Here is a 72089-nt window from a genome sequence, read left to right on the forward strand (position 1 = left end):
TGAATGGATAAGATGATGTGGGGTATATGCAATGCAATATTACTCAGCCAGGAGAAAAAAGGAAGTCTTGCCATTTGCAACATGGATGAACCTTGAGGGCATTAGGCGAAGTAAGATAAGTCAGACAGAGAAAGACAGGTACTGACTCGAAACATAAAGTGACACTCATAGAAACCGGCAGTGAAACGGAAGTTGCCAGTGGCTAGGGAGTGGGGGGAAATAGGAAGAGGTTGTTAACAGGGTACAAATTTGTACTTGTTAGATGAATAAGGTCTTAGGATCTAATGTATAACATGGTGACTATAATTATAACACTATATTGTGTGATTGAAATTTGTTAATGAAGTTGAACTTAAATGTTCAAACCAAAAAAGGGTGAGATAATAGATGTGTTAATTGATGACCTGGGGACATCTTTTCACAATGTATACATGTATCAAGTCATCACCATGTACCCTTGAAATATCTTACAATTTTGTCAATTATATTTCAATAAAACAGAAGAAAAAGCAGGCTCTTCTCCCTTCTATTCTTTTTTTTTTTTTTACAATGTAAAATTTTTATATTTAGGATTAGCCAGCTGGACTCAGTTTAGATGATCCCAATATTGTTGGCAACATCTGAAGCATCCTAGTCGGGAGCCAGTTGAACATATACCTTCTCTCCATCAGGCCTGATCAGGGTGTTGACCTTGGCCACGTCAATGTTGTAGAGCTTTTTCACAGCCTGTTTGATCTGGTGCATGTTGGCCTTGACATCCACAATGAACACAAGTGTACTGTTGTTTTCTGTCTTTTTCATGGCTGCCTTGGGAGTCAGGGGAAACTTAATGATGGTAGAGGGTGAAGCTCGTTTCTCCTGGGGGCACTCCTACAAGGATATTTAGGTTGCTTCTGGGGTGCAGTGTGTTGGGTCCGGGGAAATTGGGTGACATGCAGATCCTCCTCTTCTTCTTTTTGTGGTTGCAGATGTCTTTCAGCAACATTTTCTTTGCCTTCAAAGCCTTTGTTTTGGCTTCCACTTGAGCCTCAGGAGTAGTAGGGGCCTCTTCCTTCACTTTGGGCCCCGTCTTTGTGAAAAGCTCTCACCTCTACTCTTGACTATACTCTGAGAAAAAGAGCCAATGGGAGATAGATAGATAGATAGATAGATAGATAGATAGACAGACAGATAGATGATAGAAAGATAGACAGACAGACAGATGACAGATAGATGTACTAAGAATTCTACAATGCAGGCCAGCAGGCTGGAGACCCAGGGAAGAGTCGATGCTGCAGTTTGAGTCTGAAGACAGTGTGAGGTGGAAGTTCTTTTTCCTTTGGGGGATCTCAGTCTTTTTACTTTAAAGCCCTCAACTGACTGGTGAGGTCCACCCACATTATGGAAGATAATCTACTTAAAGTTTAGTGAGTACATTGTCACTCACATATTTAAGGTATCTTCACAGTAACATCTAGACTGGTGTTTGACCAAAAACTGGGTACCATGGCCTAGCCAAGTTAACACGTAAAATTAGCCACCACATTATTATTCTCAAGAAGGTCATCCTTTATAATCTCATAGGTAGCAACTGGGAGCCCTAGGCCTACGTTCCCAGAGAAAGGAAATGCCAGTCTTCAGGGGGCTCACCTAGATTCTGGGGTGACTTGGCTCATGTTTGCGAATTAAGAGAGGAGCGGTCCATCATGATATGAGAAGTGTTTTCCTCATTGAAAAGGGCCTCGTCCCACAAGGAGGGACACAGGCAATCACACAGGGAAGACGGGAAGCTTCTTCCCACTGTCTTTTAGAGCAAACTGTGGCATGCAAGTCAATGCAGCCACTGTCCATTTCTATGTGGCCCGTGAGCTAAGGTTGGGATTCACACTTTCAAATAGCTGAAAAAAGCACAAAAAAAAGACTGTTTCTTGATGGAGAGAAAATTATATAAAGTTTAAATGTCAGTGTCCTTCTTAAGATTTTATTACAACACAGCTGGGCCGCTCACGATGTGTTCCCGCTCCTGCTTTCCTGCTACAAGGTGGAGTTGAGTGGTTGTGACAAGGACAGTGTGACCGAAAAAGCCTACACCATTTGCTATGGTACATATTCCTTTACAATAAAAAAGTTACTGGCCCCTGTGTCATTGCATTGCAATAGTACTGAAGTTTGGAATACTAATTTTTTCAATTAAGTTTGCAGGTATTTTTTATACAGATGTTTATTTATTCTATATTTAGTACCCCAGAAAGAATATCAAAAAGCTCCATAATAGATAGCATTATAAATGGAATTGTTAAATTGTCTTTCCATTCCCATCCTCGAGTCCTTCTTTCTAGGCTTAATCATTTTGACCATATTTTAAAATTTTATTTATTTTTTGGTGGTTATGGCCCTAATTCAATATTTTGCATTCTTCTATTTCCTGCTTGATCAACATTAAACATCAACTATATGCTATAAAGATGGGGGATTGAGTTCATCTAGCTACCTCAGCTTCTTTCCTCCTTACAATTTTTACAGAATATTTTACAAACTTAAGCATATTTATTGGTTGTATTTATAGCGCTATGTAATGTATCCTTAACCTGACCCAGGAAATTTAGGGCTATGTCTTGCCATCTTACTGTGTAACAGGATATGTTCTCCGGTGTCTTCCTCCACCTGGACTTCTGCTTTTTGTATTCCAGCTTCTGCTCACGTTACTTTAATATTTTGAAGATTAACAACATTTACACAGTGTTTTATAAAATTAATCAGACATTCCTTATCTCCAGGTTGAATTAACTCCATCTTATTCAGTGTTTGAAGATGTGTATCTTTTTCAACTATTACCTTGATTATTTCCCCCTATTTTTGTCTTTTTTTCTCTATAATTCCTATTAGATGAATCTTGGATGATACTCTAAATCCTAAACTCCCCCCCACTTTTTTTCTTTTGTTCTGGGGGCATTTCCCTTACTCTGATTTTACAAACATTTTTGACTTTTTAAAAAAACTTTTGCTATTAGAGTTTTAAATTTCATAAACTTTTTCTTCTTATTATTATTTTTTGCTCCTTTCCCACAGAAGCCTATTATAATCTTCTTATCACTTTGCAGGAATATCTGCTCTTTTTCTTCTTCAATCTCTTTTTGGGTACCAATTACATTACTTTAACCTTCTCTCCTTTCTTTTCAGCTTCATTTCTACAGTGTGAGTTGTTCTATACACTTCTCTTGGTCTTTTCTTTTGTGTAACTCCTATCTCCCAAATGTCTGCTGACCTTTGGTTGTCCCTTCAAATCTATAAGGCCAAGTTCAAGGCCTTCGAATACTCTGAGACTCATTCTCATCTGTCTGGTGAGGACTAATGGTTGTTTAAATGGACTGGTGTCCAGATTCATACAGATTGTTTTCCTCTTCTCATTCTTCCCAGAATGAGAGGCTGGCCAATGCATCTGTGCATGCTTGCTGGACCTGTGTCCTGCCAAGTTTGCCTGAATGATGCAGACAGGCTATACCTCTCAAGATCAAGAATGTAGCCTTACCTCATTCAGTGCTGATTCCCACTCTGGAAGTGCTAAACTCCCAGACAAAAAGCTTGGTTTAGTTGGCAGACAAAACCGCCACCACATGAATGGAGCTGGGGCAGGCAGGCACATTACTTTGTATAACCAACCACTGATCTCTTCTGCAGATTTTCTTCACTCGATCCCCTCTCCACATTCTAGTTCAGTGTACCTGCTCACAAAGGGGGGCTCTTTTGTGAAAATAGCTCCTTTCTGCACTGCAGCTTTCTCCAGCATTTTCTGAGCTATAGCTCTCTCTGTTCTGATTTATTCACTGGCATAACAGTAATAGAAATTATTAATTGAGTGCTGACAATGCTGCAAGCGTTATTGAAAGCATTTTCGCTGGATCATTTTTTTCCTCCTCGTAATAACCCTAGGAAATGGGCCTTACTTTTTTATTCCCATTGTTACAGGCTCAGAAACTGGTATAAAAAGGTTGGGGAAAGGCACACAGCTTGTGATGGCAGACCCAGATTCCAATTTTTGGAAATCTAAGTATAACTTTCCAAAGACAGGGCATTTGTCCACTTCTCAAAAATATGAAATATTAAACAAGGTCTACGTCTACTGGTGGGAGATTTTTAAATACAGCAAGTCATTTAAACATCCACGACTCCTCGCTGGGCAGGTGAGAATGATTCTCAGAACATTTAAAGCCCCTTCCCACAGTCTCAGAATCAGTCAACTGGGACTGAAGCTCAGACCTTTCTAGCTTAAAGGCACCTGCTCTGTTAGATATGACAGCCCAATACTCTAACTTCATATGTAGAAAAGACTCTTCGTTTGCTTTCAAAATTAATACTTTGAATATTTACATTAAAAATTCTGATATAATATGAAAGTACAAACACTTGTACAGCATTTGGAACATGGGGTTATGGAGCTCTGGGCAAGCCATTTTTGGCCTTTCCGAGTTTCAGTTTATTATAAAAAATAAAAACAAAGCTTACTTCCCAATTTTGTGAGGATTAAATGAGATAAAGTGTGTTCATTTCATTATGTTTACTCTCCTACAAGAGTTGGATGAATGGGAGAGTCTGGTGCCATAAAAACTGCTCAGAAGTACCCCCCACCCCCCACATATGACAAATGAGACTTCCTTTTGGGTTGAGCACCAGATGTCCTTTAGGATACAAACACCCATCGACTGGAGGGTTGGAGACAGTTTTTCATAATCCCATGGACTAATGATTGTTGTTCCATGAACGTGTAACCAACATAGGATCTCTAGATGGAATTTTTATAGTGAACAGGGAGAAGAGGGTAATTGGGAAGCTGGGGTCCTGGTGAGGGGAAAGCTGATTTTCTAGGATCTGGCATCTGGTGTTTTGTGATGAGAGAGAGACTGTACGGGGAAAGTTGGGCAGGGCCAGGGAAGAGCTCCGCCCACATTGCATTTGTCTGGGACTCTGCGGAGACCCGCAGCACTCAGCGGTGCGCGCGGTTGCTGTTGGCTCCCCTCTGCAGCTGGTACCCAATCAGAAGGGTAGGACTTCGTGGGAGAGGGCTGCTGTCTTCCAACCATGTCCTGGCTGTGACCGGTTCAGGGCTGCTGTCCACATTCCCCACCTCGCCACGACCTTTCCTTCCCTTGTTACGCTGAATGAAGGAGAAGGGAGGAACCATGAGGGACAGAGGGGAGACGTTCACACCAGCACTTGTTCCTGGAGGAAAGGAGAAGCGATCTCCTACTGCCCCAGGTAGGCTTCCCTCAGCGGCTTCCCCCATGCCCTTCCTCCCAGATGGCAACCTTCCGCACCCAATCTCTTTCCCTAAGTATGCGTGAGACCACGTGCATTTCTCTTCTCCTACAAAGAAAGTCTAAACAATGCACATCCACTTTGCAGTCTGATGTATACAAATAGCAGATAATTCACTAAGCGTCTCCTGACGAGTTCTTGGCCCAGTAGTCTTTGTATGTGGGTAGTCTTCATTTTACGGTTGGACTGTCTTCTAGGAATTTGATTCTAAATTGCTTTTCTAAAACTGACGAGAGTTTCTGCTTTATTACAGCTTAATTGCGGAAAGCTGAAGGTCTTCCCCCCCACCACACACATAGGTTAGGATGAACGGGGTTACTTGATTCTTTTCCCTGGTATGCAAACTATATGCCAATAAAATTGCTACTTCTATGTGGAAGCATTGGTTTTTCTATGAAAGTAAGCACAGGCAGGAAATCTGACGTCAAATTCTTGTGACATTTTATCTTTGGTATCTGAGAAACTCCTTCTTGTTTTCAAGAGTGTGAACTTGGGCGTAAGCAGAAGGTAGCTGCTGTTTATCTCTGTCCACACGTGTTCCTCTCTCACAAGGCTTCTGTGACATCACAGCCATGGGAATAGCAAGACCTAGGTGCCTGTTGGCAGTGGGAAGGGCAGGGGCACCCGATGGGAGGTGGCACCCCGACCCCCATTTCTCACGCACTGCTTTGTTGTGGTTGTTTGGGCTGAAATGTCCTTAGGAAAGAAGCCAGATTCAACGTGATTAGAGCATTTGCTGTGTCCTGATCCTAGAACTGTAACGGCTTCACCTGGGTGAAGGGAAGGAAGCGCTCTTCATCCCGGAATGAAGTGTGCGGTTCTGGACAGATCAGAGCCAGAATCCAAACCCAATGACCTTTCCCGAACGCCGTGCTGCCACTGACCTTCCACACAGGACTCTGCTCTGTGGTGTTGGTGGAGCTTCAGGTCCAGTAGCCTGTCAGTCATAACAATGGCCAGGTTGTAGATGCTGAAACTCCATTTCAAGTTCAACTTGGCAAGTCTTGGAGACCTAAACTGAGATAGTGCTATTAACCAAGGCTCAGACTCTCCATCCATCACATGTGAAGCTCTTTCATTAGGGCTACTACCAAACTTTCTGTATTCAGGAAACCTAATCAGCAATAAAGAACTTGACTGATCAGTGGAATATGAATTTTACTGCTGCATGGAGACATGGTTTTATTGTGCTGTCAGGGAAAATGAGATCTAATTGGGGAACGAGTGACTTATAATTCTCGCTGCATCACTCCCTCCGCCCATTAAGGCGCCAAGCCAAAGAGTGCTTCTCCTTTCACTGAATCTGATTTTTAAATTGTTCCTGTATTTCTTGTTTCCCTTAGATCCTATACTCCACATAACCCTAGTGCATCTAGCATAAGTTTGGCTCCCTAACAGTACCTGAGGACTTCCTTTTTTTTTTTTTTTTGGCTGATGATTGTGAAAAGAGAAAAAAGATGGGCTAGAGGGAGACATTTAGAAAGTGTGTTTTAAATTGCCAATTCAAATAAATTCAAATAGCTAGGTTGGGTCCACCCATGTAGAAGAAACAGACATGAATCAATAATTCAATGTTAAAAATGTAATCCTCCTGCAATTATGTGACTATTTTCTACACAGTCAGTGTGGTGTGGTGATAATAACTAAACTGCTTTTGTCCCGAGAGCAGGGAAGGTGCTGATTCAGGCTCCACTTGAGTACATGGGCATCTGCCGGAGCTGTGAGTGGGGAAAGTAACGGGAAAGCAGGTCCCTTTCCAGCGTTCATTCCTCTGTCCTCTTCACTCAGTGGGTCCCCTGCCACAGTGAATGTGCTCCTGAGAAGGGCAGGACCAGCAGCAGAGTGTCCCTTTCCTCTGGCAGGCTAGATCCTCAGATGGCTTCCTTTGTCACTCATCCAAGCCCAGTCTCTCTCACATCAGTGGAGCTGTTGTTTCCCGCTGTGTTGACATATGCTATGCTATGTTGCGTGTTACAGTTTATTTTACATCAAGATATTTCTAAACAGTTACACCCTGTTCTGTTGGAAAAAAGTATAATGGCTGCATCGTATTGATGAAAATCACTGCTGGGAGAGATAAAACCGTTTCCAATTCTGAAAGATAAATTTGACCATGTAATTAATCTTGGTGGATGCGAACATCCTTGGCTAGGAAAATAGTGTTTTCTTGTGATCTGCAGCCGTCGAGCAGGTTTTTAAATCAAGTGGGAACAAAAGAGAGAGGAAACCCCCAAGTGCACCAGACAAGAAGCAGATTTGCTTTTCACAATCCAACTGCAAGGAGAACCTGGGAGAACAGACTCATCCCCGGAGAGTTTGCAGTTACTCGAGGCCAAGTTGAGAACAAGGGCTTCTCAGTGGGAAATGCGCTTAAACATCTTCTAATGTAATAAACAGGCAGGGACATTTTAGCTTTTTACCACAGAACAGTAAATAAACATAACTGTACCCAACTCTGTAACCTGAGCTCATTCCCCCAATCTGACGGAGTCCCATTGGAAGTGGCAAAGGAACCCCTCCCTGCAAAATGTGGGTAATGAGAGGCAAGTACGATTGAAATAGCAGGTCAGGGAAAACACACCCACCACTGAAACAGTGAATAGAAAACCCCCCTTATCTCCCTCACAAAGTTCCAATTACATACAAAAGGTGGAACTGAGTTGGGGTAAGGCAAACGCTTTGTAAGACTTTTGATATCATGTGATTTTCCTCCTTGTATAAAAGTAGTAATAGAAACAATAAAATACATTTTCCCTTCTTCTGTAAAACCGCACCAGATTTTAAAAAAATAAAATAAAAGCTGTGTTATCCATTTAAACTGCAAAATAAAGCAACCAGGATTGAGAAATACCATTTTAGGGGGTAGAATTTTTAAACTAGTCAGTCATCAATAGTATAAAAGTAAACTGAAAAATAAGGCAATTAGTGTTATAAAGTCCTTTCGGAGGTTGAAAGAACTTGCTCCAGTTCCATTTCTACTAAACAAGTTATTATGTGATCTTTGTATGTCACTTAATCTTTTGAAGTCCACGTTCCCTTATCTACAAGATGAGGTCATTGGAACCAACGGTTTCCAGCTCTAGTATTTCTCTGATTTTTAAAATGTTACATCAAACAAATATTGTCTCAAGTTTAGGGAATCTTGCCTAAAACCTTTTTAGGAGGTTGGTTTAAGCTGACTCAGAAATCTGCCTTAATGTTACACATCATTTCTCAAGCGTAAACTAAACACTCATGAAAAGTCAGAAATTGCTAGAATTTATTCAACAAATTAAATTCTATTTGAAATAATCATAAATGGTGAAAAATCTTCCTTCAAACATACTAAAGAAGATTTTTTTAAAAATCAAAAACCACGCAGACAATGCTGTTATTTCTGCAGTGTCTCCGTCTTGCGACAGAGCTGGGGTGAAAAGGAATTTTGATTTCTGTTGTGAGAAATGTTTCTTCACAGATACCTGAATTTAAAGCAAATATTACAAAAAGAGATGGAGGTGATAAAAAGCAATCGTGAGATTTTTAAAAGTACAGCAGAAGTGTTTCAATTAAATTTTCTGACACCACATGACAGTATTTCATGTCACCTCTCTCTCTTTAATATTTGCTTTATTAATACATACTAGAGACACTGTTATTAAACAACTTTCCACATGAGGGTTTTTATTTTCCCTCTTATAAACTGTACTAGAAATACATGAGTGTGTTTTGCTAGACTTCTGTTTCTTCCTTAAACTAAGTGATAAAATTTACATTTACCATATTTTGCCATGTATGATGCTCACTTTTCTGCCCAAGTTTTTGAGGGAAAAATAAGGATGCGCATTATACGTGGGCATAATGATTACATACCATGGGTATGATAATGTGTATAATAATCCTGTGTATAGTGCGCACAAAAACGTGGGCGCGCGTTATACACAGCAAAATACGTAGGTGATTCCTTACACATTTTTATTAAGCATATGAAAAACCTCCTGGTACAGTTTTCCCCTACTTCTGATTTATTCCCCCAGCACCCCCCAGGAGAAGGAAATCTATAGCCATAGCCATGAAGGACTTTCTCAACTCTGGGTGGAGTAGTTTATTTAATCAGCGAGTTCAGAGCGATCTGGACTTTTCATTTTCTCTTGAAAGGGAGCTTGGATACAGAAGACATACATTTATCTCTTCCTTCAAGCTTTGGGTGCTAAGGAGGTGCCTGAGCCTGGATAAATAAGTCAGTTTAAAACTGGGGCTCAATTTTAAGAGGCACACCTTTCCTCTTGATTTATCCTTCAGCCTAAACTTTGTCCATAAAAAGACAATAATTTGACCCCCCCATATAACTTACTCCTTTGTCTTATTTTTTAGTTGGTTAAGAAGATAATACGTTTGTAAAGAAACTGGACTGACTTGTAAATTCCTTAAAGTGTATAATCCTTCATGAAAAGTAGGAAAATAAGAGAGATGAAAAGGTCTTATTACAAATTCAATTTTTATGGCCGTGCTGTGAACACAGAATAATCCTCTAGGATATAAATTATTAAAGTATATGGTTTTAATGATTAAGGAAGGACATTTGGTCTCTCCTGATTGGCCTAGGATAATGCAATTTAAAACATATGAGCTACGGAATCATCCAGACCTAAGTTTAAATCCTGACTCTGTTACTTACCAATTGCATGGTGGTGTTGATTTCTCTTAATCTGAACTTCAGTTTCTTTCAACAGCAAAATGGGAAGAATAATAACCAAACCTTTATTAAAATGATGCCTATGAAGAGCTCAAAAATATTAGTCCAACCCAAACTTCTCCTCCAACATACACTCCTTTTCATCAAATAAATGATATAAAATTTACTTATGAATGTATGTTTATAATTTGGGCAATAATTTCTAATGAAGGCACTCTTGGAAATCATTTGTAATAGGGAAAATATAAAAACAGAAAGACATTTACATGTAGGGTATATTTATAGAAAAGAGTTTTTTAAAGTTAATTGAAGTTACAGGTTTTTTTTGAAAAATTGCAAACAATAAAAACAAATTCATCTTCAAACTTAATGCTTGCAGGAAAAGGTCTGTTGGAATAATGCTTTCAAGTGCACAGATGTTTAATGTTCAGAAATGCCTTACAATTATAGTGTCCTTTCTCCAACCAATTTTGTTCATTAGAACATCTTGAGTGATTTGGGACTTCTAAGATGATCTGCTTATTTGAAAAAAAAATCTCTAGTTTCCTAACCCTTAGAAAATATAGTTATTGTGGAAAAACTGATCCCTTCTATTTGCGTAAATTCAGAGCCACTCAACTTTGCTGTGCATCAGGAACACGTATGAGTGTTTCATTAAAACAGACACCACCAGAGATGCTGATTCAGACATTCTCAGATGAGCCCTGGGGATGGGTAGTTACAAAAAGACCCTTACAGACAATTCCGAGACGTAAAAAAGGTTGAGAACCCCTGGTGGAAGGTTTTCTGTTCCTATTGCCTAGGTTCTAGTGAGTTCTAGGGAATCCAACAATGATCATGAAGAGACACCCTGAATTCTTGGAGGAACCCAGAACTAACCTTATTTGACTAATTTTTATAAGGTATCCTCCAAAGCTCATTACTATCTCTGCAGATTAGAGGGTTTACGGGGCTAGATTTTCTCCCTCTAGTCTCCAGGAGGCTAATCCCAAACTGTCTCTTTTTTATTGATATGCAAAGAGTAATATAATTGTAGTTTGACCTGATTCATTGTGTTTGATTTTACCAGTCACTGTTACTATTAAAATTTCTTTTCTGAAACTTGTAAGCAGAATGTTAAATGGGAACTCAAAAATTTCATTAATATTGCTTGTTAATCATCAGTAATACTCTGTTCTTTCAAATACAGGCGTAATCTAGTTTCTCTATTCCCACCTGGTCTACTTCTCATCTGGATAAAATTTGGTTGGGGTGGTGGGCTCGCCCCACATCTTTCTCTGGACTCCATTCCTCTCCCACAGGACTTAGACGGACAAAGAATTCGCTGTAGTGAGAAAACAAGTCAAGCAACAGCCCATCTGGCGAGCTCAGCTGAGGGACTGGATGCTGCCTGGCAGTTTGGTGTGAGGGGGAAGGACGGGGGTCCACTTTTTAGGGTAGGATGTGGTTGCCCCATAATGCTGGATGCAGGCTGAAAGACACCCTTCTAGGCGGTGGTTTCTTCAGGGAGGTGTGGTTAACGGAGCAAGATTGTTCTCTGTTGTGGTTTTGGAAGAACAACTGGGCAAGGTCAGCGTGCTTAAAGAGTGCGTTTGTTTGGTCTAAATACCAGTGTCTGTCCGTAACTGCACCCACAGTGTAGATCACTAATTCAGCTAATTTCTGACTTAAACTCATGCTTTGACTCTTAAAGAAAACTGTGCCCAAGGAAAAGAAAGTCACCAGAGCATCCACCATCTCCAAAAACCTTTGCGCAACAGAGGGCTTCTTATTTAGCACATGACTTTAGAGAAGCCACAAAGCTTGAAAACACTATTTTTTTCCATTAAAGTGCCAGAAAATTCAAACCAAGAGTTTTAAACAGTGGTTTTTATATATACTATTAAAAACTCTATAATAAGCAACTTTTGGCATCAGGACGAAAACTAATTATAGAACTTCTTTGCCATAGCTGTTTCTATTTACATCTTCAAAACCACAGAAGCAAATAATGTAGACTTTCCTAACACATCAGCATCTTCTTGTCCTTCTCTTAAATTTCCGACTTCTTTGAAGCTGCTCTTAAATCTTTCCCTTGAAAAGACATTGTGGTTGAATATTTCTAGTTCAAGGACAATTTCAGTCTTTAGTCCAAGTGAAGTAGTCTTTTCTTCAAATCGCAAGACACTTATACTCAAACTAGGCAAAGATCAAAGTTGTTGTATGCAGGGCACATGTTACCCAATCTGTTACGTGTGTGTTTCATCTTTTTGTGATTGTTTGCTTCCTCACTAGCAGCAAAACGCAGCAGGAACAGAATCAAGAGCACGAAATTTCTGCTACGTTGTGATCTTTTCTAGTACCAAAATGTGAGTGCAACCTGTAGGTTGATAGTTAAGAAAAAGACAATTTTGAAAATGAAAGTAATTGTCCAGAGCAAAAATTGCAAGATACTGCAAAGTGTCGATGAATTGGATGTTTGGGTTTCAGGCTTAGTCAGAGGCTTTATAGCCAATTTACACTGTAGCAATTAACTCAGTTGGCCTGGAGAGTCGACTGATTATGAAAGTCATTCTGTCTAGCCTGGCCTCACAGACACACCCAACTGACCCCACATTAATCAGTACCCACCTACACCACAGTTCCCAGTCTTGGCTGCACATTAGAATCACCCAGGGAGTTTTCCACAATCCCTCTGTCAGGTAATTAAATCAGGCCGATTAAATTACCATCTCTGGGGGTGTGGCCCAGTCATCACTGGCTTTTAAAATTCCCCAGGTGATGACAACGGGCAAAGTTGCGAAACCACAGTTGCCCATCCACAGCACATCCACGAGATTCCTGTTACTGTAGCCTTTCTACTCTTCTTTTACCACAGATGGGGAAATAGGCAGCCTGGGACTCCCTGGAAATGTTTCATTATTAAAAATACCCCCGAATTAGCTGAATTAGACAGCAGACTAATAGAAAATGAGCAAAGGAAAAAAAGTATGTCTATCAAAGATTCGTGACCTTATAAATTCCACAAGCAACTGAAGTGCATTTTTCTGAAAGGAAAATGTTTATGTACCTATTATATTATGGCAATAATTATAAAGAATTTAATTCCCAATGCCTTTGGGATTGTGGGAAGAAAAGATATTCTTATATATATCTGGGGAGTGAAAATTAGCATACTTTGGGATAACGAAAACTGCTAGTACTAAAGAAAATAGGCAATGTTTAATGAGTGTGAGCAGTGAGCCAGGAATTGTTCCAAGTCTTCTCTTTGAGGTTTATGACACTCAAGTGAGATAAATATTATGATTTTCAGCGAGGCACCGAGGCATCGAGGTGCAGATTGAGACTCACAGCTAATAACGTAATGGAACAGAGATGCATACCCCAGCAGTCTCGAAAGGTACAAAAATTTGATACACCATGTTTTTAAATAGGACCCAATGTATCAAAATTTCTCTTTCTCAAACTTGTCTTAAAAACTTGCTATAACTATAACTATATATAATATATATGGGCATATGTATATTATATATATTACATATATATCATAAAATATTGAAAAAAAGAGAAACAAGATGAAAGACCACTAATAAGGGACTGGTTAAGTTCACCATATTATAGCTATAAAATGGGACAATTCGAAACCATGGTATAAAGTGATTCTTCCCAATCCTTTTTACATCATGGCCCAGGAAGGAAATGACAGGGTTTTTTATCACATACTGTGGGAAACAATCAAGTTGGTTTGAGGTGACTCTTCTACACAGTGGTGGCGCATGCGCACCTAGCCGCTGAAGGAGGTGAAAAGATCAATATCGTGGCATGCCTAGAGCTCACCACCATAGACCAGTTAGAAAGTTCTTGTGTATTGAAATGTAATTTGCCATAGAAAAATGTTTGCTAGGTTTTTCTAAGAAAACCAAGTTATAGAGAATTATAATAACTCTATCAGTACATATTGGCACAGACAACCACGCAGACATGCCAGTTGTTAAACTATTAAGGACCTCTGCATCGGTTGGTGAATTGCCACTGCATCAAGAATGCCACCACTACCACCTACACAGGGCTTCCTCCAAATGTGGCAACCCTGGGCCTTCCAAAGGGCAACTACAAAATAAAGAATGTGCAAACATCTGTTCCGTTTTCTGCTCAGTAGACACCCCCAAATGTTCCCATGTTTCCATACGGATATTTATGTTATTATCTGTCAGGAGCTCTTCCTTTTCCTAGAAAACTTTTCCATGTATCCACCTGGCTATCTTGGGAGAATCCATATTCTTACAGGATCCCTTCACCCCATCCCATATGATCCAAACTGGCCAATTATAATTATTTTTCCTTCTTGTCACAATTCTTTAGCTTATGAATGGACATGTGACCCAATTGTAGCCAATTAGAATCCTTCTTGTCTTTTGTTTTATTTTGAGTGTGTGCATGCCTGCGTGTGTGTGCTTTTGACTGGAAGTAAAAGATTCAATCCCCCTGTGTTGGGGAAGCTAGAACATGTACAGCCCGAGAGCTGTTTGTTAGTGGCTGTAAGGCCTTGTGTCTGCCGTTAGGGAAAAATGGATTATTGTAAAGAAACTGAAGCAGAGGCAAGAGTTGGGGAGATGCTTCTGTTGTTCTTGGGCCTGATCTTATCCCTCTTCTTCTTCTAATTTTTAATAAACATATTCTTTGGATTTTTGGAGCCAATGAGGTATTTCAATTTGTGTTTCCGGCATTTGGTACCTTAGGGTTCTTAGTTCTTCCCCATCTTTCTTCATTTCCTTCCTGTGCTAGGATAAAGCCCTACAGGAATTAGACTCAGCAAAGTAAGTTGTCTGAGAAATGAAGAGCAGAGAAAAATTGAGGATGGGAGCTGCCAGGAAGGGTAGCCCAGGGCAGTGCTAGGGTCTCTGAGGGAAAGGGCAACAAGAAGAGGGGCCCTGAAAACCGAGTCAAAGACGGAGAATCAGAATCCTGCCTCAGGCATTGCTGCTGTGCTGCGGGAAGGAGAGTCAGCAGTATTTTTATTTGCCTGTGATTTAAAAGATCTGGGAAATCTAGAAACATGCTTTGTGTGAACCTAGAGTTAAGGGCTGATAATGATACTAAGGAGTCCCTTTGTACTCATATTGCAGTTGTGGCAAGGGAATTGGAAAGCACAGAGGAGGAGATGGTGATATTTCGTTACACCAGTCAGAGGAGCTCATTACAGGCTGGGGCCCATTCTGAACGTGAACTTCATGGTTCAGGCCTCAGTGGCCTTCTCTGACATAGATCTTGGTGCCCCTGGTTCACAGCAGCACCAGCCCCCTCAGGGATTGGCAGAGTCCTCTGATTTGAATATGGAGAGAAGTCTCTCTAGCGATGTACTTGTATGAAACTTCAGTCCACAAGCCCAGCAGTAGAAAATATACCATAGTCCTTTATTGTTTTCAAATCAAAACATTTTGTTTTTGAAACTCCATCTGAGTTATTACTGGGGACTCTCTGTTTCTCTGAGTTGTGCAAAAATATGAGAATTTCTTGTAGTATCCAGAAAATGAGGAAAGGACTCTCATCTTTCGGTTGTCATGGTGATGTCCACTAGCCTCGTAGTCCCTAACAGTGGGGCCTTGCATTCAGCTGTTTTAGGAACTTTGAGGGAGGGTGCTGAGGAGTTCATCTTCTGTCAGAGTGCCCACAGCCATTCCTTTTCCAGCATTTCTACCTCTCGGGGGCCACCTCCTCAGGTGAGGCAGAGGTCACATTTGTTTGGGGGATCCATCAATTTCTATGTCTTTTTTTATAAGAGAAATTTCTCTCTTGTTAGCTGCTCAGACTGCACCCTGCCAGTTTACCCTGGCAGAGCACTGTACTGGAGCTCAGGCTTCTGGGACCCTAAATCCAGGAAAGGAGTGTCTTTAACCCTGTTCTGCTTTCCATGTGGAATCTAATCCTTCCCGATGAAAAGAGAGAACAGTGAGGCCCCGCTCCTCCTCAGGGGGAAAGAAACCCACAAAGAGAGGCCAAGTAGATTTCCAACTCCCTAACTATCCTTTCAGGTACCTCAGTGGCGAGCTGCTTTTGAGAGACACTGGAGCGGATACCGTAGTGCTTCAGTATTGTTGTGGCATCTCTAGGCCACAGCGCCCAGCAGCTTCTCCCTGCTCTGGGAGCTTGTCAGACTTTGCCTGAAGCCGAATCTCTGGTTAATTGGGTGTGGCACAGACATGGCTCTTTCTCTTTGCAAATGCATGTTACTGTGCAAATTCAATCCTAATAGCACCTATGTAATAATATAGACATTAAAATAGTTAGCCAATGAGGTAGTATGGCATTGGTAATTTTTTTAAATCTCCAAAATAATGTGTTTATTCAATCCTATGCTTTGGATGCCTGCCTTCTAGTGAACCTGTATCTTCATAATGTTTCAACTTCTCCCGTTCCTTTCGGACAGGCACAGTTCTGCACAAGGTCATATGTTATTTAGATGACTAGAGGGGGCATGGGGGCCAGATGTCGTCCAGAAGTTTAACACCCGCAGGAGGGCAACGTCTGGAAGAGTAAAACAGAGGCAACAGAAATGCTCTGAGTATCCAGTGTGCACACCTGAATAGACCATGACTGTGTGCGTGTGAATAGCCACATACGTACATGCCTTTACGTGTGGTGTTATGTGCGTAACACTATATATGGGCCATAGTTCCATCACTGTACTCATTTGGACCTCCTCTAGCATCGTAAGCATGCATGCTTTATCAATATGTACCTTTGAATGAGTGTAGCGCAGGAATGGCGTCCAAGGGGACAGTATCTGAACAAGGGAAGTGTTATCACAACACCCCTGTGATTTGGAAGTTGTTTGTCAGACAACCGAACTATGTGGAACACAGCTAAGAGCTGAGAAGAAACCAGAACAGATGTCCCAGGACTCTTCCATACCAGGAAATGTATTTATAAAAGCATCATTTTAGTCTGTTTACTTCTGTTACTTAGAGTTCAAGTCAGCCAGGTTTCCTTGATGAAAAGCCTTGAATTTTGGTGCCAGAAGGATTTGGGCTTGAATTCAAGTAAATTAACCCTTCTGAGGCTCATTTTCTTAATCTGTAAAGTGAAGTAATGACATTTAACTATAAAAATAGATTATGAGAATTAAAAGAAGCTAATGTAGGAAAAGAATCTAATAGGGCTTGATTCATAGAAAAGGAACTCGATCCATGTTCCTTAATAGAGATTTCTTTTTCTCCTTCTTTTCCCCAGCCCATGTTAATTAGAAGCAGAAGAGGAAAAGCTTTTAAAGATGGACAAACCAACAGTAGAAAGTAATCACAGATCCAGCCTTTCCATCAAATAGGAAAAATAACCATGATTTTTACTTCCTTCCTAGGCCATCACTGGGTCACAATAACCAAAACATAAACATTAAAATTATACTCAATATATTTCCTAGAAGTTGGTGAGACATGCTAGACACTATAGAACTACTTCTTCCCAAATAAATAGGGTAAAACATGTTGGAGGAAACAAGTAAAACTTCGCTCAATATAGAAGAAAACGCACATGTTCACATTAACCCCCTACTACAGAGCAGGGGTGAGCAAACTCAGTAAAGGGTCAGGTAGTCAGGACATATTTTGGGCTTTGTGAGTCACATAAGGTTTGGTCCCATCTTCTTTTGTGTGTGTCTGTTTGTTTTGCCACACTTAAAAAATACAAGAAAAATTCTTAGCTCCCATGCTGTACAAAAGCTAGCCACAGACTGGATGTGACCCACAGGCCACAGTGTGCTGCCTCTGAGCAATGACAGGCTGCATTACATAAATTGTCGGGTAAGCTGCGTATATCTGCATTTAAGTCATCCTGCTAGAAACCTTCACTCTCATTTTACATAAATTCCTTCATTGGGGTTTGCCCATGCAAATTTGCCTCTACTTATAAACTGGAAATTTAACCAGCAAAAATGATAAAAGTTGAAACTATGATTCATATACACACCTGAGAGGGGAGTAACACTGTATCGCAGAGTAACATCAAGTATTTATTGTGAAGTTTCTATGTGCCAGACGTTGTATGTGTGCTTGCTATGGAGTGAATTGCATCCTTCCAGATTCACACGTGAAAGCTCTAACCCCCAATGTGACTCTTTGAAGACAGGGCCTTTAAGGACCTAATTAAAGTTGAGTGAAGGCATAAAGGTGGAGCCCTACTTCAATAGGATGGGGTCCTTGTAAGAAGAGGAAGACACATGACTGCGTGGAGCCAGGAAAAAAGGCCTCATCATAAACCAACTATGCCAACACATTGGTCTTGGGCTTCCAGCCTTCAGAATTGTGAGGAAATAAATGTTGTTTAAGCCACATAGGCTGTAGTAGTCTGCTATGGCAGCCTGAGCAGACTAATGCAGTACTATTTAAGTTAAATCCTAAAATACCCTTATAAAGAAGGTGTTATTACTATCTGTACAGAAAAAAAAAAAATCTAGAGTCAATTTTGCCTAGCTAGTAAGTGGCAGAGTTGGGATTTGAACCCAGGCAACCTAACCCAAGGTTTGTGTTCTTAGCTTATAGCACAGTGTCTTTCAAACAAGGCGAACAGGTTACACTGATGTTTTTCCCCACTTTATGTAAAGGATGGTTTGTTACTAAATTAAACAGAACCCAGAAGAGCTAACTAATGTAGAATAATGATACATAAGTGCTTTAGCACATGACCACCTGAGAACTTCTCTAAATCTCAGGCATACAGATTTCACTGGCTCCAGAAGGAGCGAAACAAAGCAGAGAGCGAATGGGCTGGTGTTTGGCAGAGTGGATGTGGGAATCCGCCCAAGAGAAGAAATGCGAACCAGATTTTATTTCTCTCCTTCTGCCTTCTATAACATATATGCACTTGTAATGTACGTCATGACAACTTTTCTATGGACATTTTTATGTAAGCCATTTTTTTTTTTTTGCAAAATGTGATGTGTACTAAAAGAAAGATTAATTTCCGAAAATAAACTGGTCGTCCAGAATTTTATAGAGGGGAAGGGGATAATGCAGACAGGCCTGTGCAGGCCAACCTTTATTTTGGCAGTCCTTCTACACTTTGGTCTCCCCTCTGCAGCTCCTGATCCCTGAACCCAGCATCCAGCTTGGCTGATGCTCAGTGGCGTTACACTAGGGAAAGGCTTGGGCTCAGACTTCCAGCTTAATCCTGTACTGAATTAAATTCTGACTGATTACACGAAAATCGTTGCAGTGATGGGAAAACCATCGCTAACACGGGCAGAAAATTATCTTTAAAGGGACTCTGCATTGACAACTCTTGTGCCTACTTGGTCTGCAGTTTTATAATAAAAAAATGTCACCTGTATTGTCTCGAACCAGCACATCTGAATTTTCTGAAGGAAACTGGCCAAACCAGAATGCATGAAAAGACCCCACATAGCAAACTGGCTCTCTTTGGCCCAGCTTTAGGTAAGATGACATTAGTTTCATGGAGTCCCCAAGAGCCTGCAATTTCTGTGGTATAGAAATGGCTTTCTAAAATGTCTAAGCAGGCATTTTTTATTCTTTTCCTGTAAAACGTACACTGAATACCTATTATAGATATTTGGTTGGTTTCTGGTGGAAATAGAGCCTGGGAGAGGTAGTAAACTTTCTTAGAAAGGGGGAATTTTTTTGAGCAACATTTATTACATAAGCCCTACTGACTTCAGCACAAAGGTGATTAACATCATCATTTTTTCCTCCCACTCTTACCTTATAAAGTTGACATTAAACAATGTTAAATTTATGACGGGTGTACTTTGCAAAAATGGAGCTATGTGATTGGCGTACATATGTGGAGAGGCAAGAGTAGCTCATGTTATTGACAGTATTAACAAAGACACCCAGCATGGTTTTCATTCAACCACTAATATTTAAAAAGCACCTGAAATGTGTCAAGCACTCTCCTGGCTTCTTAGGATACTCTGATGACTAAAACAAAGACCTCTGCCCTTGAGGAGCTCACGTTCTCCAGGTGGGAAATGAACAACAAGCCATGAGCAAGATAAATAAGTAAATCATATTGTACAACAAGTTTGGGAGGAAGATTCCAGACAATTGAAAATGCCCTGTGGTAGGGCTTGATTATTTGTGGAAAAATAAAGTGGCTGGTCTAAGAAGGCTGAAGGGCTAGGAGCAGGGGTGAGGCCCAAAAAGACGTAGAAGGCGGGGTTGAAGAGTAGGCAGGATCAGGTGCCACACTGAAGGATGACATACGGCATGGAACCTGTTTGATTGGATTGGACTGACATGCAGTGTGGGAGGAGGCTACTGGTGGGTGGTCAGTGAAAAGTGACATAATGGAACTTACATTCTGGCCAGGCCACACTGGCTCCTTTGTGAGAAAGAGCATCACAAGGGGCACAGCAGGAAAAAGAAGAGCACTCGGGGGTGTGCTGGGGTCCGGGTGAGAGCTGACTGTGGTTGGGCTGGAGGGGTGGTGGTGGAGGGGCTGGGTGATGGCCCTTCTGGAATATAATTTGGGGAAAAGCCAGCAGTTTTCTAGTATGTGAGGAGGGAAAGGAAGAAAACATACCTTAGTTTTTCCCCAAATTGCAACATGATAATGTTGGGACCAGGATCCCTTCATCTGTACCAGGTACCCAGCCATTTGGAACTGGCCAGAGTAGCTGGGGTCAGGTACCATTTAGGAAGATATTCCCAGTGGCCCTTGGGAAGCAGATGGGCCAGGTCATGACATCTCAATAATGTTTTGCAACCAGCATTTAAAAAAAAGACTAGAAAAAAATAATCAGAGAATGTCACATACAGTAAGGAAAATATGCACATATACTTGTGTACATATATATTTATCTATTTTGTGTTTTAATGGTTTATTTTTATTATATAAAAATATCATTATCATTTACCTTCGTTATACCCTCTTCCACCTCTACCCATCCTGCCCCCATCCCCTCAATCACCACACTGTTGCCCGTGTCCATGAGTCCTTTTTCTTTTTTGCTTGATCCCTCCAGCCCCCAAACCTCCTCCTAGAGTTGTCCGCCTGCTCTCTATCTATGAATCTGACTCTATTTTGTTGTTAGTTCAGTTTGTTTATTAGATTCCACATATGAGTGAAATCATATGGTATTTGTCTTTCTCTGACTGGCTAATTTCACTTAGCATAATGTTCTTCAAGTCCATCCATGCTGTTGCAAAGTGTAAAATTTTCTTTTTTACGGCCAAGTAGTATTCCACTGTGTGAATGCACCAGAGTTGTTTTATCTACTCATCTACTGATGGACATTTTGGCTGCTTTCAAATCTTGGTTTTTGTAAATAATGCTGCAATGAACATAGGGGTATATTCTTTGTATATATTTAAATTATATATATGTATGGATATATATATATATAAATAAAAGGAAACAATGTTTGCATATGTATGAGTCAGGATTAATTATTATTACTATGGATTTACATTAAAAAAATTGAAAGCACCCCATCTACTTTGCCTCCCAGAATACACCACATTGTAGGTTTTATTGAATTGAAATGAAAACAAAGGGGAAATATGAATTTATATGTGATAAAAATCCCTTTCTTTTTGACCTACAAAAGGAGCAGGAGACAAAAATGTAATAGTCCTCACCCACAGACCCAGGGGCCTACACATACACAGAAACTTCTGGGCAGTCCTGAATTGTGCAGTGTCCAGGAAGAACATTGTCCTTTGGAATCCATAAGGAAACAGAGTAAAAGGGCAAGGGGAGTGGCGGCCTTCAGTTTTGCCTTTTGAGGATAATGGAGTTTTGATTGCTTGACCAAGGCATTGTTTTGGTTGATGGGAGCCAGGAGGCTTACAAGTCTATATTTTTTCAACACTAATCTATCCTAAAAGTATATTAACTTGAACCCATGACACCTTGGGAGAATGAAAAGTAGTTTCTTGTGTTTGGCCTAGTGGAGGGAGCGACGCTAACTAAACTGAAAAGGTCAGGTGGAAATTATGCACGCATGAGTCATGCAGTCTTAATGCCATGGGTGCTGGCAGCTCACTCAAGGGTTTTAAGCAGGGGAATCACATGAAGAGATCTGCCTTAGAACTATCCTTCCTCCGAAATAATAGATTAAATATTTATATCCACGCTTTTCTTTTCTGAACTTCCTTGGGAGTGACCTCCTGTCCCATGGAGGGACAGAGCTGACCACTGCCTGCCAGATGAGGGTTTAGATTGCTGTACCAGAGACAGAAAGAGGGAAAAAAGTCAGTGTTTTTCTTTCAAAACAAGTATTTGAAGTTCCCCTACTCCCCCACCCCCATCAATGCTTTTGAAAGTCAAAACAATTTCCTTGTGAAAGGTGTATTTTATTGAAAGAGAATAAGATTGTTGAGAGTTGACAGCAGAACCTGCATGAAGGAAGGAATAAAGTTTATTCTAAACCTTTAAGTTGGAAAAGAGCAGGAACATACAGTAATGCTCACTTTGACCAAGACGAGGTATCATGGCAAAGGAAACTTGGGTGGGCTGTTATTTTGGAGGAGGGCAGGGCCAGAGAGGGTGCTTGACCACAAAGATGGTTGTAGGGCACCTGATCATGGGATTGGGGTGCTTGTAGCGGTGGGATGGGGAAACTGGGTGGGCGGTTGGCCACAGGCAGCCTATTGGAGTTGGGCGCAGAGAATCAAATACAGCTGGTCTCCAGCTCCGGTAAGTCAAGGCAAGGCCTCAGACCATCGCCTCCAGGTGGACTCACACTGTGATTCACCCATGTCGTCTGGTCTTGTTGCTCTTTGGAAAGCCATCCTGTGACATGGCGATTACCTGGACCAATCTATCTGTAGATCACCAGAGCAAAATCTTGCCATTTGCACTGTGCTCTCTGGGCTTACTCTTATAGTAGTTAAAATACACAGGGGCCTTTTGAATCTGTATGAATCTGTCAGGGATTGGATGTGATGTGGAAGGGAACATTCCCACACCCTCAGCACCCAAACCGTGGGTGAGTCAGAACAATGGTGGAAACTCAGCACCCCCTCTCTGGCCTCCCCCACACTGCCACTGCGCTCTCTCTCTACAGGGTTGAAGAGGAGAGAGACTGGAGAGAGATACGAATGCGGAATCTAGTTAAGAGGTAATGAAGGCCTGAACCGAGGCATAAGAGCATTGGAGAGGCCACGTTTTCAGAAAAATATGTCATGTTTCAGGTTTTTAGTTTACCGAACTCCTAAGTTTTATCTCAGAGATTTTAAAACCTAGGCTGCCTTCCTCTGCTATCTGTGTAATTTGAAATAGCTTTCTCATTGGCATGGGTGTTTTTTAAAAATTAGTCTAAGCAAAACATAATTAGGAAGATAAACATACTTCCTTCTTAAGCACATGATATATGCAAAAGCCTAAAAGAAAATATTGTGCACTATTTGCTATTCCGTATTATCTGTGTTGCAGCCACCCATTCCTACCCCTCCCTCTGAGGCCCATTAGAGCAGATAATTATGAGCTGACTAGATATGGGGAAGAGTCAAATTAAACAGTGATGTAACTAGTGAGAGCCACACTAATGCTTTCCTTCCCACTCAGCAGCTGATCCTCTGATAGGCTCTTCATTAGGTTTTAGTGGTTGGTCAAGATTTAGAAATGCAGTCACAATTAATTGCTGTGAACCTGGGCAACCAACCACTTAGCCAAAGAGAAATTACCAATGTCCTCCTCCTCTCTTCCTTTCTTCTTTTTCTTCCTTCTCTCTATATTCCTGTCTTAGAAGTCAGGCACTGCATTAGGTTGCTTGGCATCCTGATTCAAAGTTTAATTTCTGAGATATTCCAAATGGTCTACTGCTGAAAATCATGGAACATCTTATCAAGGCTCGGTAAGGCTTCACTACAGGACATCGACATACTAATTTTGATCGCTTGAGAGTAGTTGGTTGCATTCACAACAGCTGCCTGATGTAAAACATGGTTCTGTCTCCATATATGCAAATAGGAAGAAAAGTTTTTTTACAGATTTTTTCATACTGCAAAAGTTGGTGAAAGGATGAGAAAAATTCCTAAATATACATCTAAACTTTCCAAAATAAGTTATTTCCTTAAAAATAATTTTAAGCAGGGGTAAATCAACATAAATTACAATTCCCCATAAGCACATTGATATACAAAAGCATTCTATAGTCCACCAACAAAAATGACATGACTGAGCCATTGTCCCCCAGGCCTACAATGGAAATTATTTTCTAGGATTGAGAATGAACGCATGTTAGTCCCACCTTTATTCCCTGCCAGGTCTGGTTGCCGCAAAGCTTCCATTTGTAAATCTGTTGGTTGGGTTTAGGTGACTCTTCCTGGAGACTTGAGAATACAGAACTTCTTTGACATTAGCATAAAGTTTTATCATAATTTTTTGTCCAGCTGAACCTAATAGCTCCACCAACAGTGTACAACATATATAAACATATAAATATATAAATATATATATGGTTTTCATTCACTTAATAAAGATATACTGCAGCACGTAAAACAATCTGAACACTGGATATTAAAGACACCTGGTTAAATAAATTTTCAAATTAGCTGAATATTATGTGATTAATAAATAAAGATTAGGAAGTTATATAGAGATATAAAAATGCTATAACGCCAGAGAAGGAAGCAGAATAAAAATTATATTTATCATATTCTGTGATTATAAATATTAAAAGATTATGGAAACTTTTTTAGAAAAATCTATTCATTTAAATGGCAGAATGATTATGAGATCTAAAACAACGTTTTCCTTTGTGCACCTCCCGATATGATCGCTAAGAAGGATATTACATCACTCATGTTAGCGCCCCTGCTAAACATGCATGAACTGAATCCAGTTATGAGAAAACATCAGATACTCCCGGGTGAGGGCCATTGTACAAAATAACCGGCCTATACTGTTCAAAAGTATCAAAGCCGTGGTGGACAAGGAAGGAGTGATGCCCCGCTATAGATGAAAGAGACTAAAGAGACATTAAAAACTGAAAGCGATGTGGGATCTGGGACCTGAAAAAATGATAACAGACCTTATTAGGGCCGGTACACATTTGCTGACTTCAAAAAAACTCCCTTCTTAACTGTAGAAAATAAAATATTTTATGTTGTAGTAAAAATTTAGTATCAGAGTATGCAAATGTTGGTGATATAAAGGTAAAGCTTTACATTTTCTGAGCATTTTATTGACTTTTATTATAAAGTTTTAAATTGTATTTCAAATTTTTCTTATGTTTTTCATCTGCCTTTCTGATATTTTATAATCAAAATTTCTTGAATTAAGTTGCTCTATGTTGCTTCGTATTTGTCAGAAAGTTGAATAATCTTTCCTGTCCCTGTGTGTTATTCCAGAAAAGGCTTCAGTGGTGATAGTCTAAGATTGACAAGTACCTAGTCAGACTATTGCTTTCTTTCTTGGCGTGGTGATATTAATTTGTAATATATTAAATTTATGATGGCAACAAGGGATATCCTTCTTTCTTAATAAAATCACCAGAATTTAACAGTTTAGAGTATTTGATGAGAAAAAGCCATTTGCACTTGAGCTAAAAAACAAAACAAACAAAAAAACCTCAAAACAATAACCAAATGAAAATACATTTCATCATTATTACAATGTTACATGAATGCAAAAAAGAAAACAACTCATTATGCTTTAACTCTCTCCCTAGATCGAAATTTTCTATATAAATTGGGCTTGGGACCCAATCCTATAATTCTTTGCTTTGTCTTATAGGCAATAAAATCGCTGGCATTTTCACTTTGCATATGACAACCGAATCTATTTTACTTACCCTACCAGCAAATCTAATGAGTTAGAATTAAATTTTAATAACAACGCCACTTTGTTGGATGTATTTTCAGTTGCTCTGTAATAAAGAAAAATTCCATCTGAGCACCTCACTTAAAAGATTCCTTGAGGTTTTGTTTTGTTCTTTTGATTAGCTGTACTTGCAAGAAGAAATTATCACATCCAGTAGACGACTGTTGCAGCTGTGGTTGTTTCTCAGGCTGTAATGACAGGTTTCATTTAACACTGTGCCCTCTCCTCGGTCACATCATTTTGAGAGCAGCAACTCCGAATGGCTGTCTGGAGTTGAGAGTTGGCCACGGTATAAAGTAAAGATAATTTGGTCTCCACAGGAATTCAGATTCTAATTTGGGTCTCACTGTGTTCTCATCAGGGAGACTAATGAGCTACACTCACTGTAAGGCGATCTGCTAGGAAGCCTTGGATTTTTCCCAGAGCCAGAGACAAATATTTTAAGTTGTAACCAAGTTTGCCTTGTCATTGCTCATATTTGACCATCAGAAAATTGTATCTGTTCACGTCCGTGTTCAGAAAAAATGATTTGATTGCACGTGGATGCCTGTCCTTGCCTTCCCATCGACATCCAACATGTAGGGTAAAGAGTTTCACGATTTTCCTGGAGTCTTCTTCAGTGACATTTTTTTAACATCTACGCTCGCATTTATGTAAGGAGGCATGAAGAAGTTTATTGCTACTAACATTTACATAGCCTCCTGTATTTTAAAACATGACAATTATTATGAGGTTTTTTGCTTGGGAATACTTGGCTATTCTACTCAGTAACTATTTATTAAAAAGCTATTTTGTTTGAGACACTGCGTCTAGAAAGTAGCAAATGTAGAAATGAGACAAAGGGGAAGATTGCAGAGAAACATGAATAATTTTATGTGCAATGCACATATATTAATTTATCTCAAGAAGAGTTATAGATATGATAAATCTGAACTATTACCATCAAAAGACAAAAATAGGTACATAGCTTTGTTGGTGTTATTAGTTGTCACTCGAAAAGAAAGAATTGAAGCTTTTCCTTCTCTGTTGGTTCATAGATATTGAAACTGTAAGAAGTTACCAGGTGGTCCCTCCCTGAATATAATAAGTACTCCTACAAGAAAGTCTAGTTCATGGACTTAGCGTGTATCTTTTTTTCAGAGGACTAGAATTAACTTGTTAGAGGTAATTAAAAAAAAGAAAATTGTGGGTCAAATGAATGTAGCAATAGAGGATGTAGATTTCAAAGTAGAAACTGAGGTTTTTACATTAAAATCTTGGAAAAAACTGTTATAGACAAATTGCTTCCTCTTTGAGATTTCACATTTGGGGTCTAATATTACAACAGGTCTTTGCTGTGAGACAGGAGTGGTTTTGCAAGTTGTTAGGTAGTTAGTACAACACGACGGGGAAATCACGAAGCTTTGGCAAAGTGAGAGGGTGCGCACTATAGAAGGTGCGGTATTTCACCAGTCAGTGGAAGTCAGATGAAGGGGCTGCTCAAATCGGACCAAACTCAGTGACACATGAAAGACTATTGACTAGATCAGCTAATAACTGAAAGAAAGGAGAGGAAAAACAGTTGATGAAGAATAGAAAAGCAAAATAGAATGACTTAACCGTAAAAGAATTAAGAAAGAGCATGGGAAAAATTGATGAAAATTAAAGATTCTTTAAGACAGGATAAATGTGTTAATTTTGCTTTTAATTCAAACACGAAGAAGAAAATCTTATACGTGTATATTATGAGAAAAATAAAAGTCCAATCCATCAACTAACATGTACTTAATTTTTATTTTTAGAACTAATGTAATTATAACTTTATTTTTATTAAAAATAAAATAAACACTTTGTAATTCACAATTTACTGAATTTTACTGAGAAAGTCTCAGTAAAGCCTTTCCTGACCTCATCCCCCACCCTCAAATGTTCCCTGTAATTTCAGTCTCTCTTAAATAGGTTTACTTTAAGTGGCTTTTACCAAGACCATTCTAATATTTGGCAAAGTTCATTTTCTTGAGGCCGTATTCCTTGGCTTTTCAGCGACTGCCAGCTGGGGGCTGCCCTCAAGTCTCAGACGCTGGCCCCAGCTCTGTGCTGTGCGGGCTTCTTCAACACAGCCACCGACTTCTTCAAGCCCACAGAGATGCACTCTGGTCCAGTCTGCAGACACAGAGTCTGATATATCGCAATTGTGGAAGTGACATCTGTCACATTTGCTGCATTTTACTGGTTAGAAGGAAGTCACAGGTCCTACTGAAACTGGGTGGAGGCCGTTCTCTGTCACCTTAGGGGCTGACTGCTACAATCTCCTACTGTCGAAAACAAAAAATATGTGACCCTGGAAGTTGGAGTCCAAGTTTATGGAAAATAGATAAGTTGTCAGTTATATCATTTTTGAATATTCAGAACAATTATATGAAGTTTATTAAAAATAAGGAGTGCATCTTGTTTTGACTTTATAAATGTTTAGTGTTCTATTATGCTCACTTTCTAATTTGCTGTCCCACTTGAATTTCCTGATGACTCTGAATGTGTGTAGAAGTGATCTAAAACTGGCGGAATGTCGCTTTTTCTGAAATCTTCAACTCATCGGAAACCAAAGGGAATACAGATGAAGATTTTCTAGAAGTCATTGAAAGTAACTCTTTCAGTTTCTTAGCTGATAATACCGTCTTTCAAATGAGAAACTTAAGTTTGTGGACTTCATTAAATTTACTTAAAGTAGCAAGTAAGTAGTGTGTGCAGTCACAAGGATGAAGAAGTGTTAGTTAATGTTAGCCTGGGATAAAACACTTGATAGAGACTATTCTGAATTATGTATTTATCCCAAATTCTCTTAGATGCAAGCAGAACCACCAATGAAATGCTGCTGGGCATTCTTCTTAATGGAAGAATCCAGTTGAGTGACATGGATTCCTCCTATTTAGAGGTGGAGATCATTGTGTAGCTAGAACACAATGCATAATAGTCATATTAATGAATCCTGGTGGAAGGGGGAAAGGACTTAGGTAAAAGTCAAATTTGAAATGGAAAACAAAGTACAAGTATTTATCTATTGGTAGTAATTAATAGGGAATACTGTAAGAGTTTGCTCTATTTATTCTTTTCCCTATTAATAGTGCATATAAAATTTTATGTATGCTATATAGTGCGGGAGGGTGATTTGTGAGATAGTATTATTATCCTCATTTTAAAGATGAAACAAAAGCACAGAAAGATTAATTAGGCCAATTAAGGTCATTCAGCTAATAAGCAGCAAAACTATGATTCAAATACAGGCAACGTGGCTCCAGAATCGAGGTATGTAACACCTACTTTATGCTTCTGTAATATGCAGGAAAATTATTTGATAAAATTAAACCTTTATTAATTATAAAGATACTAGAATTGAGCAATGAAAGAAAATATGTGTAAGGTAGAAAAGCCATGTTGATGAAAAATCTTCAGATTTTATACACAAGTCCTTTAATTTAAGGAACAAAATAGACTATCTCCTAACATGTGCTTTGCCCGGGGTTTATTCACTCAACAAGTATTTGTGTGTCCCCCTCCAAGTGCCGGGCGCTCTCCTAAGCAGCGTGATGCAGTAGAGAGGAAAATGGGTGAAATAAACCCTATCCTTACAGAACTTATATTCTAGAAATAGAAAATAAATAAAATAATTGTGTATGTTTACTATTAAATTTGTAGGTTTAATGTGGGAGTTACAACTTTAAATAGGTTGATCAGAAGGTAATAATTTGAATCAGGAGTGAAAGAGGTAAGATAAAGCTGGAGGTTCTGGCTAATGCCAAAACTAAAAATATGACTTAAAAAAGGACCAGTGTGGTTGGCGAAGATGCTTGAAATTATTTTAATCTCCTTAAATTTATTGAGGCTTGTTTTATGGCCTAACATGTGGTCTTTCCTGGGACATGTTCCATGTGCACTTGAAAAAATGTGTATCCTGCAGTTTTAGGGTGTAATGCTCTGAAAATATCAATTAAATCCATCTGGTCTAATGTGTCATTTAAAATGACCACAAGAGATGAAGATAGAAGTGAAGAGATAAAAACTATTGTTAGAAGATGTTCTGCACTTATACAGAAAACTCAAAATATCTACACAGAAAATTACTTATATTAATAAGAATGCAGCAAGTTTCCAAGAATTAAATCAACATAAAATCCATAGCACTCTTTCTACTAGTAATAACAAATTAAAATGTAATAGAAATCCAATACCATTTCTCCAAATATCTTGAATTTAGCTTAACAGAGATACACACACGTACATACGTGCTTTTAAAGCTTTATTAAAGAACTTTAAAGAAGACCAAAACAAGTGGATTTTTTGTGTCAATTCTCTCCAAATCAATGTAGACATTGGCTATTGAATATTCTCAACAAAAATTCTAGCAAGATTTTTCTGGGGATTTGAAAAACCAATTCTGAAAAATAAATTGAAGATCAACAACTCACAATTAGCTAATACAAGTTTTTTTTTTTAAAAAAAACAACAAACTATTGTATTAAGATACTACAGAGGGATGTTAATTAAGAGTATATAACATTAGCACAAAAACAAACAAATAGACCAATTAACTAGAAGAGTGTATTCAGCAAATCCTTTCATATATAAGAATTTGGTATGTAGTTGATTGGCATAAAATATAGATGATAAATAATCAAACAGTTGTTAAATCATATTAGAAAAATAGACTGACTATGTAGAAGAAGCTGACTTTCAGCCTACTTCATACCACATTGTAAAATAAACTCCAAATGCACTGCAGAACTAAATGTTAAAAACAACTAAGCAATGCTAATGAGAGATATGCTTTTATATTTATCATTTTTGTGAAAAGATTTCTGAAAATATCATCGGCCAACTAGTTTCACAAACACCGAAGCTCTTAGTCGCAGCTCTGTGATATTCTAGCTCTTGGTATATTTACATCCAAGAGGAGGATAGAATTTCAAAATGAGAGTATCCAACCCTCAAAATACAGAGAGTAGGTTTAGAAGAGGCCATTAGATGTGGTGTTGGGTAACTGGGTTAAAACTTCAGAGGAGGAGGCTTTTCATTAGTCAGCTAGGGGCACGGTCTTAAAAGCACTCAAAGCATTTTGGACATCCTATAGGTGGACTCAGCTTGACTAAACATTTGGCAACAAACAAATGTCTTTCCGCCAAGGCACTGAGAAATACAGAACTGCTGTGTTTGTTTTTATTTTATTTAGAGACACAGACATCCTCCTTGTAGCCAAAGCAAAACTTGGAACCATTTGGGATTCTGGTCTCCAAGCTTAGGTTTACTCTTCAGTTTAATAAAAGAGTCAACAGTACTTTTGACAGTCAGTGGTTTTTCCCAAAGTCCTAACTGACATTGTCTCCCTTCCCGAAACAGGCTGTTGAGCCAGGCTGTGGCCAACAGTTGCTGAAAGGGTAGTACCCGTTGCCACTCTTGCCTTCTCCACGCATGTCATAAACATTCTGGGATAAAGGCTCTATAAACCCAAGGTATTTGGTTCCATAAGGGAACAGGTCATAATGAAAAGAGGTTTATAAAGGCATTATTATTATTTTCGTTATTATTATTATTATTTTATTTTATTTTTTTGCCAAGCGAACTGAATGTATGCTCTCCTTTCTTCATGGTAGGACATTTTTTTAAAGTATTTTTGAGGACTTTGGTATTTAGTAGTAAATACACAAACTAACTCATCCGATATTCCGAATCATAGGTCAGAGTGTAGGAAGAATTCTGGATGGGTGCCATCTTGGAGGTGATTTATACAAGGAGACTAGAGCGTGTCTTTGGCACAAGAGGGTTTTCGCACTGCCCAGCAGCCCTGTTACAGAGAGGCACTGGGGGGGCAGAAGACAGTTTCCACTTAACATGAAAAACACAAATTTCTAATAGGAAGCATTTGCAGAAGGAAGAATGGCCTCTCTAGGAGTAGTGAGTCACATGACCAGAAGTTTTAGGTAGGGGCTTGGATACTTGTGAAAAACTACAAAAGCTTTCAGGGGGTCCCAGTACCTTTCCAACGCTGAGTCTTTATTTTTGAAAATTCATTTGGGGGCTCCTGTTATGTATATATCCTCATCATTTATGTATAATTTTTCAGACTCAAGGGTCAATGGGTTGGGTTTAACTTCAGTTCAAGCAGACAATGCCAGCTCCATAGGGCCACTGTCCGGGGCAGGACTAGAAGGAGCAGTGGAATAAATGGAGGGCAGAAGTGTTGTGGCCAGCACTGTACCTGTACGAAACGTTTGCTGTCTTCCCTACGTGATGCAAGCGCACGAGATGCCTGTCTCTTCCTTATCTGCAATGGTGTTTATGCCATTCTTCCTCGTTTGAATTTCTTTCTTCCCACCCATGGAAACTCAACTGGTTTTCCTGTCCCAAATCAGATAGAATTTTTCCATAAAACAATATCGTGATAAAAAAATAACATAACTATAACAATTTCCTGATTGTGTTTCCCCTACGTCTGTCTCTTCATCTATTCAGTTCGATCACATGTACTTTCTTATAGCCCTTACCTTATTCTATTACCTATTATGTAATAATAGTATGTTTATTATTGGTATGTTTTATTGGTTTATTTTATTATGTTTAATGGTATGTTTTCTTACCCACTGGAATCTAAGTTGAGGACAAAAGTTCTTCTAATAGATCTGTATATTACCTAAATGGTGTAATTCTCTACCTTATAGCTACTTAATCTCAATAGACAGATGCTAAATGAATGGATGAGTGAATCAAACATTCCAAATAGAGGAGAAATGGCCAGGTTGCTTTGCCACTGCAGGACACCTCCCTCCTTTCCTTAAAGATCACCCACATGTTGTTTTATTTCGGACTTCGCACTGGGAAATAACAGGGGTCAAGGTTAGCAGGGCACGTGCAACTTTGTGAACTATAGCTTGAAGACCACATTACATTTTCCCCCCTTTTAGATAAAGAGAAGTAGAAAGAGGGGAAAAACCAAATGAAGTTTAATCACTCATCTTAAAAGGTGTGAAAATGGGACCATTGAGAAAGTTGTTTAGAAAATGACTTCCCTTCGGAAAGTAAACCCTGTGAACAGCCTGAGGTAAACCTCACTCAACAAGTGTGCGAGGAAGCTGAGAAGACTTCAGGCCACTTAAATATGATTGTGTTGATCACTTCATAAGGCACAGAAATGCCAACTTGTTATGCTGCATGCCCGAAATGAAGAAAATACTGCATGTCAACTATACTTTAATTTTTTTAAATGTAGGAAAAGCTTTTTAAAACACCGGTGACTCTTTTCTGTGTTTCCATTTAAGTTCTATGCATAAGAAAAATATTCCCCTGTATTCCAGAGCAATAAATTATTTTTTTAAAATATGCAGCAACTTCGAGCCAACGAGAAGCTGAGGCGGAGACATTGAACAGCCACCTTGGCAGTCGGTTCTTAATATATGTTCCCAGGGTTAATACTCAGCAAAGCAAAGAGGATGCTAGCCAGATAAAACAGGCACAATCCTCAAGGTAGAACATAACATTGCCAGGCCAGCCAAAATATCATTTCTCCTCCGACGACTTTTTCTCCAGGAAGCCCTTCTGAAAAACACCTTTCCAGCATAATAGTCATTGAATCCAGTTATATATTTTTAGGCACCACTCACCATTCTTTTTAAAAATTTCTTCCATTTTGAGAAAATTCTGCACATCTGGAAAAAACAGCAATGAAGAACAGGAACTGGAGTATTTGTGCTCGGCTCCTACTGGGCATGTTTCATTTAATTTCCTCCGTTTTTATGACACTTTCCTATGCCGCCCCTCCAGACATTCAATAAAACACCTCACCGAGAAGAAACCATAAGGGAAGGAAAATCTAAAGAAAGTCCGGCTGAAGTCCTGGGCGCCCGATCACTCCAAAGATCACAAAGGCAGCAGGAGCAGGCGTTCAGGCTTCTGCTCCCACTTCTCTGGGTTGTCCCCTTGGTCCCTGTGTACAAACCCTTCTGCCCTGTGCACCTCTGAACCAGTGACAGACAGACTGGCCTGCTGTGTTCATCCTCTAGAGCCAGCCCGCCTCCTTAATGGCAGAAAGAAAAAAAACACAGAAGATGGTGAGTTTGATTCAGTTTTCCATACTCCATCCAGCTGGTCTGCAATCAGTTTTTCCACTGAGCAAGTGAGAAGTCACGTCTTTCTTTTTTTTCTTTTCTTTTCTTTTTTTTTTTGCGCTTATTAAGAATTAAGAACTAGCTGTGGATACTATCGAGAGCAAGGTCATGGCCTGGTTGAGACAGGGAGAGGTGAGATATGGGATGAATAGGTCCAGAACCAGGTTATGAACGAAGCTTTAAGCGTGATGGGGAAGCAAAGCCAAGTTGAATTATTGGGTGCCTAGGGAATCCATTGTTTTCGAAAAAATAATTAAAGAATATTGAGCACCTAGTGTCTGGCTATTGATTATCTAAGAAGGAACTGGCTTTTGTTTATTTGCAATGTGTGCATGAGTTTCAAATCCTTGCCTAATAACTGGGTGCACAGGGGAGAATCTATGACAATACTGGGTGTCCGCAATATGTGAGGAAGTTGAAACAAAAAAACAAAACAAATGGAGAGGGCATGAGGGCTAAAGCCACATTTTTCAGGGGATGACTCCTACTGTATTTTAAATACCCTCATTTCACATTTTCCTCCCGCACTTTCTCCCTGACACCAGCATACTGCCAGTTAAAAAATTACTCTGGCCTATCTCTGGAGGTGTTATAAATAAATCCCTTGGTTTATTTTTTAATGTTCTTAATTCAACAAACAGTCATTACCTTGTCTTCAATCTATGTAGGCTCTGTGCTACAACCCTGGGGTTAGAATCATCCTATTTAAAAAAGTTATATTTAATTTTTAAATTTTATTTTGGAAAAAATTGCATGACATGAGATCTACGTCTTAAATCTTTAAATGTACAATGTAATACTGTTGTACAATATTGGTACAGTGTTGTATAGCAGATCTCCAAAGATTACTCGTCTTGCTCGACTGAAACTTTATGCCCATTGAACAGTAACTACCAACTGTCCCTACGTCCCGGCAATCACCATTCTAATCTTTAGTTCTATGAATTTGACTTTTTTAGGTACCTCAGATGAGTGAAATCATTCCGTATCTGTCTGTGATTGGCTTATGTCTACATAGTTTCTTGACCATCTTAGGCAATAGATGATTAAAGTTCCTTGACACACTTTTTATCTATAAAAGAAAAAGGCTTATCTTGTGTAATAAGGGGTTAGTTTTGTTTCTGTTAATGAGCCCAGAATCAGCTTCCCATGACAGTTATCCATTCACTTCTCTGAGAATGACACAATCTCTTAGAATAATTTGACCTCTTATCTTCCTGGCATCTCAACCTAAAAATCCAAAGAAATGAGGCCACATTTCAGCATTTCCCTCACTAAAGTCTTTTTCATAGTCAAGGCAATTGGTTTTCTCACAACAAATAATAGAAATTCAACATGGAAAACTGCCCAGCATTTTCCAGATTTGGGGGTCACGTTCTGCTGGCTTCACCTTGCCTCGGCGGGAATTACGTTTGATCTTTTTCCCTGTTTACCACTCTTATGTTTCTAAAGGATGGAAACCCCAAAGGCTGGAACTTGGGGTTCAGGAGCACTGACTGCCCCACAGTTGACAATCTGTGTGTACCTTCTTACTCAGATTGATCCATGATGAAATGTAAGAATAAAGATGGAGAAAGACAGAGAGAGAGAGAGAGAGATACAGAGATAGGGAAAAGAACTAAGCATGGAACAGGAATGGCTTCTGGATTCCGAGTGCTGTCCTTGATGGTGGCAGATGATTAGACTGTTAAATAACCAACTTAGAAAAGCAATCTGAACACATGAAATTTTATAGAACATTGTTGAAAGCAATTTAGATAAAAACAAGTTGGTCAGCAGGTCATTTCACCTGAAATGGTGATGGGGTTGAAATGAAATTCCCAGACACTGTTTTTATCTAGGATGAGTCATCTTTGGTGCATCATGGGGCACTTTGCAGACCTTCATCAATTATTACACATTCTTGTCCAATTTATGAGTATTTTTCCACATTTTTCCTTTTTAATATCTAATATCATTTCAGTCATGTTCTTTCAAGTTTAACCAGTTATTTCTCTACCATTTTGTTTTTACATTTCTTATTCACAATAATTTCTGTACACTCTGTTTAAGATAAAATATTAGAAAAATATCTAACACTTGGTAAATTACCTAAATAAATTATCATAGGTTACAAAATAGTGGTATGATCCCACTCATGTTGACAAATAAGACACAAATATTTAAGCAATGTATAATAAACATACTTTATATTTTACAAAAGGGATTGTACAGATAATAAAAAGGTTAATGGTTGGTTTGGATAGGTAAAATTCTAGCTATTTTTTGTGCTCCCTTTTTCTTGTGTTATAATATTTTTAAAATAAAACATACATTTCTTTTGTACTATAGAAAAACAAAAAATCAAATAATGAATCATTAATGGCAAATAACTGAAATTTGAAAGATGAGCTTTTTTACCTTAAAAATAGCAATTTAATTTAAGTGCTTAATCTGCTTGTCTAGCTGTGTTTTCATTTTTGTACAAGGGAAAAACTGAAACAGTTTTTTAAACTAAGCCACTTTTGTTTGACATTTGATTTATTCTAAACTATATCAAAAATTAAGGAGTGGGCATTATTATCTAACAATGAATAAGAAATGTAGGTAAAAATAGGGAAATAACCAAGTAAGTTAGAAATAATTGCCTGATAACTGGTATTGAAAATTAGAGAAAAATTATATCCAGAAAATTCTACTATATAGTAAAGCCCAAAGTCTCTACAACATGTAACAAAATAACCTAACTAAATTATCTTAGGTAACAAAATAATGCTGACAAATAAGACATACATATTAATATGCATTTTAAAAATGAATCTGTACAAATATTAAACTAGTTAATGGCTGGCAGGATGTCTAAAACAAAAGAATTAACACTTGAAAAATCAGTTTCTATATATATTCATCTTTAACAGAATTTTTGTACCTTTTAATTTTTGAACAAATTGTTGAGTTGAATAGCAGGGTTCAACTAACCTGAATTTAGCCAAATTTAAGGAATTTTTTTCTATCACATATATTTTACTTATGTCATACATTAAACAAACTAAGATTACCAGAAACCATAGCTAATCTGGAGGAAGAGTCTTGCGGAATCTGATAGGAATGACTCAATATGAGAAAAGACAGAGAACTAGGACATGAAGATTTATTAGAGGGACATCTGAGAAACATAGAGATGAATCTCAGTGAATCTTCTAATGCGTGCTGTCGATCGAGGGAGTAGATAAGCAGTTTCTGGGGACAAAAGTCTGTTTCTGCTAATTTAAGAAAGTATAAGTGGAGAGATCTTGGTAGGATTATTTTTGCCTTTGGGAAAATAGAATTTCCAAGATCTTCTCTGGTACTTGTTCACTCTTGTAAAAGCAAGCATGTGTAAGGCTATCCACTCTACAATAGTCTGAAGTATATACACAGATAGACATAAATACTATACATTTTCACGAGTAAATGAATGGTCAGCTAATATCTCACACTGTACAAAGAACTACTCTGTGGAGTTAAATGGTAAAGAGTAAAATATAAACAGGGAAACATCTTTTTGACATATTATTATGAGAAAATGATTTTGCAGATGCATTTACGTGATTTCATTTATATTGAAACAACGAAAACTATGTGTTCTCTATGTTCTAACTTTTTATCCACTTACGCATGTATCTATGTAAGTGCATGAAAAGTGTTCTAAAGGTTACAAAGCACACTGCTTTTATTCCTTCCAGAGATATAAATAAGATTGTGTGGCAACATTGGAAGATTTGCACAATTACCAAATATGCTTCAAAATTGTTTGCACTTATATAAAAATATATTTCTGTATCCCTAAGCAGATATGGCAAGTATAAAAGACTTGAGTAACTCAAGTAATGAATAAATAGAACATTTAATACTCTTTTAAATACCTAACATCTAACTGAGTCTTCAAACTCCTCCAAAATATATCACCATGCCCCCCACCTGCCCATTTCTTCTCCCCCTATCTCCCAGGAGGAGAGGAGAGGAAAGTGAGAAGATAACCATTATTAAAGATCAACAAAGTTTTCAAGGGTTTCTTAGGCTTACAAGGATTTGCTTCTTATAAAATGTTGAGCCAGGAATTATTTCTCTAGAACTATATGGGCGGGACTTGGTTGAATATCACCCTAGTATTTCCATGTTCTGTATAGGAATTGAAACATAGCAGAATTTTCATTGGGTAAGAAAAAGACTTCTCAAAGGTATTTCCTTCTTATGACTTTTCTGTAGAAAGTGTTGAGCGATGACCATAGCTAAAGAATTAGGACATAATGATTAGCTAGTTAGAGTTTTCTTTCAAAGATGAATACATGAAATACCTCAGGTTGATGAATTCTTGTCTACATATGCAAGATGGATTAGGCAATTATTCAATAAATCAGGGTGAAAATCTATTACAGAGCAAAGACAGGGGCGAGGGTTGTTTGTAAGATTGATGGCTTAAATTAGTTAAACTAATTTAACTAACTATCTTCTATCTTCTTAATGTCTTACTATCTTCTTAATTTTCCTTGCACACAGATGACCCAACAAATACTTTGTGAAATGGGTCAGTGCAGGAATGTACAGGGCCCTCAATGAATACTTGTTACAAAAAAATTAAACTTAATGTAGGGATGCTTTCAAAATATTTTGTGTTGTCTAAAACACTATAATGCTGTCTACTTTATAATGTTTAGTTAACAACATATTATATTTTATTTACTCTTTAAGAGGTAAAATATGTTTTTCAGATTAATTAATTTGTAAACACTAACATCTGAACCACAAAATATCAGCGAGAAACAAATCTGTGCAAGAAAAAAGCTCTTGGATAGTTTGATTCAAACTTGAGCAACGAATGCACAATAAAAGAAATTCACACAGACGTGTCCTACAGAAGCACCTTCAGAGACTTCCCAGTCTGAGGAAGCCTCCGTGGCTTAGCACTGTTCTTTTTCTTCTCTGTGTCAGTGCTGCACAGCTTTGGGCATGCGTCTCAGATCTGCAGGACACCAGCCTAGCTCCTAGGCTTTCAGGATGCACTCCTAACTACCCTGGCCTTATCTTAAAGAGAACACCCAGAGTAATCTTTAATCATTGGGGTTAATAAGGTGACTTGGTTGCTGGATAAAAGATTCAAAGGACCAAAGTCAATTTTATTTTTATACATTAACAAATGATGCTTAGAAATTGTGAAATAAAGTATACTGTTTACAACGGTAGTGAAAGTGTGGCATGGGAATAATCTTAAAGCAATGTAAAAAAGGCTCAGAAAGACTGGTGTAAGACCTTAGCCGAAACATCAAAGAAGACCTAAATAAATGGAAAGTAGATCCTATATATTGATGGGGAGAAATCAATATCAGACATGTTGTAGTTTCCCTTGAAATTGATCTAGACCAGCAATTTTCAACTTTTTTCACATCACGGTACCCATAAACTTATTACTAAAATTTTGCAGCATGCCAGAAAACATACTTTTGCTGATCTGACAAAAACAGGTTTAATTTTGACTGGTTTACAAAAGATAATAACAGTAGTAATTACCTGCCTTTTTTGCTCAAAACTAACTTTTTAAAACATCAGGTGTCTATACTTGTATATAAGGATTTATGGTATCAAGAATTAACCAATCAGACACAACTTTACTATGTGACATGACCAATAAGCTGCAACCCTATTGTATGCTTTATATATTTATGGTTCAAGACAGGCATTCACACCAGATGGCTATCGTGTTGGCTGTTGTCCTTTTTGTTTTTACCTTGACAATCTAAAGGAAAAGAAGTCAGTTCTCTTGACTAACTAGTCACGGATTGCCTGCTTTCAAGCATCTTGTGACACAGCAGTGGAAAATTGCTAAACACTTTTTCATGACAGTAGATACATAGATTTAAAAATACATATGAAGAACAAAGGGCTGTATGTGTCTAGTCACACCCAGAGAAGATTAGGTCAGGAAGACTTGCCCTGCCAAATATAATATGTATGATAAAGCCAATAGTGGATACTGATGCAGGAGAAGCCAGGTAGGTAAATGCAATGAGTGACGAATCCAGAAACGGAGACATAGAATTAAGAACTTCTATTCTTCATAAAACAATCATGAGAAAATAGGCAAACAGAGACATGGTGTCAGCCACACTTAACACTTATAACTAATAAAAGTTAGTGTCCAGAAAACATAAATATATACAGACATTGACAAACAACTCAATAGGAAAATACGCAAAAATGGGAACAGGCAGTTCGCAAAAGAAGAATCATGAGTGGCTACTACATGTATGAAAGAAATATAGTTAAACCTCCACTAAGAATCCAAGGATTAAAGGTAAAATCACAATTAGTTGCTATTTGACACTCCACCTACTGGGACATTTTAAAAATCTAAGGCTATACATTTTTAAAAGATTGGGATTCTCATTAATCACTTGTTCTTTGGAAAACAATTTGACTTTACCTTGTCAAGGTAAACAGGCATATTACTTAAAAATACAGCAGCTCCACTCCTTTAATTATACCCTAAAGAAATGAGTCTATATGCATCAGGAGACATGTATAATAATGTTCACTGCTGCGTTTACAAAGAAGCAAAAAACCTGAAGCCATTTATTATCTTCTGAGATCAAAATGAACGAATGAGAATCACACATTTAAACAAGCATGAGCCTTAAAAAGTTAATATTGAGCAATAAAAGAAAATCACATGCACAGAAATGCACATTTACATTTGGCAAAACTAACATGTTTAAGAACATTAACATTTTTACATAACTATAAATCAATTCAACACAATGGAAGAGCAAAGGTATTTACAATATACAATGGTTGCTGAATGGGTATTTGTCTTATTATCACTCTTTGAATATTATATACACTTTAGGAAGCTACTTTTAAATAATATAAAATAATGTGATTTAAAAAATCAATGAAGTGACAATATCCATTCCTTTTTTGGGCAAGTTACAAAGGCGGTTGATAGATGTTTCTTCTCTCCATGTCTGAAAGTGTCCTCTCAGATGTCAAATACAGACTCATGCAGTTTTGGTTAAATGACTTCAATGTTGTTTTCAACTAGGTTTTGTGCTTCCCTGATTGCTTGTTGTTAATAACACAAATTTCTATTTCTGTTATGTCATTTCAATGTCTATGAACTGGTTTATGCCCCCCCAAATAGTGAGTTACTGTTGAATTTATGCTTGGTTTTCCCTTTTTTATAAATATTTTGGTTATTTTATTTTATTTATTTTTGTTTTGTACCCTCAGCTAAGGATGTTTTTCTTTCATTGCTTTTAAGGAGGAAGGAAGGGAGAGGAACATCGGTGGGAGAGAGAGAAGCATTGATTGGTTGCATACTGTATGTGCCCGGACAAAAATCGAACACTGAAGGTAAGTATGTACCGTGACCAGGAATTGAACCTGCAAATTTATTTTGGTGACCAGGCTGTGTGCTCCAGCCAGTGGAGCCATACCAGCTAGTGCTTAAGTATTTTCTTATTTAAAAAATACCATGATGCAATATGAAGTCATTAGAGGCAGGTGGGAAGTGGGGCTGTCTGAATGGCTGGGCTCCCTTGGGTATGAACAGACCTAAGAGGTGGAGGTGGCTCTTCACAGAGAACAGAAGACATGTGACTGGCGTTACCTCCTGTTGCTCCTTGAAACAGTGAGGATGCCCAGGTGAGGGAGGCTCAGGTGGAAGGGAGCAGAATGGCAGGCAGACTGCCAGCTAGATGGGCCCTGTTTGTACAAAGTGAACACCCACTCAGGGCACACCTTTGCACTGGCCATTTGACTGCCTGGCGTCTCAGTTAATCCACTGCTTGGAAGGAGGAAAAAGTACAATCAAATTGAAAAACAGACACTATCTAAATTGGGATTCTGAGTGTAAATCTCTGTTAACTTTGTGAATTAATGGTTGGGTGAAACCCACACTCCAAAATCTAGAATGGGGGCAAGTTTATTTTTACATTATTACCTTTTCACCGGGGATACCTTTCTGTAAATCATCGCCTTGGGACAACAGGAAGTTACACATTGAGCTCCAAGTGAAATATGCTAATCATATCTCTACTGTTTCATGAAGGATTTCACAGTAGAAGAAGCTGATTTGGGAAAACACTTGTGTTGTGGTTTTACAAATTTTGACAGCTCTTTCAGAAGCAGGCAGAAGACATTACTGCTGAGGAAGCTTCAAAGAGCTCTTTATCATTTAAAGAAAGCATGAGACCATCAAAAAGCGATTGGGCTGAAAACTTGGGAGAGCCAAGGAATGGCTAAAAAAGACAAAAAGGTAAAAAATTCTCTCCTCTATTTTATTTGAGAAGCTCAAAATGAAATGCCGTCTCTTATATAATGGAACAGAGCCGTTGGATGCAGACAGAAAATGGTGCTAAGTGCTCATTATTTTAACTGTGCAATTTAAATAGTCAAGTGCATCAATGGAAAGAAGATTAAATAGCAAGCTTCATTGCTATTTGCTCCTAAAAGAAAACAATCCCCACAGATTACCACATTTTGTTAAAGTCAACACAGGGATGAATAGTAATTTTGCAGTTTGAGAAGAAGACGGGCATGTGGGAAAACTGAAATGTGAACAAAACCACCGTTGAGCTTTCTTCCATTGCTTATTGGTGCTCTGGGAATTCTCTGCAGCTTTGTCTTTCATGGTTGCTTAATAAATAAAAATACAGTGCACAGCCTACATGTTGGGAGTGTGGTTCCCAGAATGGTATGGATTTACCTGAGGGACCCTGCCTGGCTCAGTCAGGGGCACATATTCTAAGCATCTGGGGCCATACTGGCAATTTTCCTAAAGGCTGAGGGTTTCAGTCATTTTACCGCTTGCTTACATAGACCGGCTTAAATTATGTAGCCATCTGTATTGTATTCTTGCGCACTTAGACTGAGTAAAATGAATTTATAGTCTTGAGAGCGTTCACCCTAGATGTCTCCTTCACGCTGATTTTTATTCTTGTCAAACAAGTTGGAGTCTTAGACACGCCGAACACTGTTCATTCAGAAAGCCCACCCGTTCTCATTTGCTTTGCTGCCCACCACTCTGCCTTCTCAGTACTGCCCACTCAGCCTACCGTGGGCAGTTTGCACTCTTGTGGGAAGGCAGGCTCTGGGGTTAGGCTGCTGGGGTTCACATCTCCAGCCTGCTGTTTGCCCATGTGTACCATTGAGCAAATGACTTAATTTCTCTGTGTTTTAGTTCCTCACTTCTGAAAATCATGAATGAACTTGGCACATTGTTTGGCATATAGTAAATATGTAACATGTTAGGTATAATTTTCCACAGCACATCATTATAGTTACTCTATTCCACCCTAGGTGGAATCAGTTTCCTCTGTAGCCCTGACTCCCTCAGATGTAATGAGTGTCAGCTATTAATGACACAGGGGACCAGGACTAAGAGGCCACTGGGTTTCCCAGAGAAGGGAGCTAATGCACAGGGTAAGCTGCAAAATATAGAAAGCCTTTAGACAGCATTCGTATTATTGCAACCTTGCTGATGTCAGGTGAGTGTCAGGAGGTAGTTAACCGAAACTAGAGCAGGAGAAAAGCAAAGGGGAACAATTAAAAACAGATGCCTCAAAAGTATGCATAAAGTCAAGGGCAACCCCAGGTAGAAGTCCTGCTGTTGCTGTAGAAACCTGGGGACTTGGGTAACAGGGGTAGACGGCAGCATGTCAGAGTAAAAGGACCTCTGACTTCGAGCATAGTCAGGATCATAGAAAGAAAGACAGTTAAATCCTGTTATTTTAGGCCTTGAAGAAAAAAAAACACTCAATTAAAATATATATTGCAAAGAAGCTCATAAAAATTCTAAGGATATCAGTTCATTTGTTGGCATCAGCTAACGAAATGGCTGAGGCAAGCCACCTGGATTTTTTCCATGTTGCTTGTAGGAAGATGGCTTATTTGATTGCTGGAAATTAAATTTGTTGATAGAAGATGTTGCCAGGCCTGAGACATACATGTTATTCACTACATAGTTTTTTTTTTTTAATGATTTGAGGTGGCTCTTGCATCCTAATGGGATTTTTAAATAAAAACAAATATTCAACAGTACTTTAAGAAGAGTTTTTGATTCGATCTTGTGTCCTTCCTTGTTGCCTTCGTCTTCCCAGGGTATATTTTTTTGCACAAGTCACAGTCCCGAGTCAGGAAAGAAACTTCAGGAGGAGCAGGCCTTTCCTTCCTCTTTAGTGGAGTTAAAAATGGTTCCCGTAATGTAACATGAAAGAAAATCTAGTCCCCGATATTTCACTTGCCCACCTACTCCAATGCATCCAGGTAGAAACTTACTTGATAGAATTAGACCTTGACCTTCTAAATTTAAGCAGCTTCATTAATAATGCAATTCACTAGGTGTGCAATGGAAGTTGACCAAATTATTCAGGAGCAATTACTGAGGGAATATTGGTTTAAGAAAGCACTTTCCTCTGACAGTCAGGGCTGGAGAAGCATTGAGAATGGGAAGCCAGCCCCATAGGGGTGAAAGCTAAGAGCAATGGTGTTTCGAGCAGGAGCCCTGAATTAAGTTAAGGCATATGCTCAATGTGTGACTTTGACATTTTCTAGCTGTCTATATGGCCTTGGGTAAGTTGCTTGACCAAGCTAAGCCTCCTATTTTCCACATGCAAAATGGGGACTTTAGTTTTTGTTGTGAGCATTAGAACACAAATAACTAACAATTATTATTGAGTAATTAATAAATCTGCTAATGATATGGCTGACTTTGCATGAATATAGACTTAATAGGCTGACGGTGTGTGGGACATGAAAAGAAATAAATTGATAATGTGGAAATAGAGAAAAGGACATATAAGTTCTAATTTCACAGCAATAGTCAACTATTTTCTACCATTACAAGAAGCCTAAGCAGTCCACGTCCAGACCTGAAGTTTCTTTTTGCTGCCTAGTGGCCATGGTTGGTGACATCTTGTCCTGGTCACCATGGGCTCAGCTGTCTTGGGCTTTGTTGCAGCTTCACAAGACAAAGAGATTGTGTGAACTTCCACTGGTGCCTGACCATATCTGTTTTTCTCCCAAAAGTTGATCATTTGATGTTTGACAATGAAAAATTAATTTCACTTTTGTCTTTCTTTAATGGATTTGTTTCTGCTAAAACCATTTTCAGGATATTTATCCCATATAGTAGAACAAAAAAATTATAGAAAGAGATTAGAGGCCTACTTTTGTTTTTTTCTAATTCTTCCTTACCTTTTAAAAGTCAGCTTCTTCATTTCTTTTTCCCCTTTTGGTAGATAAATCACTTATAATCAATTTACTTCTGAATATCTTGAACACTTTAAATGAATGAACATTTTCTCTGAGTCACAATAATTGGATAACCAAATGTCCTTTTTAATATTTCACATTAACTATAGCTTTGGATTAAATGACACTGGAACATTCCATTCCATTGAATTAAATATCACACTTCAATATCAACACTCCACTGAAAACTCTGAACTTGAATTGGTGTAATTCTAACCTCAGAGAAGTGATTGGCGTGGAGTTTCCACCCAGCCAGTACATGTTCTGACTCTAAAAAACCTTCTTTGAAGAGTGTCTGATTACTGTCAGGGGCTAGGTCTCTCCTTTTGTCCTGACAAAGCGCTCTCTTCCATTCTTGTTGCCCAATTTTTTTTGCCATTGAGGGATTTTCCAAACTATTGCTCTTGAAAGTCAAATTAAAGGTCTTAGGCAATTTTAGCTAAAAAATGCCACATAACAGATAGAATGAGGTGAGGGTGAATTCTGCCAGTGATCAAATTAGGTCAGGTCTACACAGCCATGTGTGAATATGGCTAAAACCCAAACATTTGGGATTTCTACTTTGCTCTCACTTTTCATGACAGCCTGCAGAAAAACAAACAAATGACAATGAAAAAAATAATTTATCTTCCTATGGCCAGAGGAAAACTTACTCCAGAATATCCTTAATAGGCTCATAGACCCTCAGAATATTTAGGAAATACAGTGAATTTTTAGTTTGTGAATCTTAAACCACATTATTTTTTTATATGCTGAGTGGAAGTAACTCTTCTATAGGGCCAGCCCTTTATACTTCTTTTTTTTTTTAAGATTTTGTTTATTTATTTTTAGAGCAAGGGGAAGGGAAGGAGAAAGAGAGGGAGAGAAACATCAATGTGTGGCTGCCTCTTGCATGAACCCCACTGGACACCTGGCCTGCAACCCAGGCATGTGCCCTAACTGGGAATCAAACCAGCATCCCTTCGGTTTGAAGGCCTGTGCTCAATCCACTGAGCTCAATCCACCAGCCAGGTCCCTTTATACTTCTTTTTCCTCAATGTCAATCCATCTTTCACTACCAATATCTGAGTTGGCTGATGATTAGGACAAGGAGGGAAACATGATTCCATTGCGGATAGTTTTGATTGTTTCCCTCCTGCCCTGTTCCCCTTCCCCACAACCCTATGTACTTACTCATGAAGAGCATTGCTGGAGCTTGACCTTTGAATTCTGAAAAGCTACAGAGAGACTGAATGGCCAGAATAAAGAAGCACAAGTCAGAGATCCCTACTGATGAATGGCAAGGGAAGTAGGAAAGGGGGAGGAAGACTTCAGAAAACCTAGTAAGATGCAAAGAGGAGAGCATTCTGTTCAAACAATGTCCGGACTCATAGGATAAAACCTGTTCACCACTGGACCAGTTAAATAAGAATGTTCTTGGTGTGTCTGTCCGCCCCAACAACCCTGGAAAGGTGGAAGTAGCAGCTCTTGAGAAAGAGAGAGAGAGAGGGAGAAAGTGATCATCACCATCTGCTTAGCTGCGTGATGGGAGAGAATTGTGTTGGAATGAAGATCGAATTCCTCAGTGTTTCATGGAACTACACATTTAAAAAGTGTAGTGTGTCTTAAATGTCACCGTTGGACTCTATTACATAGGAATGTTCAGAAAATAAGGGGACTGTCATTTTTTTGTTCTTATTCCATGAGTAGGGTAAAATAGGTTCCTACAAAACTTAATGAAAATAAGAATTCAAATAAGTTTGCCTTGTGATAAGCATCCATACATAAGATTTATCTACCCACTGTAGTAGCTATGGAGGACATCAGGAAAGTTGGCCACACCCAGAATCCTAGACATCTAAGCTATCCATGAAATACTGCAAAGGTATAGAAACTCCAAACTCTTCACAGTAGTTCATGTTAAGGGATACATATTTGATCATCTGTAATACATTGATCAACAATCATCAGTTGAAGAGTAAGGCTTGGAAAAGAGCTGGCTAAAGCATCACATCATGGCTGGCATCACTAGAATCTGATGTTGGTCAGATCAGGAACACTTGCACATTCTGATGGAGATGCAAAAGGACTTTGTGGCATCTGCTGCTGACTCTTGAATACGATACAACTTCTCAATATTGTATTGACTAAAACAGTCAAGATCACTTGATACATAAGGCCATCGGTCATATTACAATTCTTGAGCTTTGCTTGTAAATAGCATACTTGTTCTTGCTGAGTCTGCCTCTAATATCCTTACAACAGGGAGCAATGCACAGGTGAGTGCTTTCAGGCCTTAAAGCATCATAGGTCTTCCAGTGTGAGATTCCAATTCTTTCCCAAGAAAACTCCAGAAGAATTTAGAGAACAAAGTGATTGTCACCCTGCAGAGGGGATGAGCAGGGTCAAGAATTATTTCAAGCATGTGCCACTAGGGATATAAGTGCCACTTGTCCAAACAGGACGATGAGAGAGAAAAAAGTGTAAGGGAGTTTGAGTTCAGTTTTAGGTGAAAAGCACACCATTTTTGAATTGTAATGTTGATTAGGCAGCTGGAGATATTTGGAGTTTTGAAGAGACATTGCTGTTTGAAATGAAGATTTAGGAAGGTTGACCCAAAGGAAGCTTGAGTTGAAGCTTGGAAAGATGGTCACTTTGAGGTGGACCACAAATGTCATTTCCAAAGCCAGAGTTGAAAGTACAAGGAAAAAATAGCCTCAACGTTAAAGAAAGAAATACAATGTTTCTTATTTTGATCACTTGAAATCTTAGGAGTCAAATATAAACAATGTCTTTGTGTGAAAATTAATCATTATTCAAGAACATAATCATAATTACTAAAAATATTGGTCTTCATATTGCTTCTTTTTAAGTCAAAGATGAGTAAAAATATTGGAAAATGATGGGAGTCTCTCATATTTGGAGAAAACATGGTCTAGTTATTTGGTTCACAAAATATAGATATATTTACATTTATTTAATGTATTAAATATCAAATACCTTTACAAAATATTAGAAAGTTAAAACCAGAAAATATTTTATTAACTTAACTCATGCCTGAGATTAAAGTGTTTATCATCATAGTCTCAACTTCTAGAAGTAAATTTTACCAGGAAGGGTTGAAACAATATTAACAATCGTACTGCAAAAATCAAAGTGTTATGTTCATTGAAATCTTTTCAAGATAGCCTCACCTAGTTACAATTAAGCTCATTTTTAACTTTTGAAAATGTGTTAGATAATTAATAAAGAATCCCCAAACCTGTCTTCCTTCCCGCTCTCCCTCCCACCTTTCTCTCTTCCTTTCTTCCCTTTCTTCTCCACCTCTTCCTTCAGCAAATACATGCATATTCACTCCCACCATTCAGTATTGAGGGCTTTGACTCTCGAGTCCAGAGGTAATATAGAGCACGTACAAAAATAATCATAACACAAGTTAGAATATTTTCTGGTTCATTAGATATGAATTATTGAATGGTGGTTATAAATGTTAAATGAACTCATTCTCTATTCACTTCTGATTGATTAGTTTTAGGTAGTAGTGTAAGATGAATTAGGATGGAATGATGGCTAATTTCAAAAATCACAACGCTGTCATTTTAAAACGGTAAATGGTGTGTGATGAAGCAAAGAAGCCTGTTGTGCACTTTGCTTTTCCTATTGACTTGGCTTCCTGCAGGAGAGTCTCACCAATGTAATTAATCTTGAATGTCCAGATAATGTTAATGTCAGGCACAGATTTAATTCATAGCAAGCTCTTAGAAGCAAGAAGTACATAAAATCCAAGCTGTTGACTATTAGTTTCAGTAAGTGCATAGAGGCCATTTTTAACAAGTGCTCCTTAGGTAATTCAGATGTTTAGACTTGATCATAAACTTTTCTAGAGTATTTCTATGCCAACTAAATTTTAAACATAAACAGGAAAATTTGTAGCCCAATATGCTAATAAAGTCCAATTTGGCATGTTAAGGGAAAAAATAAACAGCCGTGAAATTTTAAAAGTTAAAACATTGCTTACTATGCACTAGCCGTAGTTGAAAAAAAATTCTTGAAGATTATGAACGCATTTAGCCGTGCACGCACATCTTAATTACATAATTACTCGAAGCAACTACTCTAATTCATCTTGTTCATTTTACACTGCATAAAGAAACAAACTAATTACGGCTTTACTCTGAAGAAAAAAATACAAACCAGGACCATATTTACTGGGCTCATTCATTTGTATATACTCGGCCTCTCAGATAGCTAGAAAATGAAGAAAAAACAAAAAGTGGTCACTATAAGTACCCACAGTAACTGTGTTCTTGCACTGTGAAAGGTATTATTGAACCCATCCTCACTAAAGGCTGGAAGGCAGGCTGGTTTTCTTCCATCTTAGAAACTGGCAGCAATATGCTTATCAGGAAGAATAACTTGAAATGGGCTAATGTGGATAGGGTGAGGTTTATGTGCAGTGAGGGGAGAATGAAGGAATTCATAGGACAAGGTGCAGGCCAGCCTGATGACAAGTGAAACATTACTGTGAGCACAATGTACAAACAAATAAAGAGCAAGGAAGAGGACATATTTGAACATGTACTTATATAGGCATGCACTAAATACACTAAAGGAGCATAGCTTGACCTCTATAAAAGCCTTCAACTAAACTATAATAACAGGGGCTGTAGGTGCCACTTATCCAAACCGGAAGGACAATTTAGTAGCATAGGAACCAAAAGAAACTGGTAGCGTGTGGAGTATTTAGAGACTGGTCCATAGATACTGTCACCGACAGTAACATGGAGCTTAGTTGGCCCAAGAGGTTCAATCTGGTCTGAAGTCCACCAAGTGTGGTCTTAGATCAAGTTCATGTTGGATTAGTGGTTGGTCTATGGCTCAAATGATTTATACTAATTCTGTGGCACTCCTAAAAATGCCTCTTTTATTTAGGTTCTCTCTCCCACATGAGGTGTAATCCTAGCCAAAAATACAACCTTGCTGCTATCAGAGCAGGCCAGGCTCAATTTGTGCCCAAAGTGATAGGTGAGGGTCCTTTTTAAGTAGAAATAAGCTTGGAAGTTGGTCGCTGTTTGAGCCAGAACATGGAGCAAAGCTACTCGGTGAGTCAGGTGCATGGGTAATGACCTTTACAAACTGGACAAGTTTACAGTCGTGATGTTGAAAGCACTTCAATCATTTGGATAAATACACTACAGGGGAGTGTGTGTCAAATTTTATTTCTAGGTAGCAAAAACCATGCTTTTGAACTACTCCTTGATTACCTACTTAGATTACAAAATCTGAAGCCAGTTGTCATTTGGGGTACAGATATATGTCTATTTTAGTCAATTACATATTTTGTCTGGAATAAAGCTAGTTTTCTGGGTCGCACACAATTGATTTTCATATTTTTACACCTTTGTTACAAAGGCAAACGATGCCCCACATGCATCAGATGATTGACTTTAGGTAGACGAAGCTGTTGCTCTAATTATACAATTCTCCCCTGACCATTTGCAATGCGTACGTCACTCTTGGAATAAGATGGGGACAAAATGGCAACTGTTTCCTTTTGAAACTTGATATTTTCTGAATTCATATATTTCCAGTATTTCTCTCACATTTACATGTCAGTAGTCAATTAAAATCATACTCAGAAATCCTCAGTGAGAATATTTATTATGAAATCTATTGGTCATTATTAGATTAATTGGACGTGCAGTGCTTTCACTAGGGACAAAGCCATGCTGGCTAACAAATAAGAACTTGTTTTACACCTACTGGGAGATATTTCTCTGTGTGTCTCTCTGTTTCTAATGGGCAGGAGCTCTGACTTCTGTTGTTCTGTGCTATTTTTTTCAAGGATTTTTTTTATAGCAAACAACCTTGGAAGATACAGTATCCCTTTCTCCACAGCAAAAGGCAGGCTTGCTAAATGTAATAAATATAATAAATAATATAATAAATATGATATAATATAATATAACGGCCAAAAAGTTCATTTGTTTCTTTTTCCATAAGATAGCTCTAGTAGTGCTTAGTTGTGTTTAACTTCATTTGAAATAATTTTGTTAGGTTGTATTACAATAGCTGTCATATCAGTGTGCATTTAAAAAACATAAAAATGGGTGTATTTTTATGTAGCCATTTTCATACTGAAGATGGAATAATATATGCAACATTTTTGGCATATTATGCTTTATTATTTCAAGAAAGGTAAAAACACAACTGAAAGGCAAATAAAAGATTTGTTGAGAAGGTGCTGTGGCTGTTTGAACGTGTCAAAAGTGGTTTCCGAAGTTTTGTGCTGGAGATTTCTCGCTGGATGATGCTCCACTGTTGGGTAGGTAGACCAGCTGAAGTTGATAACGATCAAATCAAGACATTAATTGAGAACAATCAATGTTATACCACGCAGGAGATAGTCGACGTACTCAAAAATATCCAAATCAATAAAATAATTGGTGAAAATGAAAACAGTATCATTTATTTTATGGAAAAAACAATACAGACTTTTGGCTAAAAATATAATGTAATGTAATGTAATATAATATAATATAAATATATTCCTTTAGAACAAATGGGTAGGTTGGATTACTGCTTATTATAAAAGACTTGAGTTCCCCGAGCTCAGGGTCCTCCCGTCTAATGCAGCCCCCAGCAGGACAATGAGTCGCACCTTCTCTGAGTGCCCTTTGGGAAGTAGGCTTACGGAAGCAGAGCAAGAAAATGCTGATATCCTTGCTACTGCTGTTTCTGGAATCATAAAGTCCTTTGTCTCTGACCTATAAGTCTCATGACTTTTGACAGAACCCTTGAAATTGCAGCAGACTAACGTATTAGCTTTTAATTAGGATAAAATCTCAGACCCTTCGTTATTCTTGACCACATCATGGGAAAAGACCAAGAACTATGGGAATGCCACAAGAAGGGAAAGAGGGGAAGCAGTTTTTGCCCGATGTGCACTTTCTGATTTTTGGCCCGTGGCATCAATGCATGCTGTACGTTAAGTTGATGTGTTTCCTTAGTTGGTCGCTGTCTCTCTAATTTGTGTGTTAGCACGTGTGTGCAGGCATTGGCTTGTGCGTGTGTGCGTGTGTGCTTCTGAGAGAGCAGGTCCCTGACAGTTGCTGCGAGGATTCAGGAGCTTAGATGTCCGAAACAGCTGGTTGCTTGGCCCCCACCCCTGCCTTGTCTTAGAGAAAAGAGAGAAGCTCCTAGAAGGAAAACTATATATTCCTTTTTTAACTTTAGGTCTATAGAATATTGAGGGATATCGAAATAAGATTTGACAGACTTCTGAACTGATCTATAAAATGAACTGCGTGCAGCCTTAGCCTGCATGTATTACGGTTTAATGAAACGGCTCAGACTTTCTCTCAAAATCTCTTTGTCTAGAAGGGGGCTCGGGAGTGGAATACGGGCGGTGTGTCTTCTGAAAAAGCCGGATTAGCCCCAGACACATGGTGGGCTTTTAGGGACTATGGGAAAAGTCTTCCTGAAATAACTTTCCCATTTGCTCTCAGATGCCTTGAATTCTTTATCACCAGAAGGAAATCCTTTCAGCCAATGTTTGCAGTAAAGGATTAAAATGCACATTCAGTGGGAAAGGCGACTCCTCCACTCCGCGCTGAACCGGACCCCATGGCACACAGGCCTTCAGTCTTAAACTGGGAGCTGGGTATAACTTTAGATAGAAGAGAGATAAGGGGTCATAACGATTTTGTTATTTAAGATAATTATCACTAACCTAATCCAGGGCTGGCAAGTAGATTTTATTTTGCATGCAAACTCTATTTAATGGTCTGCAGGGTCCTAGAGGGCAGTTCATGAAGGTTTTCTAAGGCATAGCCAGCCAGGTTCAGTGAAATAGTTCTGTCATCGATTAGCCATGGCTGCCAGGAGTATCCAGTGGGAGTTAGTACTCACAGGCTAGATATTTGGTGTCTCTGGCCTGCACTATTAGCAGCACATGGATTTCTAAAAGTACAAATGTCTACTTAGAATGTAACAATATCCAGTGGTCAGCAACTCATTTCTTCCTTTTTCAAGAGCCCCTTCCCCAGCCCATGCACGGGGCTGCATTTCTGAGTTGAGAATCCAGGTTCCAGGTAACCAGAAGGGCATAGGTGGCAGACAACTGATAGATTCTGGTCCATCCAATGAGCCAGTGAGAATCTGCTAGTGTCTGGTTAAACGAGCTAACTCTGGTACTGTTAGAAATATTTTGCCACAAGTGACAGAAACTCAACTTTGACCAGCTAAAGCCAAAGGAGGAAATTAATGGCTTGTGTTACCAAATTACCAGCAGGGCAGGAGTATGGCCTCAGAGACTGTTAGAGCCACAGGCTGGAATACCATTGGAAGCCCCTGGCTTCTTAGTGCTGCCGGTGTTTGCTTCTCTGCTTGATTTTTATAGAAAAACATTCTCTGTGATGCTGGTACCGGAAGCTTCTAGGTTAACTTATCTCTTGAGTTTTAGCATCAAACAGAAAGGGACACTCATTTGTTAGTCCCAATTAGAAAAAAGAAAAAAGAAGTGATGACAGAAGGCTACATACAGACTGTGGGCGGTATCACGGCATACTGTGATGGGCTTCGCTGGGCTCGAGGGTGTGCCTGGACATAGCTGTGGCCAGGGAGGTATGTCTGTAAGAATATATTAGTTTCCTCTTCCAGAAAGTTAAAAGTAATCTTTCCCAGAAAATGAAAGAATTTCCTACTGACTTGACAGCTGGCTGGTCAAACCCTGTTAACGGTCTCAATAATTCCTAGATTCCATCAACAATTTTGATGACGTAGGATCTTATCTGAAAGAGTTGTATTTTATTTCTTTAAAACTAAAAATATTTATGCTACTTTTCTAATTCAAAAACGTTAATAGCTTCCTGTCACCTTCAAGGAGGGTTATCACTCCTCAGTGTGGCCTAAAGGGTTCTTCCCAGTCCTATTTTTTATCTGCTTTTTTATCTTACTTCCTAGTGTTCCCTATTACACTCCACTGATCTACTTTTTCTCTGTACATTTGCCTACTCTGGACATTTCATATAAATAGGTAAACATATGTGGTCTTTGTGGCTGGCTTCTTTCACTGAGAATATTTTGGGGTTTACCCACATCCTTAAATGTATCAGCACTTCACTCTTCGATGCAGTGAAAAGGAGACTCAGGGACTGTTCTAACAACTTTGGACTTGAAGTATTTCCAAATGCTTTTACATTGCGATTGCCCCATATTCATTACGAAGCTCCAGTTGGCTTATACTGGACATACACCAGAAAGTCTCCTTGTTGCTTCATGGTGACTTCCTCTAATGAGTTCGCAGTTTGTGTTATTGACTAACAGATGGACATTTGACTTCACAGGTTTAACATAGCCCAACCCATCAGCTCTACACAGACACACACTTGAAAGGGAATCTTCAGTGATTACACGGAATTCCAACATGAGTACATCAGATTTTCAGAATCAATTTTTTTGGAGGTCTGACATGGGAAAGCCAAAAAAAAAAGGTGTACTAGTTCAAAAACATAATTTTTATAGGCTATGTTTCTATTCGCACAATGCAGAATGAGTACAGATGGTTTTGTTCTATTCTAAATATAGTAAGAATGCCTGTTGTGAGTCTGCAACTGAGTTTTTCTAGTTTGCAACTACTACCGAGAGCTCTGCCTTTCAGCAGATTTGACATTTAAAAAAGAGGAGGAACATGGTTTAGACAAGTGTTCTTGAAGCATGATTTGATCAAAAATCTTTCAGTCATTTCTTTTCATTATATTTGTGAATTACATAATAATTTATCTCATTTTGCGTAGCCAAAAATAAGATTACCCATAAAAAAGTACTGTAAGGATCATACGACTCATTTTAATTTTATGGCCAAGAAAACACCATTGGTCTTTGAAGGTTTTTCTTTCAATGAAAATTCAAAATCAAATTGTGAAACAGTATTTAGTACAGTTAGGACATCTATTGCAATAAATAATTTCTGTTTTTTTTTTATTATATTGCTATACTGGTTGTCCACAGGTTACCTCTGAAGAACTGGATTATGAATTTTTATTCCTGCAATCTGCTTTGATTAATTTAAAATGGTTAGGTTTTGTGAGTTTATAATGTAGATAGAGTTAGATGTCTCAATTTGCAAATTCATAAAAAGTAACTTCATGCTGATTCCATTACTAAGGAATTCAGTTTGGGGCCAGTTGTCACATAGAGAAGCCTGGATATGGTCATTTTACTTCACTAGAAGACTTTCCATTTGCCACTGTTATTTGTGTATTCTTTTTGCATATTCTCCACACTTATATAAAATGGCTATTATACACAAAATGTCAGGAAGATTAATATACAAAGGTCTGAAAATTCCAGTGTAGAATAAATACCGTGTGGTAAGCACTAAGTACTTTGATGTAAGATTAGACTTGAGCTTGCTCATGCTGTTACAACTATTTGATTTTTTCTTACAATGGGAAAATGAGCATTTCATGTATTCATCCATTCACTGATCAGATATTCATGAAAGCCTACTGCATCCCAAGTATTAATGTAGGCACTGGAAATATTGTGGTGAATCAAGGAGGCAAGGTCTCAGCTCTCATGGAGCTTACAAGCTAAAGGGAGAGGCAGCTAGCCACTTAGCCAAAGAGTAAAAAATAGAAAGTACTATAAAGACTATACAAGGTAACTTGGAAAAGGAGATCTGAGGGTGCTTCATGAAATGGGAAAGTTAAGAATGGCTAGTTGATGTCATTTGAGCTGAACCTTCAATACTGAGAAGCAAGAAACTATGCAAAGATCTTAAAAACTCCCTTCCAGATGGAGGGAACAGCAAAGCAAAATTTCTATGCCTGTGATTTACCACTGTTTGCATTTACTGAGCTAGGGTTCTTTACTCAAACAGATTTCCCATGTTAACAGGATTTAATAGTGTCTGTTCTTACTAATGTTACTCTGAGGATTGTGTAGTTTGGAGGAAGAATCAATTGATGAGCCTTCTCTACAGTTTATGTGCAAAGATAACATATTGTGTGTTTGCTGGTGCAATTAGCAGTGTGGGTTAAACTTTCTTTTGTTTCCCACACTAGATCCCCTCCCAGGATGGGGGAGGGGGTTGCTGAGAGTCACAGTACAGAGAGCAGGGGAGGGAATGGCCTTTGGGAAGGAGAAGCTAAACAGCAATGCCAGCCTCTGGTCTGAAGTAGCAGCCGTGTTTCGGTTTTTGTTTTGTAAGGAAAATCAATGAGTTTATTTTATTTTCTGATATGTCAGTGTTATTTTATTTTCTGATATGTCAGTGTTATCCATGCTGAATTGTCATTTTCATTTCTGTCCTTAGGGGCAAAGGATTCATGAATACTTTAAAAGCAGAGATCTTTGACTATCGTTCTCAAATTGCCCTTTGTACTTGGTAAAGCACAAAAAACAATGTACTTATAATAAAGACTATTATAAAAAAAGCAATGTGCTTATAACATTGCTCGAAGGCTATGTTATACACACACACATATACACACACAGATGTCTATGCACATACATGCATATTTATATCAAATTACTGAAATCAACTAACACCACCAGGTGTAACTCACACACATACCCTCAAGGTCAAGTACTCACACCCAAGCAGTCTCCCTTCTGAACAGAGAGGACTGGTGAGATCTAAGTGCTTGGCTGAGGTCACACAGATTCACAGGGGTTGGTCTGAGAATAGAACCTAAAACTTAGAGCTACCAGTTCAGGTCAGAGCTCCCTTTTAGGGAAAATGATGGGCCACTTTAGAAGTCCCTGCACAGGCAATGGCCTTATTTATTTATTTTTTTAAACTCTCCTAATTTGATTATTTTACTTGCCGTAGTAGTTAAGCAGGACTTTGGCAGGCAGTTAAAAAGAGGGGTGCCAGGTAAAAGGGAGTGGGTTGGGGGTGGTGCTGATGCTGGATTGGGGAGGAATTAAGATACTGGTGGAGTTTCAAGGCAGAGGAGGCGGCCCTGGCTTAGTGAGTTCCCAGCGTCGCTGATAACTGTGACCTTCTTGTTTCTCTGTTGGAAAAAAAATTACAGGTCTGATTTGCTCTTTAACCATTTTCAAAGGGAAAAAGAGGGTAGTGGTTGAAACTTTGAACTTTTACATTGTATTTTGAATTTCTCTTTATTGTTACAGCTCTTCACATCATGGTTGTGAAAATGGTCCCATAATGTCAGGCTTTTCTGTGTGTTTTCTTATCTTGAAGAATAGTAACTAATAATGACAATTTTTTTCCAGTTGCTTATCACTCTTACTATATAAGCAATTTTACCTAATCATGAGCCACTCTTTTTAATGCACAGTGCCTTGGAATATCATTAGTCTTAAACTAGTTATCCTAGTTCATGCCAAGGCTGTTGTGACTGTTTTTGAATGTTCTCTGCAACACTTGTTAAAATTCAAATAAGCCTAGCCATCACCATCGTTCCATCAGCACTTATTTATACTGAGATTCTTTTGTCAGCGCCTGAACTTTAATGTGCCTGGTAACTGGCAAATTTTAAGAGGTAAAAATTATATATATATATATATATATATTATACGCTTTGGGTGGAGGACCTGAGGGGGTAATACATACATACTGTATGTATTTCGTGTTAAGCTTCACATCTTTGCAGGGTATTGCTTGGTCATAGGGTTCCTTACTCGAGGTGTTTATTTGATAATCTAGGATAGTGTAAACTCAGCGACAAACCTAGAGGCCCTAGAGAAAGGGACTGGATTGTTCATCTCTCCTGCCTGATGCGTAGCGTATCCCACAGCCTGGCCCAAGTGCAGATTCCTAGTGAGTGTGTATATGATTCATGTTCATACTTTTTATTTTTCTCTTCTGATGAAACAACTTTAATCAATCAAAGTAAGTATATCTTTGTAAGTGAGGCATCTCGTAGAATCAATTACCTGGTGGATAATTTTGTGTGTGTTCTGCTTTTCGTCGCTGAATTGATGCAAACAACAAACACTAAGTTCACTGAAAGGACATTAGGGAATGTTTTTCTCGGTGTGTCGGCTACATAGGCTTCACAGCATACAGCTATATCTACAGCTCCATTCACAAAATAATTGATAAAAGACCGCAAATATGGTTCCCATCACCCTGAATATCTTCCAGAACTCACCTTGTGACTAACTTCTTCAACCCCGATCCTCCTGTGACTTTCCCCACCAGCCAGAGCCTCCCTGTTTCATCCAGGCTAATTTTACAAGGAAAATACTCAGAATCAATTGGTAAGTGATTACAAGTCATTAGCTTCTTGCTGGGCTAATTAGAAGTCATTAACTTTAAAAGTTAGGACACAGAAAATACCCTTGCCTTGGGTCTCTGAACCCAATTTGAAGCTGTACATGAAAGAAAACATCTAAATAGCCTTACCAGAATATATTTAAAATGTAGTAAGAGTTTAATTCCTGAAAAGCCCTAGCAGCGTTACAAAATAAATAAATGAATATATAATACCAAAAACTCATTTTTGAAAAATGTGACATCCCATGGAGCTGGACTCTAGCCCAAGAGTCTGTTAGATCCATCCCTGGAATCCAAAGTAGTTTTCCCATGGGCAAGCAGGTGCTGAAGGCCCAGTTCCCTTGACCTAGAAATGGCTCGGCTACTGGAACATGGTCGTAATTACCTGCAGAGCATACACATACGCACACATACATGTGCACAGGCCCACACAATGGCACTCACACGCACACCTAATTACTTGATTACACGAGAATAAAAGGCAGAATAAAGCTAAAGGTGGAAAGTCAACCCTTAGAAAGTAGTTGCCTTAGTCTAAGCGTTGAAGTCTGCAATTCACGTTTGGTAACGTACGTGGTCATCACCCACACAGTAAAGCTAACTCGGTTAGGCATTCACTGGGCAGTTATGTTACCATATTTAAGAGTTCTGCATTAGTATTAATGTTTGTATGCTAAGGAAGCTATTGATTCTGAGAGTTTGTATGAGAATATGATAAGGAGATTTGAAATGGTGATGATTTCACACATTGAAACCACATAATGAAAATTTCTAATTTTGGTTAGAACTTACATGAATTTAGAATTTTGAATCTTGCTCTCACTCAGTGTGTGGTATAGTAGGTCGTTGAATAACATTCTTCGTGCATCGTCATGTCATAATAGTGTTGATGGGAAGAAAATAACCGATTTCCAGCAGGACCACCGTCTGCGTCAAGCCTGCACGTTCTCCCATATATGGTGTGGGTGTGTTCCGGGTACTCAGGTCTTCCCCACCTCCCACAGGTGCGCACAGGAGGTAGCCCGGCCTGTCCGCATTGTCCAAGTCTGCGTGAGTCGGGGGTGGATGTGCGTGGTCCTGCCATGGAACAGGGTTCTGTCCAGAGTGGGTCCTGCCTTGTGCCCTGAGCTGCCAGGACAGGCTCTGGCCACCCGTGAACCTGAACTGCAGTCAGAATGTTGGAAAAGAAGTATCTGACTTGTTTTTATTTATGTTTCTTAAATGGATGTATAGGTCACATCTATTTCAGTGTTTAATATTAGAAGTGTTTTGGGTTTTTATTTAGAAGTTTGGTGATGTTTTTGTGACTCAAAAATGTGCCTTAGGATCTTAATTCTTGTTTAATTTTTCTGCCTTCCTATGTATATTTTTGTGCTGGGCTATTTTAAAAAAGGCATAATTTCTCCCTGATATCAATATGTATGAAGCTAGCAAGTTACGTATTTCCTGTGACTATAATCTGCATAGAAAGAAGTAAAAAAGGTTGCATTCTAATCTAGCTTTTTGATAATGGCTTATGTGATTGTCCCCATCCTCCACCTACTTTGTCACATTCTTAGTGACCATTGATGACTTACACACTTGATTGTATCTTACTTACTTGGCACTGTCCTTAAATTACTGTGTAAACTAAAGTGAATAATTGAACCAATCTTTCTTTAGTATTGATAATGAAACCAACCTCATCTTCCAGAAAATACGTTGTTTCCAGTGTATAATGGAAATATGTATGCGAGAGTACTTGAAAGTAAAGATAAAAATTTAAAAGTAATACTATGAAAAACATCAAACACTTGGAATAAATTGAACAATTGATATGCAGTCTCTATGCTGACATTTATAAAACGTTGAAAGAACTTAAAGGTTAGAGATTACCAAAATGGTAATTCTGCCCAAATTGATTCAATGCATCAACTATAATCCCAGTCAAATTATGGCAAGAGTTGCAAAAATTAAATAAAATAATTTTAAAGTGTGTATAGAAATACGGAAGACTAAGTATTACCAAGAGAAGCTTAATCATATTATTTTATTAACCTTATTAATATTTATTTTATAAAATATTGTTTCAATTATGAAAATATTATTTAAACCCTTTACATTTTTGAATAAAATTTTAAATGCATACAATTTTGATTTTAAAAAAGAGCTTAGTTTAATTTAAAGTAAATTAAAATGCACAGCTCTGATAGAAAGGGTACAGGTCGATGAGTGTTTGCTTGTATGTAAGCACGCGTAAGTACAAAATATAGGGTGGCTCCAGAAATCAGGATAACTCCCTCCTGTCCCCAGTTAGTCACACCCCCTGAGCAATAACCGCTCTTCCAATGTCTGTCACCCTCACAGAGTTTTGTCTCTTTTTGGACCTCATCTAAGTGAAATCATATGGATGATCCTGTTTTGTGTCTGAATACTTTTACTCACCATGGTTTCTGAGATTTACACATGTAGCCATGGTTCATTGTTTTATATTGCTGTGTGGCATTCTATTGCATGAATTTATTACATTTCACGTATGCGTTCTACTGTTAATAAACATTGAAATTGTTTCCAGTATATACTTTGGAGCAGCATTCTAGGAGACAGAGTAAGCATATGGTAAATTTTATCAGGACCTGTCAAACAGATTTTAAAACGCTTGCAACAATTTGGTCTCCCACCAGAAATATGTGAGATTTGCTCCAAATCCTTGCCAGTACTTGGTGTTGGTCTTTATAACTTTAACCATCTGGTGGGTGCATACTGGTATCTCATTATGATTTTAATTTGCTTTTCCCTGATGAGTAAAGATGTCAAGCACCTTTGCATATGCAAATCTCCCTTACTGTATTAATGCGTCAACCTCTTACTGGTTCCCAGCTTTCACTTCAACTTGCTCTCCTGCAGTGCATTCTCCAGACAACTAACCGCGCACCAGATTGTCACTGGCAGAGACAACGATGGCCTGCATTCTACATGTAGCAGTAACGAAGGAGAGAACTGTTCAGATTCTGGATATATGAGGTCTGTCCAGAATGCATCCAGTCACGTACCATGAAAAATAGAGACATTTATTGAAGAATATACAAGATACAAGAAACTTTGTATAGGACAATGACACCTCAGTCCCCTTCAAAGTAGGCACCTTGGGACCTTACACAGTCCTCTCAGTCGCCATGAGCTGCTCCTCGCATTTTCCTGAATTTCACTTATGGTCTGAAATTTCCCTTTCAAAAGTGATTTTAGCTTGGAGAAAAGCCAGAAGTTGCAAGACTCCAGATCTGGGCTATAAGGGACTGAGTCACCTGGGTGATTTGATGTTTTGCAAAAAAAAAGCTGCACAAGACGTGACCCATGATGGGGCACGTTGTTGTGATGAAGCTGCCCATCACCAGTTGTGCATAGCTGTGGCTTTCCTTTATGAATCATGTGAAAAATTTCCATGGAGGAATGTTCAAACTTAATACAGAGTCTGATGCAGATTCATTGCTCTGCTGGCTCAGTCATTTTGAATGCGGCGGCCACACAGTACACACGCTCACTCAACGGTATCTACCGCCCCCACTGACTAGTACAGTGAAGCCATCATTGTTCACACATGTGCATTCCAGTCCACTCTCCTTGGCTGCCAGGTTATATTGATGTCACGCAAACTGTTCTTGTTATGTTAACAATGGCTGGACTTTTTCCGGACAGACCTCACATTTCAGACTTGCTGATGGATTGGAAGTGGGTGGAAAGACAAAGCGAATAATTAATGATGCTCTTACAATTTGGGTTTGAGCTACCAGATGGATAGTGGTGCAACTGACTGAAATGATGGAAAGTAAGGCAGGTGGATGGGTGGTCTTGTTAAGTTTGAATTGAAGCCAAAAAGAGATGTTATGTGACAAGAGGTATATGCATGTGGAAATCAGAGAAGTTAAGGCTACAGAATCATCAACACAGAGATATCTGGCTTTTAAAAATCATAGGCTGGGAGAAAGAGTTAGGCTTAATTATGCCTAAGAACAGAAGATAGAAGGTGGAGCTCTCGCTGGCAGAGGTTCATGTCTGAGAACCGAAGAAGATAAAATATTTTAAGAAGAAAGAAATAACATTGTATGAAATGCTGCTGAGCAGTTGCAATCAGGGAAGAGAAGTGACCATTGGATTTGGCAATATGAAAAGCATTGTTGACCTTGACAGGAGCCATGCCCATGGAGTAGAGAGGACAGACCCTGCTAGACAGAGACCGAGAGGAAAGACAGCAGAGAGCAGGCACAGACAAGAATGTTGACACATTGTGTTCTGAAAGGAAGTAGAAATGAGACAGTAGCTGGAGCAGGATTTGGAGCAGGGTTGCCTAATTTTTAAGGTGGGATCTGTAAACAGTCCAATGTGAAAGGATTTATTAACTGTAATTGGACTGCAACAAAGAAGAGAAGAATAGGCCTGTCACTGAAGTTGGATGGCTTCATGGCTTCAGAAGCAATGATGCCAGCAGTCTCAGAATGTTGTGTGAAGTCAGGCAAAGAAAGCTACTGTTAGTTGACCTAATTTTGTCCTTAGAAGTCTTTTTAAAACCCTATTACGAGGAGACTCCCCAGTCTTTCAGAAATTATTATTAAGCTCCTTACTTTTTACTAACAAACCTGGGGGTCATTTAACTCGGTCTGGTGCAGAGTATAGACAGCAGGAGAAAGGCTGTTGATTTTGATCGAGGAAAAATCACAGGTTTTGGTAAATTAAGGATCATGAAAATTAAATTGCAAAGAAAACCGGATGGTGAGTGGGAGGAGAGCGTCTGTTCAAAGAACTGTAGGCACCACGTGTAGAAAGGAACGAGATAGGAGGAGGGAGAGGAAGCAAACTCAATTAGCCATTATCATCAAACAATCGTGTAATAAAATAAGCATGCTGACCTTTTGGGATGTTTCGTTCCTTCCTTGTCACTGAAAATGTTCATAAAGGCCCACATCATCAGGTGAAAATGGAAAACAATTCTAGGCTCACGTTAAAAAATTCTAAGTGTTCTCCTCTTCATTAACAATGATTTAGAGAGCAGGCAAACAATAAGATTCCAAAACAGAGAGTCATGTGGTGTAATAACAGATAGCATTGAGCTGTGGGTCAGAAGACTTGAGGTCTACTACAGACTATAACCTTGTAGGCTTGGGTTTTCTAATCTATTAAGTGAATAAACTCGATTAAGCCATTTCGAAGGTCTCATGTAGACTTAAAATGCCTTGATTCCATACTAACTTTATTTTCACTTTTGAAGGTGGGCCCAAAGATAGGTGAAAAATATGAAGGAGTCAGCTTTTCTTGCCTGAAGGTATATGACATGGATGAACCAAAACAGAATTTCTTAATTCTTAATTTATATTGGGTCCCAAGGCCTGTGACTGGAATCATACACGCTCCTTTCTGTGCATTTCCTGTGGTTGCCTTGTGATTAGTGGCATGTGTGGGCTAGCGTGAAGGGATTTAGTTTTCTGAGAGTTTGGAGACATTATCTGATTATTTAATACTCCTTTGACTGATGCTGAAGCGAGATAATGGTTACCTGGTATTTGTCACTATTCAAATCTTACTTCAAGTGCTCAGTGTAATCCTCATAATCTTCGCAAAGAGTTACAGTAAAGATCAAGCTAACACCTGACAACTGTTCAACATTTCCTTTGTTTTTAAAACAGAAAGCAAACATTCAGAGTTGAATCATTGCCTTAATCCACGAGGATCACTTTAGTCACAGGCAAGCTACATGAAAGCCAGCAAACACTCAATGCTGTAGCCCTAAAGAGCTTTTGCCAATCTAATATTTAATAGTACACCTTTTAGACCGCATACAACCTTTCATGTACGAACTTGGAAAAGGCTAACTTGTAGATGCTTTGGTCATTCAGTAAAGGTAACCAGGAAGGATGTAGCAGGCAGAGATTATTAACTGTGTTGCTGGGAGTCTCTCATTGACTGAACAGTGAAACGCCCAAGGTGTTATTTGGACTCTAAGGTAGGTTTTTAGCAATTATTGCAGTGCTAGCTACACTTAGCCCTAAGGAGACCAAGTAATTGTCATGGCCCATAAGGGAGCATAGAAAGGAAACCTTTCAATGTTCACATCCTAATCACAGCAGTCAGACGTAGAAAGCTTCTACAAAGGCAGTTTTGTATTTCTCCAGATCCTTTCAGGCAAATCACCCCAGGGCTCTGATTTCTGCATCAACATTTCTTTAGCCGCTATGAAATGTGCCCTCTTGTAACAAGCCCAAGTAGAGTTGCAGTGGCTTCTCAGTCATGAGAGCAGCTTTCGTTTGTAAAACAAAACGTAAGTGGTAAGACTTGGGGAGTGTGCAGAACATCCAGATCACAGCCCTCCAAATTTCCCCTCCATGGTGAAGTTTGTCCACAGTTGTGTTTGAGTATGCGTCTGAAACAAAAGTAACGGGTCACAAGGGTATGATAGTGATGTAGTCTTTCCTAGAAGTCAGCTGGGCAACTGCTTGGCTAGCTGCCTGCTGGGCAGCCCAGCACCAAAGAATAGACAAGAGTCACACAGGGTAACTATGCTATGCACTCCGTTTTTGTTGAATGCAGGTTCACTCAAAGTAGAACATCAACATACATTAATTTCCTCCTCACACTCTAACCATCCATGAGAAATATAACATATACACACAGCAATCAATGAGGGATAACAAACCCAAGTCCCAGAGTCTTGGTCTGCAGGTCTAGGAGACAGCCGGTGGGCAAGGGAGTCATTAGCATCTTGCAAGGAAAGATCTGGGAGCCAGGGGGGCAGCAGGACAGATGAAGTCCTCAGCCCAGCAGGGCAGAGCCTCCAGCAGCCGATGCCAAGGGAGATCAGCGAGGCAAGAAGCAGCACTCGGGTGTGTGAAGCACAGTGGTCTCAGCAGTGGTCTGGAGCTTGCCTCGGTTATCCCTTGAAAGTGGTGGGCTCCACCCTTTCGGATCTTGGCACTCCTGATGCCAAGGAGGGGAATTACCCAGGATCCCATGGGTGGTACATGGCTGTTCTGCTTGACACCCCTGCTGGCAAGTGGGGAATTCCCCAGGAGCCTGTCTATGGGGGGTCACGCTCTGCAGACATGCTGTTCTGGTCACCTGTGCAGGTATCTTAGGTGTGTCTGACCACATGGGCAGATATGTCTCCTTGTCAGATGTGTCTGCTCTGACTTAGGTAGTTTCCCCCTTGAACCACAGTGTTAGGGCTGAATGACAGCCATTTTGGTTGACATGAGTGACTCCGTTTTGTTTAATACACTTCATGCTGTTTTAATCGGACCAATGCCGTTTTATTGGTCCTGCTCTCAACATAACACTTCATTTTACTCTGTGACGTCAGGTTGTGGAATTACTCTAATATGAACCAAAGGAAGGAAATTCGAGCTCTTTTTCTTTTCTCCATCTGCTCTTGTGGGTTGGTCTCGCGGTACAGTGAACTGAGGGCCTTGAAACAGAGTTCAGCTCTGGCAGGTGTAGCTCAGTGGATTGAGCACCGGCCTGCAAATCAAAGGGTTGCTGGTTCAGTACTCAGTCAGGACACATGACTGGGTAGCAGGCCAGTTCCCCAGTGGGGGGCAAGTGAGAGGCAACCACACAGCAATGTTTCTCTCCCTTTCTTACTCCTTCCCTTCCTCTCTCTCTAAAAATAAATACATAAAATCTTTAAAAAAAAGAAACAGAGTTCAAATAACTCGAGGAATGAAGGTATCACGATATTAAGTACCTCTGTGAAATTGGCATGTGGCAAAATAGCATGTAGGTTGGTTTTAAGTGTTCGTAAATGAACAAAGTGTTGTAGGAGTCAAATAGGTCCAGAGAGAATGGTCTAATTTGGTGACTTTCCCATTATTCTCTGGGTTTATCATAAATGAATGGCATGCTGGTGTATGAGATAACTTATGTTTTTATAGGTTGGCATTAGTTTTAGATAAAGAAATCTCTGCAATTAGTCCAATCCAGTTTAAACTTTTCAGAGAGATCATTTCTGCTTCTTCCTTTTCTTTCATTTGCTGGAACATTGATGGATCTACTTTTCTCTGAAAATATGGATTTATAATAATCAAATACAAGTTTTTAGTGTGTTTATTACATAACTCATGATGAATTAATGAATAAATTTATAGCAAGAGAAATAGTGAATTGATCATGCATATGTTGGCATTTTTAGTCAATGAAAGCATATGTACTAGTCTCTCTATAACAGAAATGATTCACAAGTTATGAAGTACAAGGCTTTCAAAATTTTTCATCTCCCAGTAAGTAGAACCAGCACTGAGCATATGTTCTCCTTACAATTTTCACTTAATAGTAATTTTGGGTCTTATTTTTAAAGAGCTTTGGCAACGTAACTTGGTGCAGAAGTTGACATACTTGGTTTATTGACAAGTTCTCTCTAGCTTCTCTCCTGTATTGTTGTGTTTCTTTAAACAAATCTGTCAGTATTCACAGAATTAAATAAATCAGAGCTGGAAAAACCTTCCTGGATAATCGAGACTTTCCTCTGGCTCATGCCAACTTGCTGTCTACAGCTTTTTCTCCTATTGTTTGGCTGGATCTCACCACAACATTAGAAGAAGTGCAGGTGACATCCCTCTCGTTTTTCAATACTCAGGTCTACCCAGGATTCCCCAGTTAAGACATGACTACTTTTAATTTTTCTCTTTTGTTTATTATCACGTATCTTTCCAAATTGGACTCTGTTAAAATTATATCCAGTACCTTGGGTTGCCTTTCAGTTTTCAGGTTCACAAACTCCACTGAAGAAATCTGCATATGCATTTTCTGTGACTATACATCCTTGGCTAAACTCATCCCTAAGTATTTCACTGTTTGATGCTGTTGCAAATGAGATGTTTTCTTTATTTCTTTTTCAGATAGTTTTTTTTTTTTAGTGTATAGAAAAACAACTGATTTTTGTATGTTGATTTGTATCCTGCAATTTTACTGAATTCTTATATTAGTTCTAACAGTTTCTGGAAGAGTCTTTAGGATTTTTGATGTATAAAATCATATGATGTGCAAACAGAAACACTTTCACTTTTTAGTTTCTGAGTTAGATACCTTTTATTTCCTTGTATTGCCTGATTTCTCTAGCGAGGACTTCCAGTACTACGTTAAATAGCATTGGTAAGAGTGGGCACCCTCGTTTGGTTCCTGATGTTAGAGAAAGGTCTTCCAATCTTTCACCATTAAGTATGATGCTAGCTGTGGGCTTGGCAAACATGGCTCTTACTATGTTGAGATCTGTCCCCTCAATATCTAAATTGTTAAGAGGTTTTTTTTTTTAATCATGAATGGATGTTGGACTTTGTCAAATGCTTTTTCTTCACAGTCGTATGATTACTATCTTTTATTCTATTAATGTAGTGCCTCACATGCCAGAGATAAATCCCATTTAGTTATAGTGGATGAGCCTTCCAACATGTTGTTCAGTTTGCTAGACTTTTGTTGAGAATTTTTGCATCTGTATTCATCAGGTTCGTTGGCCTATAGTTTTCTTTCCTTTAGTGCCTTTGTCTGTCTTTGGCATAAGAGTGATGTTGGCTTTTAAAACGAGTTCAGGAGTATTCCCTCCTATTCAATTTTTTGGAAGAGTTTGAGAAGGATTGGCCTTAATTTTTCTTTAAAAGTTTAGTAGAATTCTACTGTGAAGTTATCTGATCCTGAGCTTCTTTGTTGGCAGGCTAATGATTACTGCTTTCGTTTCCTTGCTGTCTGTCCGTTCAGATTTTCTATTTGCATCGTGATCCAGTGTTGGCAGGCGATATGTTTCTAGGAATTTGTCCATTTCTCTTCTATTGTCTGATTTGTTGTTTGATAGTTCATAGTAGTCTCTTATGATTCTTTACATTTCTGTGATATCAGTTGTAATGTTTTCTTTTTCATTTATAATTTTATTTATTTAGGTCAGCTTTCTTTTTTACTTGGTTACTCTAGCTGAAAGTTTGTCTATTTCATTTATCTTTTCAAAGAACCAACTCTTAGTTTTGTTAATCTTTTCTGTCATTTTCTTATTCTTTATTTCATTTGTTTCTTTTCTAATCCTTATAATTTTCTTCTTTCTGCTAACTTTGGCACAATAACATGGAATGCTTTTCTCCTTGTAAATATATATACATATATATTTAATATATATGTATATATATATAAATGCTGTAGAATATAGTTGTATATCTTCCTCCTAGGTCTGCACAGGTCAATGTGAGCAGATTATAATTATTGCCACAGAAGTCTTGTGTGGATACATGATTTGGGAACATAGTATACTACTCTCTCTCAAACAACATCAATAAAAATGTTTTAAAATAAACTATTTGATGGAGAATAGAGTTTATAGACAGGTGAAATGTATGTCAACAGGTATTTATGGAAAATATAAAATGATCCCTGTAGTTTGTCCTTAAAGATGACATCTGGAGGTTTGAGGATATTACTTTCATCCATTCCTTATCTTACCAGTCTTTTCTCCCTAACCATCTACTATTCTAATAGATTTCCTATCAATAAATAAATTTTGATGTAATATTCTCAACTTGTTGTATTCTAGATAAACACTACTAACAGCACATACCATGTAAAGCTTTTATAATAGAACTAGGAAAGAAAAATCAATAGTAGAATCTATGTGGTCTTTTAGCTGATGCTTTACACTGTTCTTGTGTTCGTTATACTGTTCTTTACAGCTGTCTTCCAACATTTGACAACAACCAAAAAAACGCATCTTCGTACCAATGAGAATTCTCCACTGGGCTGATTTATATCTAAAAAGGATGAAAAATAAGTGATATAACAGCATCACTATTTCAATGTATAAAGTTGACAAAGTAAATATTGAGTTTTCCTCTCAAATTCTGGGAGGAAATTCCTTTTGTTCATTGAATTATTATTAACTGGACATTTATTTATCCTCTACTAGATTATAAGCACCCTGTGAGCAAGGGTTGCTGAATCTTTGATATCTATCGCAACATCTGACTTCTAGCAAGGACTCAATGAATGTTTAGCTCAACGGAGAGACAGGACCTGAGAGAATGCGTTCAGCTCAGGCTGAGTGCCCTGGCTGATTGGAACCGAACCGTAGTCCTGACTCTAGAATTACAGTCATGTCCTGGGACTCTGCCATGGAGCTAAATCTGCAACCAAGGTTATTCTGAAGTTGTTTAAAAGGCACTCCCTAAGTTCTTTAGGTAGTAGATTGTGTGTTTCAGAACCATGCTTTTCATATTATTCTTGTACAAAAATATTTTTCAGTTGATACTGTAATTGAACATGACCCCACTAAATTCTTTGGTGTGTATGAAATTAGTTCGTTGTCATTTCATTAATGCTGCAGTGCTGGTTTCAATGTTATTCTTGAACTTTTAAGGTAGTGTCGAATGATTTTTCATGATATAACTGCCACGATATGTTGAAGAAGGAATGTTTGTGGTTGAACACATTGCATTTCTAAGAACAGACATTGCAAGTCTTTTCAACCAACTTATTGGGAGGAGTGTTTCACAGTGATGAGGGTCCCAGGGCCAACCTGTGCGGAGAGGGCTGACCGTGATTAGCTGCTTTTGCTTTTGCTCTCATTTCTGATGTCCCTTGCGGTTGAAAAGAAAATGCAGTTTCACTGAGTGTTTTTCTTTTTTGGACCCCTTTATAAAGCCCCTCATTTTGCTATCTAATAGAAAATCATTGTTTTCAAAGCCTTTTTATTAGTTATGCCGCCTCTCTCTCTGTACTACATCCATCCTCAGGGCCTCCAGCAGAACATGGATTTTGAGAAAGAAGAGGATGTCAAATAGTGTGAGTTCCTCCCACACTAGAAGAAAAACAGGGGGGACCTTCCCCTTACATGATGGTGTGATGATGAAGAGAAAAAAAGAAAGGATATGAAAGGAAAGGTAGACAGACATTTTTTTAAGTTTATTCCTCCCACTGTGACAAGTGGGAGCATCAGGCCTCCCCAGCCATGGCACGGCCAGAACGGGGTGCTGGGCACTCTCAGAAGTGCCATTGCATAATTAGGCAGAAAGAGGGCTTAACGTATAATTTTCAGGCTTCTGTGGATCATGGAGAGGATGCGGAAGCCAAAGATCCCTGAGTTAAGGGCCAGCAAGTCTGCCACAGAAACACCATAATGGGAGACACAGTGCTGGGTGGGGGGCCCTGTGAGGTGCCACACTATGGCTGAAGCTTAGACTAATGGGCATCAAAAGTCGTAGTCACCAAGGAAGGGACACAGTTCTTAACAGAGTGAACAAGTGACAATTTTCACCTGGTACTTTGGAGCAAAGACAAGTGAAAATCTCATTCACTTAAGACCCTATTCCCCCTTTGCTAATGGGGCACGCGATTCCCTCCGCATTTGCTGCATTCACCTGGATACCACCCTTGTGGGGGTGTTGTGTGGTCGTGTCTGTGTGCACTTATAGTTCATATGCGAGTGCACCTAAGTGTGTGATGTATGTGAATTGCAGGATGGCACGAGCTGCAATCCAAATGATAGGTGAGGTTAGTAAAAAATGGCTGTTTAAATACCAGAGGAAAGACAGACACTGTCAATGGGCAAGTGAAAGTATTCTTTTCTTTACTTCCCAGATGGGTGGCATGAAGAAAGATTAGGCCTATTATAGAAAATAGAAAAGCTTCCAGATACGAATACTTGGAGGTTGACAGTCCACTACCCTGAGGTTACAGACACAATCTATTTTAGGAAAGACTAGCAAAATTATGTTAAAAATTTTTGATGTGTCTCTTTATAAAAATGGAATCCATTTGGATTGCCACTCCCATTCCGTTTTCTGTCACGGTGTTGATATTCCCTCTATGGAAACTGTCCTTAGTGCCTGGGAGGGGAGGAAGGCACTTCCCTGGAAGGGAGTCCTGTTTGGCTGCCTGTGCTGCTGTGCATCCAGGTTATCTCACCAGCTTTGGTCTTCCTCAAGGGTCTCAGCACTTCGAATAAGACAAGGTCCTTTTGCTCAAGAATTTTATACCTTATTAGGGGAAATAAGACAGAGAGGGATACATCTATAAAGTCAGAAATTGAGGTACACACACTTGTGACAGCTGCTGGTGAGTGGAGCAAAAGAAGTCCCCCTGGCTGGTGTGGCTCAGTGGATTGAGTGCTGACCTGCAAACCAAAGGGTCACCAGTTTGATTCCCAGTCAGGGCACGTGCCTAGGTTGCAGACCAAGTCCCCAGTATGGAGCACACGACAGGCAGCCACACATTGGTGTTTCCCCTCCCTTTCCCTCTCTCTAAAAATAAATAAATAAAATCTTTTTAAAAAATGAAGTAGATGTCTCAGGCAAAAGAGACCAGGTCTTAGCGAATGTATTTCCATTTAAGTTACATCCCAAACACTACACATGTGTTGGAGGGGGCGGAAACAATCAAGGAAGATTTCTAAGGCCAGATAATGTAACAAACTTTTAAAAGAATTAGTAAAAAAGTTATTTTGTTTTCACAGCAATAGCTATATAGAGAAACTAGGTTTTCTTATATTTGATTCTATGTGTTCCAGAATTAATGGGTTTTCTTTTGACTTTGACTTTGATTTTATTCTCTATTCTTTCTATTCCTGTTGACCTACGCAAACAAACCACTGAGTTATATCTGACACAGAAGGCCTGTGGGCCACTTCTCAAGAAGATTGGCATTGAGAGACCAGCATCAAAGCCATTGGCTTCTCTCAAAGGAGAGGGTACAAGCTGGCATGCGACCACAGTCCCTGGTGGCTGGACTTTTTGAAGCC

At 38.8% G+C, this 72089-nt stretch overlaps 1 pseudogene; it reads right to left on the minus strand.

Moving 5' to 3' along the window:
• Nucleotides 1-591: 591 nt before the first annotated feature.
• Nucleotides 592-43013, minus strand: LOC139440506 (large ribosomal subunit protein uL23-like; annotated as a pseudogene).
• Between the last annotated feature and the right edge of the window lie 29076 nt (nucleotides 43014-72089).

This window comes from Desmodus rotundus, chromosome 13, assembly GCF_022682495.2.
Source record: "Desmodus rotundus isolate HL8 chromosome 13, HLdesRot8A.1, whole genome shotgun sequence".
Classification (NCBI taxonomy): domain Eukaryota; kingdom Metazoa; phylum Chordata; class Mammalia; order Chiroptera; family Phyllostomidae; genus Desmodus; species Desmodus rotundus.